The 72089-nt window shown below is 36.9% G+C and overlaps 3 protein-coding genes and 2 long non-coding RNA genes across 6 annotated transcripts; 2 read left to right on the top strand and 3 right to left on the bottom strand.

Moving 5' to 3' along the window:
• Positions 1-25060: 25060 nt before the first annotated feature.
• Positions 25061-26218, bottom strand: LOC128128597 (uncharacterized). Its single transcript, XR_008226597.1, has 3 exons — positions 26026-26218; positions 25754-25821; positions 25061-25115 (listed from the first exon to the last, which is right to left on the bottom strand). It is a non-coding gene; the product is annotated as an uncharacterized LOC128128597 (long non-coding RNA).
• Positions 26219-44730: 18512 nt separating this feature from the next.
• LOC111917001 (uncharacterized) lies at positions 44731-46787 on the top strand. Its single transcript, XM_023912650.3, has 8 exons — positions 44731-45409; positions 45638-45683; positions 45786-45835; positions 45937-45978; positions 46072-46185; positions 46271-46349; positions 46442-46513; positions 46614-46787. Exons 1-8 carry the CDS (start codon positions 44850-44852, stop codon positions 46659-46661), a joined length of 1011 nt encoding a protein of 336 aa, XP_023768418.1. The 5' UTR covers positions 44731-44849; the 3' UTR covers positions 46662-46787.
• Positions 46788-59480: 12693 nt separating this feature from the next.
• LOC122195833 (uncharacterized) lies at positions 59481-62525 on the top strand. Its single transcript, XR_006186737.1, has 2 exons — positions 59481-59589; positions 62229-62525. It is a non-coding gene; the product is annotated as an uncharacterized LOC122195833 (long non-coding RNA).
• On the bottom strand, positions 59580-63467 carry LOC111917000 (MLO-like protein 14). 2 transcript variants are annotated; one of them, XM_023912648.3, is made up of 14 exons: positions 62569-63466; positions 62418-62475; positions 62152-62342; positions 61727-61843; positions 61564-61624; positions 61404-61498; positions 61201-61275; positions 61009-61094; positions 60856-60905; positions 60685-60725; positions 60426-60596; positions 60327-60362; positions 60122-60250; positions 59580-60052 (listed from the first exon to the last, which is right to left on the bottom strand). In XM_023912648.3, the coding sequence occupies exons 1-14, from the start codon at positions 62698-62700 to the stop codon at positions 59714-59716; spliced, it is 1581 nt and encodes a 526-aa protein (XP_023768416.1). In that variant the 5' UTR covers positions 62701-63466; the 3' UTR covers positions 59580-59713. The 2 variants fall into 2 exon arrangements, with proteins under 2 accessions (XP_023768416.1, XP_023768415.1); XM_023912647.3 differs by having other exon boundaries at positions 60327-60596; positions 62569-63467.
• Positions 63468-66039: 2572 nt separating this feature from the next.
• On the bottom strand, positions 66040-69117 carry LOC111916999 (nuclear/nucleolar GTPase 2). The gene is made up of 11 exons (XM_023912646.2): positions 68775-69117; positions 68318-68451; positions 68106-68235; positions 67813-67967; positions 67631-67732; positions 67435-67539; positions 67204-67332; positions 66978-67118; positions 66766-66866; positions 66591-66648; positions 66040-66490 (listed from the first exon to the last, which is right to left on the bottom strand). The coding sequence occupies exons 1-11, from the start codon at positions 69016-69018 to the stop codon at positions 66185-66187; spliced, it is 1605 nt and encodes a 534-aa protein (XP_023768414.1). The 5' UTR covers positions 69019-69117; the 3' UTR covers positions 66040-66184.
• Positions 69118-72089: the final 2972 nt, after the last annotated feature.

The following is a 72089-nucleotide window of genomic DNA, read 5'->3' as shown; positions in this document are numbered from 1 at the left end:
CTTCGATGTTATCATTATCATGGATTGGTTGAACCCCAATCGTGCTGATACCCTTTGTTACGAAAAAGCTATCCGTCTCAATCTTCCCTCTGGAGAAACCCTTATGATCTATGGTGATAAACTCAGCTCAAACCTTCGCATCATTTCGTGCATCAAAGCCCAAAAACTTCTGCGAAAGGAGTGCCATGCATTCCTAGCCCATGTTGTTAATGAGAAATAGGAAGTTGAAGACCTCGAGAGCATCCCCGAAGTCTGCAACTGTAATGCCCGGGTTTTCAGGGCTAAGCATTTTGTCAATATAATAGTCTAGATCAACTATTGTAACTCTTTTTGAAGCAATAAATATGAAATATTTGAGTATTATGTGAATTCTGTGTGTTTATGTGTTTATTATTAAATTATAAATGTATAATTAATAAAGAATAAAAATGAGCGTCAAAATTAAAGTGTGAGATAATCCCGATATCTCTACATAAAGTTGTAGAATATGTCTCGAGGTTTCCGTACATATAAAGAATGCTGAAATCCGAGCTATAACGAAGAAGTTATGGCCCGCCGAAGTTTTACGGCAAAACCGGCACAGCACCGGAAGACATAAAATAGTAAATTTATGATAAAAGACTTTTTAGCCTTAGAAATCTAAACAAAAGTTGTATAATATGTTAAACTAAGAACATCGATAAAAAGAACGCCCAAATCCGACTTCGTATGAAGAAGTTACGCTTTTTCGAAGTTTCGGACTAGTAGTGTAATACCCGAAATTCGAATGTTTGATCGAGCGGTTTTTAGCCGACACGACCTGAACGAGAATCGAAGATCTTGTTGAGAGTAGCGTAACAAGAAAAAGATGGGTAAAAACAGATGTCGGATGAAGAAGTTATGAGGATTTAACGGATCAATCGTGTCCCGGCCCGTTAATAATATAAAATTTAAAATCGAGCCAAAATTAGCCGACGAAGTCTAAACGAAAGTTGTAGAGTAGGTTCCCACCTTCGCGTGGATATAAAGAACGTCAAAAACGGAGCTCGTATGCGAAAGATACGAATTTTTGAAGTTAAGACTCGAAAATGCGAGATCTGATACGAAGCTGATGACGTGGCACAATCTCAGCCGTCGCTTGCGGCCCACGGTCTCGCTTCGGATAAGCGACATGTCGCTCCTCGCTACGCCCAGCGTTCGGTTTCGTGCGCGCCGCGTTCGCTCGTTCTCGGTCCAGAAGGCGCCACGACGACTCGCAGCTACGCCCCGCGTCCGAAGCCAATACGCCCCGCGTACCCTCGCCTGATCTACTCCGAGTGCCAGACAGCTGGATCCTCGCTGGCGCTCTTATCCGGGGTACGCCCTGCGTAGGGTCCGAGGTACGCCCAGCGTACCGAGGCCCTCGCGGCTATAAAAGGAGGCCGAGGGTGCCTCCATTTTTCACACCTTCCAACCTTCTTTCTCTCACTACTTTCTCTCTCTACAACCCCAAACCACCCCTAAGCCCTAGTTGAACCCCTAGCACCCTAAGGAAGCCCCGAGGCTCCCGGAGTCCCGAGAAAAAGGAGTTTTTCGGTTTCAAAACGCTGCTCCAATTAAGTCCCGGTTTTCGATAAAATTCGCTGTAAGTATGCTACGCTTACGCAATTTTTAATATAGCTTCCAAATAATTATAGGAATGTTATTAGGTCCTTAAAATAATTATTTGGGCTATTATTATGAGATATATCGAGTATTATTAATGATTAATAATACTCAGACTAATTAATTTATCACGGTTATCATTAAACTAAACCCTAGTGGTACCGATACTAGGTTTTATCGAAGGAATATCATTTTGAGAGTATCGAAGCGCTGTCCGAGTGCTGAGTCACCACCTAATCAGGTGAGTGCATAGTTACCTTCAACTTACACATAGATATGAAGTATTTTACGTGCTATGTGTGCATATTATCTGAATACTTGTTATCTATGCTAGATGAACGTTGTTATACATGTTTTCAATGATTTAAACTGTATATATGTATTTTATATCTACAAAAATGTTGGGGTAAAACATGGGTAGATGTAATAGGTGATGTGTGATAAAATGATGAGAGGCCTCGATGTTGTTGTTGTTGATCCAGTCATCTAGCGGAGTATAGATGACGACCACGGACTCTTCTAGACAGTCTAGTGGAACACTAGCAGGCTCGCAACCTGTAGGTGTTGTGAACGATGTGTTCACCGGTGTACTCCATCCCCCACATGGTTGCCTATTAGGACATTTATTGCTGAGGAATCCCCTTAGCAGTAGTGTCCGTCCCGATGATGATCCTTAGGCTAGGTCCCTTATGATAGGTGTTTAGGGACGTAAAGTGAGGATAACGGGAACGGGTAATCGGGTTATTGTTGATTGATGAAATTAATAAACTTATTTATTGTGGGTTGAAAACCCTATGTGCTCACCAGGCTCCCAAGCCTGACCCACTCAGTTTTATGCATTACAGGTAGTGGCGCATGAGCATAGGTGTGATGTTTTGGACGAGGGATTACGGATATAGGCCTGTAGATATGAAATAATGTAGTAAGGCTTATATTGTACTGTTTATACTTTTGATCTGTACGAGCATGACATCCCGAGTCTTTTAATGAAATACATTTCTATGGAAATGCTTTTGATAAATCTTTATCATATTATTGTTTTGGGACAAATTCCGCAACCCTTTTTATTAAAAGATAACTCTGATTTTGAAATAAAGTATAAACAAAACCGGTCTTTTCTGGCCGTGATTTTGGGGATGTCACAGCAACTTTCCGATGTCTTTCCTAAAGAACTTCTGGGAATTCCTCCTAAGCGCCAAGTAGAGTTTGGCATCTAATTAATCCTCGGAGCTACCCCCGTAGCTAAATCCCCATATCACCTAGCGCCAGCAGAAATGTAAGAGTTATCCAGCCAGCTCAATGAGCTGCTTAGCAAAGGATTCATCAGACCAAGTTCCTCACCCTGGGGAGCCCCGGTTTTATTTTTGAAAACAAAGGATGGATCTTTTCGGATGTGCATTGATTACCGTGAATTGAACAAACTCACCATCAAAAATCGTTACCCTCTTCCTCGAATGTACGACCTCTTTGATCAATTTCAAGGGGTCAGCTATTTCTCAGAAATAGACCTTAGATCAGGGTACCATCAGCTGCGATTCCACGAGAGTGATGTTCCTAAAACAGCATTCTGGAATCGATATGGTCACTACGAGTTCGTAGTAATGCCCTTCGGTCTAACCAACGCACTGGCCGTATTCATGGACCTGATGAATCGGGTGTGTCGTCCTTTTCTGGACAGGTTCGTTATCGTGTTCATCGATGATATACTTGTCTACTCCAGAAGCGAGGAAGATCACAAACAGCACTTGAGATTAGTGCTGGAGACTCTAAGAATGGAGAAGCTATACGCGAAACTCTCCAAGTGCGAATTTTGGATTCGAAAAGTAACCTTCTTAGGCCACGTGGTAAGAAAGGAAGGGATACATGTGGACCCCTCCAAAATCAAAGCAATAGAGAGATGGCTAGCAACGAAGACGCCCACAGAAATCCGTCAATTCTTGGGTCTTGCTGGCTATTATCGCAGGTTCATCCAGAATTTCTCCAGAATTGCCAAACCTTTAACCGCTCTGACACAGAAAGGTGTACCCTTTTGTTGGAGTGAAAAACAAGACACTGCGCTTCAGAAATTGAAGCAGACCCTATGTAGCGCACCTATCATGTCTCTGCCAGAAGGGACGGAGGACTTCATGGTCTACTGTGATGCATCCGATCAGGGCTTAGGTTGTGTGCTTACGCAGCGAGGAAAAGTTATTGCTTATGCCTCAAGACAACTGAAGGCACACGAAGTCAATTATGCAACCCATGACCTGGAATTAGGAGCAGTGGTCTTCGCATTAAAAATATGAAGACATTACCTCTACAAAACCAAGTGCACAATCTTCACTGACCATAAGAGCCTACAGCACATCTTTGATCAGAAAGAGTTGAACATGAGACAACGGCGATGGGTAGAACTACTCTGTGATTATGAGTGTGAAATACGCTACCATCCCGGCAAGGACAATGTGGTAGTAGATGCCCTCAGCCGAAAAGAGTACTCAGGTCGTAGTGTGAAAGCACTTACTATGACCATCCATTCCCACTTATCCTCATAAATCAGAGAGGCTTAGTTGGAAGCCTTGAAACTAGAGAACGTGGCGGATGAAGCCTTAAGAGGAATGCAGAAAAACTTAGAGATCAAGGGAGATAAAGTCTACTATTTCATGAACCGGGTATGGACCCCACGGTTCGGAAGATACAGAGAGGTTGTCATGAACGAAGCTTACAAGACCAGATACTCCGTTCACCCAGGTTCGGACAAGATGTACCTTGATCTCAAGAAACTATATTGGTGGCCAAACATGAAAGCAGATATCGCTACCTTCGTGGGCAGGTGTCTCACTTGCACCAAGGTGAAGGTCGAATATCAGAAGCCCTCAGGTTTGTTTCAACAGTCGGAAATACCTGAGTGGAAGTGGGAGAGGATTACTATGGATTTCATAACTAAATTACCCAAATCTCCAAGTCGGTACGACACCATCTAGTTAATAGTAGATCGATTAACTAAATCCGCCCACTTCCTGCCCATCAAAGAAACATTCAAAATGGGGAAGCTCACACGAATCTACATCTAAGAAATAGTTCGACTGCACGGAGTGCCTGTATCCAATATCTCCGATCGAGATAGCAGGTTTACCTCAAGATTTTGGCAGTCACTACAGAAAGCTCTTGGAACTAAGTTGAATATGAGTACAACTTACCATCCTCAAACAGATGGACAGAGTGAGAGAACCATCCAGACTTTGGAAGACATGTTGAGAGCATGTGTCATTGACTTCGGTAAGTCGTGGGACACCCATTTGCCCTTGGTTGAATTCTCATACAACAACAATAATCATACCAGTATCAAGGTTGCGCCTTTCGAAGCCCTCTATGGCCGTAAGTGCAGATCCCCTCTGTGTTGGGCTGAGGTGAGCGACACACAGTTAGCCAAGGGACAAGTCCTCAACAGCACTCTCACAGGCCCTGAGGTCATCCGCGAAACCACAGAAAAGATTGTACAAATCCGAGAACGACTGAAAGCCTCACGAGACAGACAAAAGAGCTACGCCGATAAATGATGAAAACCTTTGGAGTTCCAGGTTGGTGACCGTGTTTTGCTAAACGTCTCACCCTGGAAAGGCATGATACGCTTTGGAAAGCGTGGAAAGCTAAATCCAAGATACATAGGACCTTTCGTTGGAATAGTGAAGGTTCGCTGGAATGCCAAGCGGGGACCCGAATTCACTTAGGAGCGTGAAGATCAGATGAAACAGAAGTATCCGGATCTCTTTCCAAATCCATGATTTGTATTTTATGTTCGAATTTCGGGATGAAATTCCCTCTAACGCGGGGATGATGTGACAACCCGAAATTTATTCCATTATTTTAACCTGCCTCCGTTAAGAAATTTTAACTTTTATTAAATTTTCTGTCAACTTCTCGAGCCTAAATAAATATTCTAAACTCCATACAATCGAAGTTTGGGTCCAAGAACGAGTTTTTCCAAGTCAAAGCATAGCATCCGGGCAAAACACCCCTTCGAGAGGAGTGTACGGCCACAAACTCGGGTTTACGGCCGTACACCCGCCCCCCACCCCACCCCTTGTCCGTAAACTCACCCCTATATAAGGGATGACTAGCCTTCATTTCATCCTTTACACACGCTAAGGACTTTCTCTCTCTACTCTCTCTCTCTCTCTCTCTCTCTCTCTACAATTTCGAGCTTTGATCAAGAACCCTCAAAATGTAAGTGATTCTTCACTTTGATTGTGTTTTAATCCCATTTCTACTGATGAATCCATGTTTCATCCCATCTAATTTCATCCTTTTCTAGATTTTCTCTCTCACCAAGAACACCAAGAACACACACTAGTGTTTGGTGGCTAAAAACCTCATTCCAAGCCTCTTACAGTAAGTAACTACCATCTATGCTTGATATCTACTAGAAACCATTGGTTTTTTCACCTAAAAATCGACCCAAATCATGAACACGAAATGGGTTTACGGTCGTACACCCTTCAATGGCCGTAAACAACATTTTTGGTCGGTTATTGGCCTTTAAACCCTACTTTGAGCCATGCACAAGGCTTAGCACAATTCCAAGAGGCTAGAAAGGACCTTGAAACATCAAAAATCGCACCTCTCACCAAGTGTTTACGGCAGTAAACCCTTGGGCCGCAAACACTTGGTCCGTAAACTCTTGGGTCGTAAACCATGTTGAGCTGCAAACCCATGACCGTACACTCCTGATTACGGTCGCAAACTCCCTATCTTCAATCATGTGTGATTCTAACACTTTGTTTCAAGTGTTTCCTAGTCCCTAAGGTGATTTCCATCTATAAAAAATAGTGTTATGTCCTTATCTAATACATGTATGTGCCTTTACAACAATCTTTCATCAAACAGTTAGATACCTTATCCCTTTTGTAATATGCGGAGCATAAGGGACGTTTTTCTAAACATAATTGCATAGTTTTCATAACAGTACATGATCATAACGTACCAGTTAAACTACAATAGGTATAGTTTGGGAAACTCATTACAGGTTTTACAGATTCAAACTATGTACAAAGTCAAACATATAAACTATGACAGATTTAGTTTATCGATTACTACATTCAGATAACAAGAGTATCTTACTAAATAATTATTTTGTGTATAATTATTTATACTCTACGCCGTATACATACGATTTCGAACACGAGAACCTCAGAACAACACGTAACTAGTTAATACAGGATTGTGAGACCTTCTTCATAGTACCCTGCGAGGTACTGGTAAATCCTCTACTTTTAGTATAACCAGAGTCTCCTAGAGGGAGAGCGTGAAATTTGTGAATAGATCTATTCGGGACCGACAATCCCACACCTGAACTGTTAGCTACAGTTAGGCGGGCACGCCTGGGGTGACAAATTTTGTAACCGTACGAAGCCTGAAGAAACGTTAATGAGGTCATCAGTCATATTAGCATGGTTATACGAACTCAAAATAGTATCAACTAACCTTTGTTCATGGGTTTCTTTCTTCTATAGTTTTATTTTAAGTAATAAAACTACTATACATGTTGGTGGTACCAGGGCTTTCAAACAGATCATACACTACATACTGGTGGTATCCAGGGTTTCGAACAGAACATACACTACATACTGGTGGTAGCCAGGGTATCTACAAACGGAACATACTTTTCATACAGAAATAAACAAACATGTTAGAAAATATTCGATTTTCTTGGAAAGCATGCATACATATTTCAGAACTTGTTAATAATGGTTTTCGATACAAACGATATTTTACTTATAATAACAAGAAACCCTACAAATTAATTGACTAGTTTCCAATTCAAAAACATGCTTATGAACTCACCAGCTTTATGCTGATACGTTTTCAAAACCGCTTGTATTCTCAGGACAACGTTAGACAGGTACCTTGCCAGCTTTTGGAGAAGACAGAGCGTTTTGGAGCCTCGTCTTTATCTTTTGCTTATACTGATGTATATAAACTATGTTTTCAAACAGATGTAAATATTCATATTGTAATGTAATGTTTGTGTTTACTTTGATTGTTGTGATACGATTGTTGTGAGACTACGCACGACGTCACCCGCCCACAGGCGTTTCCGTCGTTGTTTTCTGACGGTTCGGAGTGTGACCTGATCAAATCTGAGTAACTGAGATCTTGGAGGGGTAAAGTGGTCTTTTACCCTTACCAATAGTTAAAAGGGGTTAATATGAATTTATTAGAATTGTGATCCAATTAGAGATAATCACCACATGTATTAGGCGGAGGCTAGATCGGTGATTCGTGTACGAGGTGTATTAGCTTTCTTGCTTCGAGGTGAGTCTTCGCACTATACTTTACCTAGAGTGGTATCTATGTGTGACCAAGGGGTCTTATATGTTTATTTGAGTACTGTGATATTATTGCATTATGTTTGTGTGATTTATGCTATGTGTTATTTAGAGTTAGGACCGGAGGGTCCACAGAGTTAGGACCAGAGGGTCCAAAGAGTTAGGACCAGAGGGTCCATTAGAGTTGTGGGACTGGAGGATCCCACTGAGACACATTGATCAGAGGGTCTAATAGAGTTATAGCCTCGAGTGGCTAATATACTGTATGTGGTATTTTGGTGAACTCACTAAGCTTCGTGCTTACCGTGTTATGTGTTATGTGTTTCAGGTACCCCAGAGGATCGCGGGAAGGCATCGACGTGATTGTACACACCTGTTCGAGATGACGTTGAGGATTCTGGGATTTGAATTTAGTTGAGATTTTATGTTGACATTGAGACACTTATGATTTTCATGAAATATAGTATATGAGTTTTATGTATTTTAAAATTGAAAAAAAATTGGTTGAAAATTTACATCGTTACAAGTTGGTATCAAAGCCTTGGTTTGACAGATTCAGATGCACCTTCGGGTATGTCTGGACTCAAACTTAGGATTTTTAGAAAAAATTTCAAGAAAAACGATTTTTCTAAAAGCGAGTAAGAGGTTCTAAGAGAAAAGCGGAAAAGAACAGTGTGTACAATCAGCCAGCGCCTGAATGGTGATTTCCCAAAATACCCTTACTTTATGAGTTATGAGATATTATGAGATATATTATGCGTGCTAGAGAGTAGGCTAGGTCTTTCATATGTTAGGAAAAAAGTGGCCTGATTTATGATGCCTTAGCCTAGGAGTTACTGCTACTGAGTATTGCTTGGAGTGCTAGTAGGTAGCAGAAAGGAGTCTATGAGAGGTCTGCTAGAGAGTAGCATGTGTTCAGAAAGGCATAGAGTACTTGCAATCTGGGGTCCTAGGAGGAAGACTTGGGTGAATATGGATGCGGTGTGGAAGGTAGTATTGGGCCCGTACTATTGGAAGCACCGGATCGGTAAGCATCCCAAGTAAGAATCCTTACAGTGTTAAGGAACGAGTATGGGTGGGTGATCAAGTGTGAGTATACTCGAGCAAGTATCTGATTATTTTGTGTTGTGTTTCAGAGACATCATGGTGGGTACACGCCATAACCCAGAGAGCAGCAGTGTTAGCGATGGCGATATTCGCAGGATGATTCACGATGAGGTGGCCTCAGCTATCTGAAAGGCCATCCCGGAGATGTTTGGGTCTATTAAGACCACTTTGATTGAGACATTTGACGAGCAATATGTTGTCGTTACTGAGGCGGCTGCTGCAGCAGCCACCACAGCTGTCGTTGCTGTCAGGCCACAGGGGGGGACTCGTTGCTGTACCGAGAGTTCAGCAATACGAAGCCACCGGAGTTTGATGGGACACAGGATCCGATTGTTGTGATGAGATGGATTTCGGATATTGAGGGGTGTTTTTACACTTGTTCTTGTCCAGAGCACTTGAGGGTACGGTTTGCGCTGAACCAGCTTCGCTTGGGGGCGAAGGATTAGTGGAAGTTTGTGACAGCTAATTTTACTCCTGCAGAGCACACTGCCATGAATTGGGAGAGGTTTACTGTGATGTTCCGAGATGAGTATGTTCCCCCAGTAGAGAGTGAACGATTGGCCCAGGAGTTTTTGTCCCTCAAGCAGAGGACAGAGTCAGTGACAGTGATTACGAGGATGTTCCATGAGAGGCCGATGTTCTGCCCTGAGAAAGTGTCTACCGAGCAGGCACGTACGAGTCGGTATTTGAGGAGAGATATTCGTGAGTTCATGGCAAACTCGACATATTGCTCATTTGCTGAGCTCCAGGAAAATTCCTGAAAGAGGGAGATCAAGCTGGAGACTCAAGCCATAGAGGAGGCAGAGTCTTAGGGGAGGGATCAGCGACCAACACAGTCTCAGCCGACAGCCAAGCGGGCAAAGCCCACTGATTCGAGATCTGGAAACCAGAAGAGCCGCACTTGTGGAAAGTGCGACAAGATTCATGAGGGGATATGTTGAGCGAGGTCTTGCTACAAGTGTGGCAAGGAGGGGCACATGGCAAAGGATTTCCCCAAGCGGTTTGCAGTCTGCTTTCACCGCAACCAGACCGGCCATCGAAAGGCCGAGTTCCCCCAGATGCTTCAGGGATCTGCACCCACCACTGTACGAGCTATCAAGAGTCGGCCTGTGAAGGCTGAGGCACCAAAGATTCGTAGGAGAGCCTTCCAGCTGACAGCGGAGGAGGTCCGCGCAGCACCTGATGTCGTGGCCGATATGTTTTCCTTTGTTATTTTATTTTGAATTATTTGTGCTTATATTGTGTTATGTGTAGGTACTTTTCGGGTGCAAGTCGATCTTTCGTATCATTAGCGTTTAGCCGCCAAATCAGTATCCAAAGTGAGTCGTTGAGTCGACCTCTGAGAGTTTCTATAGCCGATGAGCATGCGGTATTTGCCACTGATGTGATCCGGGGATGTGTGCTCGAAATTTTTTGTGTTGAGTTTCCGATAAATTTGGTGCTGATCGCCATGGGTGACGTCTATGTCATTGTGGGCATGGATTGGTTGAGCTGGTGAACATAGACCCTAGTGGGGAGTGCTTACAGTATATGGCGAGGGTACCCGATCTGGATCAGCTTTCTGCTCTGCTGCCAGAGCGATACAGAGTCTACAGCAGGGTTGCAGGGGTTTTGTAGCATATGTAATGGATACGCGAGATGTTGCCGAGAGATCGAGTTCTATCGACGAGGTTCCGATAGTGAGGGAATTTCTAGATGTTTTTCCCGAGGAGTTACCGGTGTGCCTCCTGAGAGGCCGGTGGAGGTCTAGATTGATTTGGTTCCGGGAGCGGCGCCTATTTCTAAGGCACCTTATCGTCTTGTGCCGCCCGAGATGCAGGAGTTATCCTCGCAACTTTAGGAGCTGTTGGGGAAAGGTTTTATCTGACCGAGTAGCTCGCCGTGGGGAGCGCTGATCCTTTTTGTCAAGAAAAAGGATGTTTCGCACTGAATGTGTATTAATTACTGTGAGTTGAATAAGCTGACGGTCAAGAACCGTTATCCACTTCCGAGGATCAACGATCTGTTCGATCAGTTGTAGGGCACGTCTAGGTTTTCCAAGATCGATTTGAGGTATGGATATCACCAAATGAGAGTTCGTGAAGAGGATATCCAGAAGACAGCCTTTAGGACTCGTTATGGGCATTACGAGTTCGTGGTGATGCCTTTTGGACTCATCAACGCACCGACGGTGTTCATGGATCTCATGAACCGGGTGTGCAAGCCTATGTTGGATCGATCGGTGATCGTGTTCATCGACGATATTTTGGTGTATTCAAGATCTAGAGAGCAGCACGGGGAGCATTTGAGAGAGATTCTTGGAGTATTGAGATCGGAGAGGCTTTATGCCAAATTCTCCAAGTGTGATTTCTGGTTACGGGAGGTCCAGTTCCTGGGACACCTAGTTAATCAGAATGGGATTTTGGTCGATCCGACTAAGATTGAGGCAGTCATGCGATGGGAGGTGCCGAGATCCTATCCGATATCAGGAGTTTTCTGGGATTAGCTGGCTACTACCAGATATTTATCAGAGATTTCTCCAAGATTATCGTCCCCCTCACCAAGTTGACCCGGAAGGGTGTCACATTTTCTTGGGGTCCCGAGCAGTAGACCTCGTTTGAGACTCTTCGCCAGAGGTTGTGTGAAGCCCCGGTATTAGCTCTTCCTGAGGGAATGGAGGACTTTGTGGTTTACTGTGATGCATCGATATCCGAGTTGGGTGCGGTGCTAATGCAGAAAGGGCATGTGATAGCATACGTATCGAGGCAGTTGAAGCCTCATGAGACGAGATATCCCACCCATGATCTAGAGCTAGGGGCGGTGGTGTTCCCCCTCAAGATATGGCGCTACTACTTGTATGGGGTTCGGTGTACCATATACACGGACCACAAGAGTCTGAAGTATCTCATGGATCAAACCAACCTGAATATGCGGCAGAAGAGATGGTTGGATGTAGTGAAGGACTATGACTGTGAGATCCGATATCATGGAGGCAAGGCTAATGTGGTGGCCGACACCCTGAGTCGTAGGGCGGAGAGTACCCCGATTTGAGATGCATGTATGAGGATGACAGTGATGACTCCAGTCTTGGATATCATTCGAGAGGACCAGGCGGAGGCCGTGAAACCGGAGAACTGCAAAAGGGAGCGAGTGATTGGGCAGCTGTCCAAGTTTGCGACGGACAGCTGAGGACTTATGACTTTCTGAGGGAGACTTTGGGTGCCCTATACGGGAGGAGCTCGGCGTATACTGGTGGAGGAGGCGCATAGATCGAGGTTCTCGAACCATCCCAGGGCCACTAAGATGTATTTGGACCTGAAGAAAGATTACCGGTGGCCCTGTATGAAGAGGGATGTTGCCTGGATAGTCGAGGGTGCTTGACCTGCCGTCGGGTCAAAGCAGAGCACCAGCGTCCAAATGGTCCATTGCAGCCTCTGGAGATTCCTCAGTGGAAGTGGGAAAAAATCTCGATGGACTTTATCACCAAGTTACCGAGGACTGTGCATGGAGTTGATGCAATTTGGGTGATTGTGGACCGACTAACGAAGAGTGCCCACTTCCTTGCTATTAGTGAGAGCTCTTCTGCGGAGAGATTGGCCAAGATCTATGTGAGAGAGGTGGTAGCTCGGCATGGGGTGCCGATCTCTATCATGTCGGATCGAGACATACGTTTCACTTCCAGGTTTTGGAAGAAATTTCATGAGGAGTTGGGCATGCACCTACTTTTTCAGTATTGTGTATCACCCACAGACAGATGGGCAGAGCAAGTAGACGATTCAAACGCTTGAGGACATGTTGTGTGCATGTGTCATGGACTTTGGAGGGATTCGGGACACCTACATACAATTGGCTAAGTTCTCTTACAACAACATCCATCATTCGAGTATTGGTATGCCTCCTTTTGAGCTTCTATATGGGAGGAGATGTCAGACTCCCATTTGTTGAGGAGAAGTGGGGCAGAGGGTGATGGGCAGCACAGAGATAGTGTTGAATACGACCGAGCAGATTCAGCAGGTCAGACAGAGGTTACTGACGGCCCAAAGTCACCAGAAGAGTAATATGGATAGGTGGCGATCCAAGCTAGAGTTTCAGGTCGCAGATTTTATACTCCAGAATGTATCCCCATGGAAAGGGGTGATCCGGTTCAGGAAGCGGGGCAAGCTGGGGCCCCAATATATATGTCCTTTTAGAGTGACTGCCAGAGTGGGTAGGGTAGCATACCAATTGGAGCTACCTACGGAGTTGAATCAGATTCACAACACTTTCCACGTGTCCGGGCTGAGGAAGTGTGTAGCCGATGAGACGGCAGTGGTACCGCTAGAGGACATTCAGGTGGATGCAATCCTGAACTACATTGAGAGGCCGATCGCGATTCTAGATCGAAAGGTAAAGGTTCTAAGGAACAATAAAGTGCCACTGGATCAGGTCCAGTGGCAACATCGGAAGGGGTCCGAATTGACTTGGGAGCTGTAGTCGGAAATGCGGGACCAGCATCCTGAGCTATTTGTTGAGCATGACTTCAAGGGCGAAGTCTGATTCTAGTGGGGGAGAATTGTAACATCCGTATTCCCATGTATATTATTTTACTATTATTTAATATAAGATTTGTGGATTGACTCGACGAGTTGGTGCCTCAACTCATCGAGTAGGGTCGCGGCTAGTGTCGTGGATTAATGAATGGACTCGACGAGTTGTGGGGCGACTCGCCGAGTCAGCGTTGTTGAAGGAAACCCAAATTTCTCAGGCTTGTGGCCTATTTAAAGGCACTTATAGCCTCCTTGGTCGGCCACACCTCACAGAGAGAAACCCTAACCTACCATTTTCGTTGTAGAGAGAGAGAGAGAGAGAGACCATTTTCAACATTCATGTGCATTTTGGAGGAAGGATTGGAAGAGCTTGGTGGATCTAACCGTGGGAAGGTTGTGGATCTTGCATTCTTCTCTCATTAGCTATCATTTAGAGGTAAAAAGCTCTCATCTTGGCAACATATTCGTTAGATCTCATTTTGGGAGCTTTTAGGGTTTTCTCCAAAATCATATTGTGTTTTTGACTTATTGAGCATGGTTTGAGGTTAGAACCTCATATCTAGGCTAGATAGGGCCTTGAGGGTCCAAAGATTCTAACTTTATTGAGTTAGAGGCAGGTCCCCATACATTTAACCTTCCTTGGAGCTTGTAATTGCATTATGGAGCATTTATGCCGTGCATGAACGTAAAGATCGAAGCTTTACGTGACATTCGAGCCTAGGGAGCCTAGATCTAGTGTTTGGAGTGATAGATCTGCCCTAAAACGTATGAATAGGAGTGTGGACTGGATGAACTCGTCGAGTTCATGAGCAGACTCAACGAGTCGCTTAGGGTTTATCCCTATAAGTCTGAGCATGTCGTAACTCATCGAGTTAGCGTGCCAACTCGATGAGTAGAGTGGGTTTTCATAAGGCCTATGAAGGAAAAAAGGGACTCGACGAGTCCTCCTGATACACTCATTGAGTTGGGTCAACATGGATTGTTGACTCGAGTTTGACTTCGGTTAACTTTTCGAGTCTTGATCAAATGTGAGTAACTGAGATCTTGGAGGGGTAAAATGGCCTTTTAACCTTACCAATAGTTAAAAGAGGTTAATATGAATTTATTAGAATTATGATCTGATTATAGATAATCACCACATGTATTAGGCGGAGGCTAGATCGGTGATTCGTGTACGAGGTGCATAAGTTTGCTTGCTTCGAGGTGAGTCTTATCACTATACTTTACCAAGAGTGGTATATATGTGTGACCAGAGGGTCTTATGTGTTTATTTGAGTACTGTGATATTACTACATTATGTCTGTGTGATTTATGCTATGTGTTATTCAGAGTTAGGATCGGAGGGTCCACAGAGTTAGGACCAGAGGGTCCACAGAGTTAGGACCGGAGGGTCCATTAGAGTTGTGGGACTGGAGGGTCCCACTGAGACACATTGACCGGAGGGTCTTAAAGAGTTATAGCCTCGAGTAGCTAATATGTTGTATATGGTAGTTTGGGAAACTCACTAAGCTTCGTGCTTACCGTGTTATGTGTTATGTGTTTCAGGTACCCCAGAGGGTCGTGGGAAGGCACCGGCGTGATTGTACACACTTGTTCGAGATGACATTGAGGATTCTAGGATTTGACTTTTGTTGAGATTTTATGTTGACATTGAGACACTTATGATTTTCATGAAATATAATATATGAGTTTTATGTATTTTAAAAGTGAAAAATTGGTTGAAAATTTACGTAGTTACAAAATTGATCTCAGTTGTCTAAAATACCCTTATAGTGAAATTAGATGGTATTTTTTAATTATCTTTAATATAATAATATGTATTAATCACTTTCTTAAAATAAGTAAAATGATTGGCCCACAATCATTCCTACATCCACACATTAATTAGTTAGAATACAATAACCTAATCATATATATATATATATATATATATATATATATATACACACACACACACATACATACATACATACATACATACATACATATATATATATATATATATATATATATATATATATATATAGGGAGTGGTTCAAATGAGAACCACAAAAGATTAAAAACTCTAGGAACCCCCCATTAGTTAGTAAATATTTACATGATATTCTTATTAAAACATGTGAAAATCTTTTTTTTATCTCTTTTTGATACAACAAATGGCAAAATTGTAATTTTGCAGTATAATATTTTCATTTTTATATGCTCTCATATTTGAACACAAAATTTATATAAATTACAAGTTTATACAGTTCATATATAGTTTAATTCACAAAATTCACAACTTAATACAAATCATTTTACAATAATTCACAAACTCAAAGAAATCAAAAATTCAAACTTTACTAATACCACCACCATACGCTACCACCAACCACATGTACCAGCATCACAACAATCATTTTCTTATAAATCGGATTTGTAAATAAAGTCATGCATTAATAACTTAAATAGTATATTCACGGTCTAATAAAACTATTTATTTAACTCATTTTTAATTTAATGCAAAACTATTATTAAAACTAATATATTTTTAAATACTTATACAACACAAAAAATAAGTATATTCAGAAGAAAATTAACAAAAAAAATTATACATACATCATTCATATTTTAAATTGTGAATTTAATATATTAAGTTGTGAATAAAATTTACATTATTTCAAAAGCAACCAAAAAAATTATAAAATAGTCACAGCTTAATGTCAACTCATTCACAACTTAATACAATTAATTCATAATTTAATACACAAAATTCATAGCTTAATATAGTCAATTCATAGTATAAAAAGAAAATTCAAAGTTTAATACAGTCAGTTCACACTTTAAAACACAAAAATCACAGTTTACTACACAGAGTTCAAAGTTTAATACAAAAAAATGTATTCATCCACAACGATATTTTCAACTTAACACTCTTTATGTAGTTAATTCAAAATTTATACACAAAATTCATAGCTTAATACAAATAACTCCATACCTTCATACGCATAATTCACAGCTTAATCAAGTCAATTTACAGTTCAAACAGAAAATTCACAGCTTAATGCAGTCAATTCGTAGTTCAAAAAGAAAACTCAAAGCTTAATGCAATCAATTCACAGTTTAAAACACAAAAATCACAGCTTAGTACACTAAATTCACATTTTATTACACAAAAAATAGTATTCACATCCATAACTTAAAACACTTATTACAATTAATACACAATTTAATATACAAAATTCACAAACTAGAATAATAAATTCAAAGAAAAAATTATACATTCACAACTTAATAAGAGTTAAAACTAAGATTAACAAAATCATACGACAAATAAGAGATTAAAACATCAAATTCACACTTTAATAGAAAAAACAAACAAAAAATAGCTTAGGACATTCTTTCATAGTATTTACTACTTAAAACCATATCAATTCACTCATTCACAGTTAAAAAGAACTTTAACATAACTGAACAGTAGTTGAAACATTAAAAATCATAATTCACAACTTAAAAAAATAAATTCACATTATTCAAGATAACATTAACATAATAATACATCTTGTAAGTTTTAATTCACAGTAGAACAACCATCAAACATAAACTATGAATAACAATTTGATGCTTATGTTATAACAAATAAGAAAAAAAAACATAGATCCACAACTTAACAACATAAAAGACTATGATTAACATAAATAAACAATAAATGAGATACCAAAACATTAAATTCATAGTTTAACAGAAGGAAAAAATAAAATTAAAAATCGACATACCTGATGTGTTTCACTGGAGGTCAGAGAGATAGAGATGGAGAAGGTAACGGTGTTGGAACGTATCTAAGGTGGTGGAACCACCATCAGCTACCGATACCATTATTATAGTTTCAGATATATGCATGAAATAGCACAACATAAACCAGATCTAGAAAATTTGAACCATACACACCAGATCTAACTAGATCTAAACATGATGTCGACAGTAGAAGGTTGTGGTGTGACATCAGTAGTGGTAGCGATGGTGGAAACGAAGTTTACAGTGATGATGGTGGTATCGGCTTTGACCAAATCGCACCAGAACTAAGATGTTTTGCGTTTTAGAGAGGGAAAGTGAAGCTGAACAATTTCATGACTCCAAATCTTAGACCAGATGGCGATCAACAGTGGATATGGAAGTATTTTCATCAGATCTTGTCAGATACGTGTTTCCGTTGGCGAAGACAGTGATGGACGAAGGTGGTGGTTATCAGCGTTCGCCAAAGCTCATAAATTTGTAGGAGAAAATAGAAGATCTGAAGACAAAAATTGTAGTTCTGAAGAAGAAGGTCGTAGATTTGAACATGAAAATCGTAGGTCTGAAGATGAAAGTCGTAGATCTGAAAATGAAAATCATAGATCTGAAGCTGAAAGTTGTAGATAAAAAGCTAAAAATTGTAGATCTGAAGCTGAACTTGTAGATCTGGAGCCAACCGGAGCTTTTGGATCTGATGGCGGTGGTCCATCGGTGGTCGGAGGCAGCGATAATACGCCGATGGTAGGAGGCGGCGACAACAGGGGGTGGTGGCTGGTGGCAACTGGTGGCAATATTTATGTGTTCTTCAAGTTTAAGATGAGAGAGAAGATAGAGTTTGTGTAGTGTGTAAAGATAATATAATAAAAGATGAAAGTGTTGTTGGGAGAGTTTGAGAGAGTTTGGAAAGTTTTCTTGCAAAATAAGTTTGAAATAATATACCAAAATAAGTGGTTCATACGGTTCTTAATCTTTTTTGGTTCTCATTTGAACCTTTACATATATATATATATATATATATATATATATATATATATATATATATATATATATATATATATATATATATATATATATTATAGTTTTGGTCCATGTGGTTTGGTTAAATTCACATATTCAGTCTAATCTTTGAAATTTTAACAAAATGCATCCTTGTGGTTTAAAGAAATTAAACTGCACAACCTTAATCCACTTAAAAAGACCATTTTACCCTTACTTTTACATATATATATATATATATATATATATATATATATATATATATATATATATATATATATATATATAAAACTGTTTAATTCATTTATATTTTTCGCTTATATTTTATTTTATTTATTTACATTTTTTATGATATATATATATATATATATATATATATATATATATATATATATATATATATATATTAAGTTTTATTCGAATATATTTTTAATGTTTATTATGTTTTGTTCGTTTATATTTTTTTGATATTTTATTTGAATAATTTTCTAGTTTTTTTTTATTGTTTTGTTCAAATATATATATATATATATATATATATATATATATATATATATATATATATATATATATATATTTTAATGTTTTTTTATCTTTTGATTTTTTATATAGGCTAAACTGCACAAATGGTCCCTGTGGTATATCGAAAAATGCTATTTTGGTCCAAAAAGGTTTGGACTAGCATCAGTGGTCCAAAACTTTCATTTTGTTCTGTCTTTGGTCCAATATGTTCTGATTATTTTCAAAATGACGGATTTCCCTCTGTTAATATGATTTTCTCTTTTTTTATTTCTTTTTCTGATTTTCAGATTTAAAAAAAAAACAAGAAAATAAAAATGAAAATAAATCTCTCTCTCTGTCTCTAAAACAAGAATATAAAAATAAAAATAAATCTCTCTCTCTCTCTCTCATCATCATTGAGTTAGTGTAGAGGATTGTTTTTGGTATGACAAGAAATTGCATAAATTATAGAGTGAAAGAGAACAAATTCTTGTTTGTTGTTCTTGGACTAATATCAATGATCACCTTAAATCCACACACTTCCACCATTATTAGAACAAACATCACTTACCTCTACCTTTCACCTTGGACCGTGACTAGCAGCCACCAAGGACCACCCACAGCCACTACCGAACTATTGCTAAGGAGTTCCGACAACCAGCCACCAATAGTGAGGCCACCGGAAAACCACCAGGGACCAACGGAACATCACCGCTGCCACCACCCATCTACCCTCATGCCATAACCGATCAACCCACAACCCTTTCCTTTTCACTCCCTCTCGTCAAACCCGTCGAAACAGGAAAGTAAAAGCAGCAGGGCTGCCATCGCCGCCTTCAATGGCCGCTGCTGTGGAATCCCGTCGGACACCATCAACCTCTTGACACCACCACTATTTTCTGCCATTGGTAAGCCATTACCACTCTCTCTCTCTCTCTCTCTCTCTCTCTCTCTCTCTTTATATTCTTGCATCGAGCCCCATTGTCGATTACAACAAATCTGTGGCTCGATTTTCAGATCTATTCAGTGTCACCCTCATTCTCGGTTTGTCCTCGTTGCTACCCTTGCTGCCTCTTGTTTTGCTTTCCTTCCGGAAAGATCAAATAGAAGGGAAGGGAGTTGGGTTGGGTTGGGTTTGATCGGTAAAGGAAGTGGGGGAGTAGAGGGTGGTGGGCAGCTGCGGTGGTGACCTGGTGGAGCAAGGTAGTCCTCAATGGTGTCGGGGTATTTCTTGGTGTTGTCGGTGGTCGGGGAATGTATTGGATAAGGTGTCTAAGTCCATAACTATTCCTGTTAAGTACTTGATCCAACCCGGCATGGTCCATTTGGGTTGCATGGCACCATGAAATTGAATAAACTAAATGAGAGAAATAACACATATGGTTTATTAATATATTATAAGCTCTAATATATTAATAATATTATTTAATTAGTTTTGATCAAGAATTAATGTAGAATTAATTAAGTGATCAAAAGATAACTAATTAGATATATGGGTAGATTAAGTAAATCTTCTATATCTTATATAGTGGACTAAGATGCTCCATGGATTATCAAGTTGGGTTTCACCCATAGGATGTTCCATGGATGCTCCATGGAGTTAACCCATGGATCAAGAAATGAAGAGTCACGGTACATTAGGGTTTACCTAATGCAACATACTATATAAGCAATGTAACTCTCCCCAAAATGGGCTACACTAAGAAACAAGAGGGCTTGGCCGATTTTGCATGTGTTAAGAATTAATGTAGAATTAATTAAGTGATCAAAAGATAACTAATTAGATATATGGGTAGATTAAGTAAATCTTCTATATCTTATATAGTGGACTAAGATGCTCCATGGATTATCAAGTTGGGTTTCACCCATAGGATGTTCCATGGATGCTCCACGGAGTTAACCCATGGATCAAGAAATGAAGAGTCACGGTACATTAGGGTTTACCTAATGCAACATACTATATAAGCAATGTAACTCTCCCCAAAATGGGCTACACTAAGAAACAAGAGGGCTTGGCCGATTTTGCATGTGTTAGAGTATGCTCTCAAGTTTATTCTTTGCATTTGGTGTTGTGTGAAGCATTTGAGGCATCACACTTGAGGTGCTACGCTCACAAGGTTACAAGGAACACTTTCAACAACAAGGTATGTAGTTCTATCTTTTATACAAAGAAAATTGTTCCCCATGTATGCTAGATAGGTTCATAACCTTGGAAAAAAAACTTTGCATGATTATTAGACAAACATAGATCCAAGGTTATTAGGGTTGCATGTACATTTAGGAAGTGTTAGAATGCTCAAAACCCATCAGTGATATCAGAGCCTAGGCTTGCTTGTTTGATTTTTGTGCAAACTGCTTGAAAAATCGAGTTTTCTGCTTTCTGCCCCTATGAACTCGCCGAACCCATGGGGGGACTCGACGAGTCCGTGAACAAATACAAGCTACTCGTTGAGTCAGTTCATGCACTCGACGAGTAGAGGCTGCAATTTTCAGAATTTTGATTTTTATAGCTGGAAATGGACTAGGAACATTACCCTAAACTGTTTTGGTGTTTTAAAACTTGTTTTAGTTGGTGTAATGTTCATGTTAATCCATTTACAATGACAAATTATCAAAATTACAAGTTTTTAAGTGTAATTTTTGATTCATGAAAGTGTTCATATTCATGTTCTTGATCTTATGATGTTTAGATGATCATAGGAATTGTTTGTAACCTATGTGGTAGATTAATTCATGATCATTATGTGTTTTAATGGAGTCCATAACTTGTCCTCAATTTATGGAAAACCAAAAGTCATTTTGTTTTAAAAACCATTAAAAGAACACATGGGTTATAAAAATGAAGAGTCTTCATTTTTAATACTCTAATTAACTCATAAGTTACAAGAAATGAAAAGTTTTGAAAGTTTACAAAACTTGCCCTCAAGTTTTGAAACAAGTAAAGTCTTGATTAAAACTTTAGTTCCAACCCTTAGAATTTTAGAAGTTAAATTTCAACCCTTATACTTTATAATATTATAAGTTTATATATATATATATATATATATATATATATATATATATATATATATATATATGTATAAGATCAAGTCGTCTTACCGCTAGTACGTCTCATTCACTAAGTCGGTCTATAAGGGGGTATAAGGTTGTTGCCTATAAAATGGCAACTTAATGGGTGTCCACTCTCACCCACCGCTTCCTTGATCGGTGGAGGGTCGTTACCCGAACGGGTAGAACAAGGACTTATAAATTCTCATTAAAAGTATAATGATAATTATAAAGTAACTGAATGCTTTTATTAAATTCCCAATCTTAGTTACTTTAGGAAAATGTGAATAAGGTGCTAATCCATGAAATTACACTTTACACTTTGTCTAAGTCGTTAATGGAGCGTGTGTGGTTAACCGGCACACTAACTTGGACTTAACAAGGTAGGTAAAGGGTGACTTAAAGTTTATCATAGTATCGGTGGAGCGTGTGTGGTTAACCGACACATCGATTGAGTGATAAACATTAAGGGTACCAAGTGATTTGCATGGTTACTTCACACCTCGTTTTGTGATCCTCGGCATCCCAATCATAAAACTTGGAGGGCACACTCGAGATTGAAACATGCCTTTGAAAAGCTCATTGAATCTCAAAAGAATCTAGGAGTTTCTAAGAACCAAATTAAATATTTTTAATATTTCGTCTTTGGTGGAAATTGGTGAATCGTCATTCACCTACCTTTCAAATATGTTATTACTTAGATTACGGCATATCTCTTCTAAGTATAATATATTGGGATTAGGTCCTAGCCTTAATACTACATTTGGGTGTTTTATTAAGGACTATCTCTATATCTAAACTAAACTTTTCTTCTTTTCAGATATCTACAAACACTGCTGCTTCTGGCTCTAATCCTAATGGCTCCTTTTCTCTAATGAACCTGTGTGGGAAAGTCACTTTTAATGGATCCAACTTTAATGAATGGATCGGAAACATCAGAATGATTACTCGCTACGAGGACAAGGAATATGTCCTCGATAAGGAGCTTAAGGAGATTGATGAGACAGTTGCTACTCCTCAAGAGATCGCTGACTTTAGGACACATGAAAGGGATGCCACCAAGGTGGCATGCATCATGATGGCCACTATGACAGCCGACCTCCAAAACTCCTATGAGGACTTCTACCATTTTGAAATGCACCAAGATTTGATGGAAAGATACCATCAAAGTGCAAGACAAGAGAGGTATGAAATCATCTTCTCCATGATAACAACCCGAATGAAGGATGGTGAACCCATCACGGGCCACATGCAGAAAATGCAAAGATTTGTAGACCGTTTGCTGAAGCTTAATGTGAACTTCCCCGAGGAGCTTGCAATAGATATCATTTTGCACTCCTTACCTTCATGTTATGATCAATTCCGCATGACATACCACATGAACAAGGAAGAGGTCACTCTCAGCAAACTTCAAGGACTCTTAAAGACCGTGGAAAGTGGTCTTAAGGGTAAGGCGGTTGTTACTACTCCTACCAACTCCACCCCTGTCTTGGCAATCGCGAAAGGACAAGGGGAGAAGAAAAAGAGTTCATCGAAGGGTACCAAGGCTAGGACCCTTGATGGCTCTTCTTCAAGTGGAACCAAGAAAGGTTTCATCACTCCTTCTTCTGACCCAAAAGAGGCTGAATGCTTCTATTGCCATGAAAAGGCACATTGGAAGCGGAACTGCCCAAAGTACCAGCAAGAGGTGAAGGATGGGAAAGTCAAACCCAACCCTGCAGGTATTTACACTATCTTATCTAATAACTCACCCCATTCTAACTCATGGGTCCTTGATACCAGTTGTGGTATTCATATATGTTCTGATTTGCAGGGACTAAGAAGAAGTGAGAATGTGGAGCAAGGAAGAATAAACTTGATCATGGGAAACAGGAAAGCTTCACCTATCACCAAGATTGAAGTTTATACTTTATCACTAAGTAGTGGGTTTAGTTTAGATTTGAATAAATGTTGTTATTCGCCAGAAATGGCAAGAAATATTATTTCCTTTCATGCATTGTATAAACAAGGTTTTACCTTTTCATTTAATAATGAAGTTGGTTCGATTAATGCTTTCTTTAATAATATTCTTTATTTTAAAGAATTACCTTGTGATGGTGTATATGAAACTGTATTTGTGGTTGATAACTTAGGAAATAATGTTTTGTGTATTGATTCTCTTAATAATAATAACTTGGATAAAGCATCATTATGGCATTGTCGTCTTTGACATATAAGCAAGAAACGCATAGGCCAACTCCAAAAGGATGGAGTCTTGGAGTCATTTGACCTAAAGTCAGATGACAGTTGCGATTCATGCTTACTTGGAAAAATGACAAAGTCACCATTCACATGTTCTTGTGATAGGGGTGAAGGTTTGTTGGATCTTGTACACACGGATGTGTGTGGACACTTCAAACATGCCACAAGGGATGCTAATCGTTATTATTTGACTTTTACTAATGATTATAGTAGATATGGGTATGTCTACTTAATCAATCATAAGTCAGAGACTTTCGAAAGGTTTAAGGAATTTAAACAGGGAGTCGAGAATCAATTGGGCAGTAACATTAAGATGCTTCGATCCGATCAAGGTGGTGAGTATATTAGTTCAGAGTTCCTCGACTATCTTAGGGAGTGTGGGATTGTCTCACAATTGACACCTCCCAGGACACCGCAGTTGAATGGTGTAGCTGAGAGGCGTAATCGAACCTTGTTGGATATGATTCGTTCCATGATGAGTCGAGCTTCGCTACTAATCTCATTCTGGAGGTATGCCTTAGAGACTGTCGCCCATATCCTTAATCTAGTCCCTACAAAGATAGTTGCCAAAACTCCTCACGAGATGTGGACTGGTAAAGTACCCAAACAAGACCACATCAAGATTTGGGGTTGCGAGGCTTTTGTGAGGCGCGAGTTTCTTGATAAGCTACAACCCCGAAGCGAGAGGTGTATTTTCATCGGCTACCCACAAAGATCCTGTGACATCCCCAAAATCACGGCCAGAAAATACCGGTTTGTTTATGCTTTGTTTAAAAATCAGAGTAACATTTTAAATAAAAGTGTTGCGGAATTTGTCCCAAAACAATAATATGATAAAGATTTATCAAAAGCATTTCCATAGAAATGTATTTCATTAAAAGACTCGGGATGTCATGTTCGTACAGATCAAAAGCATAAACAGTACAATACAAGCCTTACTACATTATTTCATATCTACAAGCCTATATCCGTAATCCCTCGTCCAAACATCATATATATGCTCAAGCGCCACTACCTGTAATACATAAAACTGAGTGGGTCAGGCTTGGGAGCCTGGTGAGCACATAGGGTTTTCAACCCACAATAAATAGTTTATTAATTTCATCAATCAACAATAACCCGATTACCTGTTCCCGTTATCCTCACTTTACGTCCCTAAACACCTATCATAAGGGACCTAGCCTAAGGATCATCATCGGGACGGACACTACCACTAAGGGGATTCCTCAGCAATAAATGTCCTAATAGGCAACCATGTGGGGGATGGAGTACATCTGGTGAGCACACAGTTCAAATAAACACACAGTTCAAATAAACACCTACAGGTTGCGAGCCTGCTAGTGTTCCACTGGACTGTCTAGAATAGTCCGTGGTCGTCATCTATACTCCGCTAGATGACTGGATCATCAATAACATCTATAACGAGGCCTCTCATTATTTTATTTTGTCACACAGCAACTATTACATCTACCCATGTTTTACCCAACACATTTTGTAGATATAAAATACATATACAGTTTAAATCTTTGAAAACATGTATAAAACGTTCATCCAGCATAGATAGCAAGTATTCAGATAATATGCACAAATAGCACGTAATTTATATTAAATACTTCATATCTATGTGTAAGTTGAAAGTAAATATGCACTCACCTGAAAAGGTGGTGATTCCGAACTCAGACAGCGCTTCGCTTCTTAAAAAGAATTTTCTTCGACGAAACCTAGTATTATTACCACTAGAGTTTAGTTTATTATTCGTCGAGACTAATTAATAGTCTAGCTATTATTATTATTATTATATAAGCGTCAAAAAAATACTTATATAACCCATAATAATAGCCCAAGTATTTATTATAAGTTCCTAATAACGTTACTATAATTAAATAAAAGCTATATTAAAAATAGCGTAGGCGTAACTCACTTACAGCGGGTTTTATAGAAAACCGGGCTTTGCTTGGAGCAGCGTTCCCGAGCCGAAAAGCTCTTCTTCTCGGAGCCTTCGAGCACTCCGGGGCTTCCGCCTCGTGCTAGGGAGGTTCCCTAGGCTTTTCGGGGGATTTCGGGGCTAGAGAGAGGTTCTAGAGAGAGAGAGAGAGAGTAAAGAGAAGAAAGAATGGGAAAGGTGTGAAGAAAATGAGGGTGGGAGAGGTGGTATTTATAGGGTGAAATGTGGCTGAACTTGGTGCCACATGTCACCATCTGGTGGCAAGCCTTGGGGAGAAAGCAATGGCCAAGATTGTGCCACATCACCCATTTTCGCACAGCACACTTCCGACTTCTAAAATCTGTAACTTTCACATACGACCTCCGTTTTTGACGTTCTTTATATCCACGCGTAGGTAATAATAAGATCTACAACTTTCATTTTTGACACCGTCAGCTAATTCTCGACCGATCTTAAATTTAACAGTACAAGGAGATTATACTGTTAAACGTCTGCGTAAAATTAATAACTTCTACATACGGACTCTGTTTTTGTCTGTCTTTTTACCGTTGATTTCCTATTAATGAGATCTTCAACTCTCATTTACGTTGCGTAAGCCAAAAACCACTCGAACTAAAATTCGAGTTTCAGGTCGTGCACTGCTAAGCCGAATCTTAGAAAAATCATAACTTCTTCATACGAAGTCAGATTTGGGCGTTCTTTTTATCGATATTCTTAGTTTAACATATTCTACGACTTTTGTTTAGATTGATAAGACTAAAAAGTCTTCTATCGTAAATTCACTATTTACGTCTCCCGGTGCCGTGCCGGTTTTGCCGTAAAACTTCGGCGGGCCATAACTTCTTCGTTATAGCTCGGATTTCGGCATTCTTTATATGTACGGAAACCTTGAGACGTATTCTACAACTTTATGTAGAGATATCGGGATTATCTCACACTTTAATTTTGACGCTCATTTTTATTCTTTATTAATTATACATTTATAATTAAATAATAAACACATAAACACACATAATTCACATAATACTCAAATATTTTATATTTATTACTTCAAAAAGAGTTACAATAGTTGACCTAGACTATTACATTGACAAAAATGCTTAGCCCTGAAAACCCGGGCGTTACAATTCTCTCCCCCTTAGGATGATTCCATCCCGGAATCATGCATCAGCAAACAGATGTGGATAGCGACTCATCATGTCATCCTCTGTTTCCCAAGTGAGATTCGGCCCATTCGAATGTTTCCATCGGACTAGCACCAAGTTGACCATCTTGCGTCGTAACTTCTTAGTCTTACGGTCAATAATTGCCTCAGGCTCTTCGATCAGCCTTTTATTCTCATCCATCCTTAATTCCGAGATTGGAATTATGTCGGGAACATCTCCCATGAATTTCCTCAAATAACACACATGGAAGGTGTTATGAATACCATTGAGTTCTTCGGGCAATTCCATCTTGTAAGCTTGGTTCCCAATCTTCTGAAGAACTTTGAACGGTCCAATAAACCTTGGACTCAACTTTCCTCGTTTCCCAAATCGTATAAGTCCCTTCCACGGTGAGACTTTAAGTAAAACGGAATCCCCAACTTCGAAGGTTATCGGTCGTCTTTTCTTGTCAGCATAGCTCTTCTGACGATCCTGAGCTGCTAACATTCTTTCCCTAATCACCTTCAATTTCTCAGCAGTCTCATGGACTATCTCGGGGCCCATAAACTGCTTCTCTCCGGCTTCAAGCCAACAAGACGGCGTACGACACTTCTGTCCATACAAGGCCTGATAAGGTGCCATCTTGATGCTCGAGTGAAAACTATTGTTGTAGGAAAATTCTACTAGAGGTAAGTGCTCGTCCCAATTCCCTTGGAATTCGAGGGTACATGCTCTCAGCATATCTTCCAACGTCTGAATCGTTCTTTCACTCTGACCATCAGTTTGCGGATGGTAAGCAGTACTCAAACACAACTTTGTACCCAACTCCTCTTGTAGACTCCTCCAAAACCTTGACGTGAAACGACTATCACGATCTGACACAATCGTAAGAGGGACACCGTGAAGTCTTACAATTTCCTTCACGTAAGCGTTTGCGAGCTTATCCATAGACCACTTCTCGTTGGCGGCTATGAAGTGTGCACTCTTGGTGAAACGATCCACGACTACCCAAATCATGTCGTGTCCGTTCTCCGTTCTGGGCAGTTTAGTCACAAAATCCATGGTGATGTCTTCCCATTTACCCATGGGTACAGGTAAAGGTTCTAAACTCCCATACGGTTTCTGATGTTGTGCCTTAACCCTTGCGCATGTTACGCACTCGGCCACAAACTTCGCAACATCGAGCTTCATCGTCGGCCACCAGTAGTAGGGTTTTAGGTCCCTATACATTTTAGTGCTACCGGGATGAATCGAGTACATGGTCTTGTGTGCTTCTTCCATTAGAAGATCTCTTATTCCTCCCGTCTTAGGTACCCAGATTCGATCTTGGAATACCTTCAGTCCTCGACTGTTTGTACCGAACACTAACGTTTTTCCCAAACGTTCTTCCTTTCGGTCATTCTTTTATAAGGCTTCTTCTTGAGCTTTCCTGATACTTTCCACAATCGTCGAGACGACTTCAATTCTTAACGCTCTTGGCCTTTTTCTTTCAAGATTGACTTTCCGACTGAGAGCATCAGCAACAATATTTGCTTTACCTGGGTGGTAAAGTATCTCACAGTCGTAGTCCTTGAGAAGCTCTAGCCAGCGTCGTTGCCTCATGTTCAACTCCTTCTGATTAAAGAGATACTGGAGACTCTTATGATCAATGAAGAGCTTACACTTCGTGCCATAGAGGTAATGCCTCCATATCTTTAAGGCAAATACTACCGCTGCCAACTCCAGATCATGAGTGGGGTAGTTCTTTTCGTGCTCTTTCAATTGTCAAGATGCGTATGCTATCACCTTTTCTCTTTGGGTCAGAACACAACCCAACCCGACTCCAGATGCATCACTATAAACCACGAAATCTTCAACTCCATCGGGTAGAGAAAGTATCGGTGCTTCACATAACTTCTTCTTTAGCTTCTCGAACGCCTCATCGTGTTTCTCACTCCATGTATACGTAGCTCCTTTATGGGTCAAAGCTATTAATGGAGCAGCTATCGAAGAAAAGCCTTGGATAAATCATCGGTAATATCCGGCTAATCCTAGAAAGCTTCGAACCTCCGTGGGACTCTTCGGACGTTCCCACTTCATTACAGCCTCGATCTTGGCGGGGTCAACCATTATTCCTTCTTGGTTAACAACATGACCGAAGAATTGGACTTCCCGTATCCAGAAGTCGCATTTGGAGAACTTCGCAAAAAGCTTCTCCTTCTTTAACACCTCCAACACTTCTCGTAGATGCTTGCCATGCTCCTCCTGGCTTTTCGAGTAGATGAGAATGTCGTCGATGAACACTATCACAAATTTATCGAGGAATGGTTTACAGACCCTATTCATCAAATCCATGAATGTTGCGGGAGCATTGGTTAGTCCGAATGAAATAACCAAGAACTCGTAGTGTCCATATCTTGTTCTGAATGCAGTCTTCTCAATATCCTGCTCTCTCACCTTCAGCTGATGATATCCTGACCTAAGATCGATCTTTGAGAAGTAGCTCGAACCTTGCAGCTGATCGAATAGGTCATCAATCCTCGGCAATGGATACTTGTTCTTCACCGTTGCCTTATTCAGCTCTCGGTAGTCTATGCACATCCTCATGCTTCCGTCCTTCTTCTTCACGAATAACACCGGAGCTCCCCAGGGTGATGAACTAGGTCGAATGAATCCGCTGTCCAACAACTCCTGAAGTTGTGTCATGAGCTCCTTCATCTCCGTCGGTGCTAATCGGTAAGGTGGCTTTTCTATCGGTGTTGTTCCTGGTAACAAGTCTATACGAAACTCCACTTGTCTATCAGGTGGTAATCCGGGAAGATCTTCGGGAAAGACTTCCGGATAATCGCACACAACCGGTATATTCTGCACCTCTTTCTTTTCTTTCTTAGCATCGATTACGAATGCCAAGTATGATGCACATCCTTTGGACAAACATTTCCTGGCTTTCATCAGGGAGATGATTCCAGAAGTTACTCTACGTTTGTCCCCGTACACCATAAATGATTCCTTTCTGGGTGGGTTTATCCTAACTATCTTCTTTCGGCATAATATCTCGGCATCGTTGGCGCTAAGCCAATCCATACCCAAAACGATGTCGAAACCGTTTAACTCTATGGGTAATAGTTCCTCATGGAATTCGTTTCCGTTTAGGTCAATGACGATGTTCCTAATACGATTACTAACAGGTACGAGTTTGCCACTGGCAACTTCTACAATCAGAGCATTATCTAGTTTTTCTACAGGCAATGCTAATCTTCCACCAAATTTATGCGACACAAAGGAGTAATTGGCTCCGGAATCAAATAGTATATTTGCAGGCAAACCATTTACAAGAAAGGTACCTGAAGCGACGTCTGCTGCCTCCTTCGCAGCCTCGAGCGTCATCTGAAAGGCTCTCGCCTTTGGCTTTGGTGGTATGTTGGGCCTTCCCGCATCTTTCTTCCTTGGGCAATCCTTAGCAATATGCCCTTCTTCACGACACTCGTAGCACACCTTCTTGTTGGTGGTGCACTCATTGGCATAGTGCCCTGTTTTCCCACACTTGTAGCAGGTTACTTCATCGCCACATTTTCCCGAGTGCTTCTTCTTGCACTTCTCGCACCATTTAAATTCGTTTCCTCCCCCGAATTTTTTTGAACTGAACTTGCTCTTCTTGTTGTTGGGTTTAGCAGACCCTTCAAATTTCCTCTTCTCGCCAACCTCGATTTTGCTGGCAGCTCTTCCCTTAATCATGTCCTCCACAGACTTGGCAGCCCAGATAGCTGCCTCCAAAGTAGGTGCCTGACGTACTGGCACCGCGTACTCCCATGGAAGTCCCTTTGCGTACTTATCAATTTTCGTCAGCTCATCCGGAACAAGACGCAAGGCAAACTCCATCTTTTCTGTGAAGTTGTTCGTGTATTCATCGATTGAAATGCTTCCCTTCTTCAAGGTTAGAAACTGGTTCTCTAACTCTAGCAGGTTTTGAGTCGAGCAGTATTTTCGTTTGAATTGCACCAGAAATTCTGCCCATGTCAGTTGCAGGGGCTTGTTGGGGCTTAAAGTCTTCCCCAAGGTATTCCACCAACGTACAGCGCCTCCTCGAAACTGACGTACTGCAAATGTGGTCTGTAGCTTTCCTCTGCAACCGCACGTCATGAAAGCTAACTCCATCTCCGAGATCCAATCCATGACCCCGATTGGATCTTCTTTTCCCGTGAAAGTTGATGGCTTGCAAGTCAGAAAATCCTTGTACTTGCATCCATTCCTCTCGACTTCGTCACCTTGGTTGTTTTGTTGAACTATTGGTGGGTTGGCTTGACCAACGGTTCCACTGTAGTCTCCTTCCTCAGTCTGCCCTTCGTTCAACTCGGGCTGTTCGATTTGAATAGTCGCTTCCTCTCGATTTTGCTGGAGCAAACGCCTGGTTTCCTCCATTTGACGATCCAACATTGCCTGGATCATCGCTTGCACTTAGGCCATCGTTATTGGTCCGGTAGCGGCTTCCACAACTGGTATTTGCTCGATCACGGGGGGTTGGTGTCTGTTCCCATTTGCGTTTACGTTTCCGCTACGGGTCCTTGCCATCTTGATCTATACACCGAATAAGGTGAATTTAGATCTTTATTTAGGAGAGACGTTTTAAATCGTCCTTATCACTCCGAAACATTTACATGCTAGTTCTAATAGCGTAGTCGTACGTTTAGAATCCTAAACACATAAGGTTTCCAGATCCGGTCGGCAACAGACCATAGATCCGAACAAAATAACAGCATAACATGCATAAAGCATTTAGCACATAAAAGCATTTTAGGCACAATTCCTAAAATAAGCTAGTGCTCACACCTCACAATCATCGCTTATCATTCTAAGTTTAAGTCTAGAAATCCTATAAATTCCTAGTTCGCTTAAACTAATGCTCTGATACCAACTGTGACATCCCCAAAATCACGGCCAGAAAAGACCGGTTTGTTTATGCTTTGTTTAAAAATCAGAGTAACATTTTAAATAAAAGTGTTGCGGAATTTGTCCCAAAACAATAATATGATAAAGATTTATCAAAAGCATTTCCATAGAAATGTATTTCATTAAAAGACTCGGGATGTCATGTTCGTACAGATCAAAAGCATAAACAGTACAATACAAGCCTTACTACATTATTTCATATCTACAGGCCTATATCCGTAATCCCTCGTCCAAACATCATATATATGCTCAAGCGCCACTACCTGTAATACATAAAACTGAGTAGGTCAGGCTTGGGAGCCTGGTGAGCACATAGGGTTTTCAACCCACAATAAATAGTTTATTAATTTCATCAATCAACAATAACCCGATTACCCGTTCCCGTTATCCTCACTTTACGTCCCTAAACACCTATCATAAGGGACCTAGCCGAAGGATCATCATCGGGACGGACACTGCTACTAAGGGGATTCCTCAGCAATAAATGTCCTAATAGGCAACCATGTGGGGGATGGAGTACATCTGGTGAGCACACAGTTCAAATAAACACACAGTTCAAATAAACACCTACAGGTTGCGAGCCTGCTAGTGTTCCACTGGACTGTCTAGAATAGTCCGTGGTCGTCATCTATACTCCGCTAGATGACTGGATCATCAATAACATCTATAACGAGGCCTCTCATTATTTTATTTTGTCACACAGCAACTATTACATCTACCCATGTTTTACCCAACACATTTTGTAGATATAAAATACATATACAGTTTAAATCTTTGAAAACATGTATAAAACGTTCATCCAGCATAGATAGCAAGTATTCAGATAATATGCACAAATAGCACGTAATTTATATTAAATACTTCATATCTATGTGTAAGTTGAAAGTAAATATGCACTCACCTGAAAAGGTGGTGATTCCGAACTCAGACAACGCTTCGCTTCTTAAAAAGAATTTTCTTCGACGAAACCTAGTATTATTACCACTAGAGTTTAGTTTATTATTCGTCGAGACTAATTAATAGTCTAGCTATTATTATTATTATTATTATATAAGCGTCAAAAAAATACTTATATAACCCATAATAATAGCCCAAGTATTTATTATAAGTTCCTAATAACGTTACTATAATTAAATAAAAGCTATATTAAAAATAGCGTAGGCGTAACTCACTTACAGCGGGTTTTATAGAAAACCGGGCTTTGCTTGGAGCAACGTTCCCGAGCCGAAAAGCTCTTCTTCTCGGAGCCTTCGAGCACTCCGGGGCTTCCGCCTCGTGCTAGGGAGGTTCCCTAGGCTTTTCGGGGGATTTCGGGGCTAGAGAGAGGTTCTAGAGAGAGAGAGAGAGAGAGAGAGAGTAAAGAGAAGAAAGAATGGGAAAGGTGTGAAGAAAATGAGGGTGGGAGAGGTGGTATTTATAGGGTGAAATGTGGCTGAACTTGGTGCCACATGTCACCATCTGGTGGCAAGCCTTGGGGAGAAAGCAATGGCCAAAATTGTGTCACATCACCCATTTTCGCACAGCACATTTCCGACTTCTAAAATCCGTAACTTTCACATACGACCTCCGTTTTTGACGTTCTTTATATCCACGCGTAGGTAATAATAAGATCTACAACTTTCATTTTGACACCGTCAGCTAATTCTCGACCGATCTTAAATTTAACAGTACAAGGAGATTATACTGTTAAACGTCTGCGTAAAATTAATAACTTCTACATACGGACTCTGTTTTTGTCTGTCTTTTTACCGTTGATTTCCTATTAATGAGATCTTCAACTCTCATTTACGTTGCGTAAGCCAAAAACCGCTCGAACTAAAATTCGAGTTTCAGGCCGTGCACTGCTAAGCCGAATCTTAGAAAAATCATAACTTCTTTATACGAAGTCAGATTTGGGCGTTTTTTTTATCGATGTTCTTAGTTTAACATATTCTACGACTTTTGTTTAGATTGATAAGGCTAAAAAGTCTTCTATCGTAAATTCACTATTTACGTCTCCCGGTGCCGTGCCGGTTTTGCTGTAAAACTTCGGCGGGCCATAACTTCTTCGTTATAGCTCGGATTTCGGCATTCTTTATATGTACGGAAACCTTGAGACGTATTCTACAACTTTATGTAGAGATATCGGGATTATCTCACACTTTAATTTTGACGCTCATTTTTATTCTTTATTAATTATACATTTATAATTAAATAATAAACACATAAACACACATAATTCACATAATACTCAAATATTTTATATTTATTACTTCAAAAAGAGTTACAATAGTTAACCTAGACTATTACATTGACAAAAATGCTTAGCCCTGAAAACCCGGGCGTTACAGATCCTTTGGTTACCTCTTCTACAGACCTAGTGATAATGTGGTCTTTGTAGCAAGAAGAGGAGTCTTTTGAGAGAGAGAGAGAGAGAGAGAGAGAGAGAGAGTTTATAATCCAAGGAGACAGTGGGAGGAAAATTGACCTTGAAGAACTTCAAGAGTCAAGTGGTGAAGGAACTTCAAACCCTAGCCCTCAACTTGAGGAGGAAACTCCTGTTGAGCCAATTGACGATTCTGTACCTCTGAGGCGTTCCACAAGAGTTAGGAATGCACCTGAGCATTACTATGGTTTCCATATTACTGCGGAAGGTGAGACAATTATTAGTGATGAGACACTAGTAGGTCTGGATGAACCTAACAATTACGCGGAAGCCATGGCAGGCCCTAAGTCTGCTAAATGGAAAGAGGCTATGGATAGCGAGATACAATCCATGTATGACAATCAAGTTTGGAACTTGGTTGAGAATGTACCAGGTCATAAGACTGTAGGGTGCAAATGGATCTTCAAGAAGAAGACCGACATGGATGGTAATGTACACACTTATAAGGCTCGATTGGTTGCAAAGGGCTTCTCTCAAACTCCTGGATTAGATTATGATGAGACCTTTTCTCCAATAGCCAAGATTAAGTCTATTAGGGTTATGTTAGCCATAGCCGCATTTCATGACTATGAAATATGGCAAATGGATGTCAAAACCGCTTTCCTTAATGGAAAGTTGATTGAAGATGTTTACATGAGTCAGCCAGAAGTTTTTGTCAGTAACAAGTACCCTAATAGAATGTGTAAGCTTGAGAAATCCATTTATGGATTAAAGCAAGCGCCTCGCAGTTGGAATCTTTGCTTTGACGAGAAAGTCAAGGAATTTGGCTTTTCTAGGAGTGAAGATGAATCTTGTGTGTATGTCAAGGCTAGTGGGAGTATAGTTAGCTTTTTGGTATTGTATGTGGATGAGATACTACTCATAGGAAATGACATCCCAACTCTGCAGGAAGTTAAGTCCTGACTTGGGAAGTGTTTCTCTATGAAGGACCTAGGAGAAGCTGCCTATATTCTAGGGATAAGGATTTTGAGAGACCGGAGTAAAAGACTAATTGGACTTAGACAAAGTACCTACTTGGACAAGGTGTTGAAGAGATTCAGCATGCAGAACTCCAAGAAAGGAGAGTTACCCATCCAGAGTAACGCCAGATTGAGTAAGACACAAAGCCCTAGTAATGAGGCTGAGATAGCAGAAATGAGTCGAGTGCCTTATGCTTCGGCAGTAGGCTCGATCATGTATGTTATGACTTGTACTCGACCTGATGTAGCCTTTGCCTTGAGCATGGTTAGCAGGTATCAGAGGAACCCTGGCAAGGCTCACTGGACTACGGTAAAGAATATTCTCAAGTACCTACGGAGGACTAAGGACTGGGTCCTTACCCTCGGTGGGAGTGATGACTTGAGAGTTGTAGGGTATTGTGATGCTGGCTTCCAGACTGATAGGGATAATTTCCGCTCTCAGTCGGGCTGGGTCTTCATCCTAAACAGAGGAGCAATCACTTGGAAGAGTTCCAAGCAGGAGACAGTGGCTGATTCCACTTGTGAATCAGAGTATATAGCAGCGAGCGAGGCAGCAAAGGAGGCAATATGGCTGAAGAACTTCATTGGAGACCTTGGAGTTGTACCAGCTATAAAGGAGCCTATGGAAATTTTCTGTGATAGTGAAAGTGTTGTTGCCTTAGCCAAAGAACCAAGGGATCACGGGAGATCCAGACACATCGACAGAAAATATCATTTTATAAGACATCGTATAGAAGAAGGAATCCTCGTGGAAAAGAGGGTATCATCGGGTGAGAACCCAACAGATCCCCTCACGAAGGGACTGAGTAGGGTTAAGCATCTCCAGCATGCTCGGAGCATAGGGCTGAAGGATGATATAAGTTTTAGTAGTTAGATAAATTATGAAATTTGTAAAGTGTAATTGACATTTGATGATGAATAAAAGATGTGTTTATTTATGAGTAAAGTGGTACTATCTTTTGTCAATCGTTTACTATAATTTCTTTTGCATATTATTCAAATTTTCCACAGTCAGTCATATGTTGGAAGTAGATATGAAGTAAGACTGTTATGAAGTTGGTTGTGGGTGTCAGGATATAAGACAACACTTCATGAGAGCTCATAAGTTCTGAGTATTGGAATCAACCCACGCTTACTGGAATCACTTCATGGAATTTTATCTTGAGTGATTGTGAGACGGTAATATCATATAAGTCTTCAAACCTAGAGATATGATTTGTTGCCTATGAATTAATTATGCATTGATTGTATGAAAACGCATTGGTAACTCGATGTTATAAAACGTGCTTTTGTGTATAATTCAACTAGTAGTAGAACAAACATATGCTTCGAAGTTTATATGTTCCTTCTTGGATTAGAAGCTGATATCTAGGCCCCTCGATGATTTTGTTTTGACCTATGTACCGGGATCGGTCAGAACTAAGTTGATGTGTTCAATTAAGTTCTTTGTCAAACAAATCGGAAATTGGGAAACAAACTGTTGGACAATAAGTAAGACAATGTTCCATGTAATTGTCCGGCTGATATCTATAACAGAGGATTATATGATCACTTATCTTAAATGGCGTGTCAACATCTTCTCAGTTCCGATAGGCCTTGAAAGAGCTACGATTGCCGATCGGTTCCTAAAGTATTGCAGTTATAGTTATTAGACTTATCCAAGTGGGAGACTGTTGGATAAGGTGTCTGAGTCCATAACTATTTCTGGTAAGTACTTGACCCTACCCGACATGGTCCATTTGGGTTGCATGGCACCATGAAATTGAATAAACTAAATGAGAGAAATAACACATATGGTTTATTAATATATTATAAGTGCTAATATATTAATAATATTATTTAATTAGTTCTGATCAAGAATTAATTTAGAATTAATTGAGTGATCAAAAGATAACTAATTAGATATATGGGTAGATTAAGTAAATCTTTCATATCTTATATAGTGGACTAAGATGCTCCATGGATTATCAAGTTGGGTTTCACCCATAGGATGATCCATGGATGCTCAATGGAGTTAACCCATGGATCAAGAAATGAAGAGTCATGGTACATTAGGGTTTACCTAATGCAACACACTATATAAGCAATGTAACTCTCCCCAAAATCAGCTACACTAAGAAACAATAGGGCTTGGCCGATTTTGCATGTGTTATAGTATTCTCTCAAGTTTATTCTTTGCATTTGGTGTTGTGTGAAGCATTTGAGGCATCACACTTGAGGTGCTACGCTCACAAGGTTTCAAGGAACACTTTCAACAACAAGGTATGTAGTTCTATCTTTTACACAAAGAAAATTGTTCCCCATGTATGCTAGATAGGTTCATAACCTTGGAAAACAACTTTGCATGATTATTAGACAAACATAGATCCAAGGTTATTAGGGTTACATGTACACTTAGGAAGTGTTAGAATGCTCAAAACCCATCAGAATGAAGCAGTAATGAGGGGAAGAAAATAAAATGAGAGAGAGAAAAATAAGTGGTCATTTATGGGGGGAAAGAGAGAGAGAGAGAGAGAGAGAGAGAGAGAGAGAGATAGAGAGAGAGAGTGTGTGTGTGTGTGTGTGTGTGAGTTTTGTCTTTTCTTTTAAATTCTTTTTATTTTTTTAACTAGTCAAATATTTAAATAAATAAATAAAATCGAAAAAGTAAAAGGTAAGGGTAAAATCTTCATTATAAAAAAATTTAAAGCAAATTGGATCAAACTTGCAACAAAATAAAAAGTTTGGACCTCTGGTGCTGGTCCAAACTTTTTGGGACAAAAGTGGCAATTTTCAGCTAACCACAGGGACCATTTGTACAGTTTTGTCTTTTATATATTTATAAAGCATTTTATACATATGTTTTGTATAAAAAATATAAAAATGTTAGTTAAATGAGAATATGATTAACACATATTAGGTATATAATTACTTATTTTTATAGGCTTGTTGTAGAGGCTAACCGAAATTTAAAACGAGTGACAATGGCTTCGAGTTCAATTATTTTAGTTTTAGAATTTTTTTTGTTTTTGTTACATTTCGTTCTAAATGTAAAATGCTAATCAGAATTCATATAACTCAAACACATGTGTCAATGTTTTCGAGTTTTTTTTTTTTTTAAATTTTGTTCTTTTTGAGTTATATGATTTTCAATTTGCCTTTATATAACTTGAAACCTCTTTTTGAATTTCAGTTACTCTATCTATTAATCTTTTTAAAAATATAATTTTAAACCTATTCTAAATTAATAATATTCACATTTAACGAACTTATTTTTTTACATTTTTTACAAAAAGTATAAACAAACAAAACATTAAAATGTATTCAAACATTACGCCAATAAACTAAAAAAATATTCAAAAAACTCATCATAAAAATATAAACGAGAAAAATGTAAGAAACCTTTTTTGGTGTGTTGTTTGAATACACTGTTTAATGTTTTTTATATTTTTCCTTTATATTTTTACGATGGTTTTTATATTTTTTCATTAATATTTTTATGATGTTTTTTTAATATATATTTTTTAGTTTTTTGGGGTGTTGTTGACTACATTTTAATTTTTTTGATGTTTTGTTTGTTTAAACTTTTTGTAAAAAAAATGTAAAGAAAAAAAGTTCGTTAAATGTGAATATTATTAACTTAGATTAGGTATAAAATTATATTTTTAATAATATTAATAGATAGGTTCACTGAAATACGAAAAATGGTTTCAGTTTATATAAAGGCTAATTGGAAAACTATATAATTCGAAAACGAACAAAATTTCTATAAAAAAAAAAAAAGAACTCGAAAACATTGATACATGTGTATATGAATTCTTATTAGCATTTTTCATTCGGAATGAAGTGTAAAAAAATTATAAAACTAAAAAAATTGAATTCGAACCCATTGACACGCATTTTGAATTTCGATTAGCCTATACAATAATCCTATTAAAATAAATAATTATATACTTAATATGTGTTAATCATATTCTCATTTAACTAACCTTTTTTATATTGTTTATACAAAAAATATTTATAAAAAGCTTTACAAATATATAAAAATTGTAGTGACAAAGAACATGGTTTGACATGCAGAATTAAAGCTTGCACAATTGAACATGGTGATTTGGGTGTTTAAGAGATATATTGAATGTATATGGTGTTACACAAAAGGATCTAGATCTAGACTACATAATTAACACACACTTACACACTCACTTTTACATCTCTTAAACACACCTCTATAAGTGGACAAACCCACTATTTATAGAGGTGTTTACATGTCTCTCTCTCACTCTAACTACCAAATGGGTCTAAAGGCTAAAGCACCACATGCAAGTGGGTTTTACAAAAGTCAAACATTTACAAAGTCATGAATGAATAACTTTGCACCCCAACAAAAACACAAAAGATAAAAAAAAACATTAAAAGAAATATTCGAAAAAAAACAACAAAAAAAACTAGAACAATAATCCAAATAAAACCATCAAAAAAATTAAACAAACAAAACATAAAAAATTAAAAATATATTTGAAAAAAAATTTAAAATATATATAAATAAATAAAATAAAATGTAAACGGCTAAATATACAATATATACATATATATATATATATATATATATATATATATATATATATATATATATAAAAGTAAGGATAAAATGATCTTTATAAGTGGATTAAGGATGTGCGGTGCAATTTCTTTAAACCACATGTATATTCTCAAATTTTCAAAGGTGGGACTAAATTTGTGAATTTAACCAAACTACAGGGACCAAAACTGTAATTTAAGATATATATATATATATATATATATATATATATATATATATATATATATATATATATATATATTAAACTTTACCAATATATGTACATATATATACCTTCTATTTTTTTTTTAACAAATCTCTCTCAATTTTCTCCATCTTTTACCAAATTCATTTCAAAAAATTTGTAAAATGTATTCTTCCAACAACCCAAACAACCAAAAAAACACCCGCTATAAACTCCACACCAGCTAGACATACGACGAATCACCGATTTATTCGCCCGCGTTTCATTATTGTGATGGTATGCTATCATATTTTCCACAACAATTTTCACAACCACAACGAACAACACATCGAGCACCACAACCTGATCCAAATTTTAATATGTTTGAGTTTTTTTCCCAACTCGAGTTTGTTGAACAAATACAGTCATAACAAGAAACACTCATTTCTGATTCTGAACAAGAATTCGTTCAAGAAACTCAACCCACTCGAGTACCAAGTAAAAGAAAATATAAGGCTCTGATATCAACTTGTAACGCCGTAAAAATTAGAACAATTTTTCACTTTTACTTTTGAAAACCATGAAATATAATTTGCATTCATAAATAAAAACATTGTATCAGCATTGTATCAGTACAAAACCCCAAGATCAAAATATTTAAATTCCAATGTGCGTGTGTACGAATCATGCCGGCGCCTTCCCGCGATCATCACCGGTACCTGAAACACATAACACATAACACTGTAAGCATAAATTCTTAGTGAGTTCCCCAAAATACCACATACTGCACATACGCCTTTCCAGGCCATAGGATCTTCCGATCCAAGTGTCTCAGGGGATTTCCATCCCAGACTCTGTTGACCTTCCGGTCCATATCATCTTGACCTTCCGACCCACATCGTACTCATATCACATAACATATCACATTTAACTTACATCACATATACATCATGCACATAAGACCCTTCGGTCACACATAGTTACCCCATCGGGTAAGGCATAGTGAGAAGACTCACCTCAGACGTCTCGGTAAATCTCTAACTCGGTAGAAATATTGCCTAGCCTCCGCCTATTCACATAAAGTAAATACTCTTATAAATATAACTCTCGAGACTACACTCAACCCTTTATTGGCACCCTCAGAAGGGTAAAAGACTATTTTACCCCCCTCTTGACTCAAGGACCCCATCGCTGACCAAACCCTAAAAGTCAACAAAATTCAATCGATCAAACTTTGACCCAACTCGTCGAGTGCACTCTGGCGACTCGGCGAGTACACACATGTCCACTAACTCTTTGTCCCGCTTGGTACGTCGAGTCCCTCCCTATGCTCGACGAGTCACACCTAGCATGAATCGCGGGGCCACCCCGACTCAACTCGTCGAGTCTCAAGAACAACTCGGCAAGTACCGCCTTGAACTCCAGTCCTTTAATCCCCTTCTGACTCACTGAGTTATCCCCCAACTCGGCAAGTCTACTCACTGAGTGATTTGCGTGAAACCCTAACTCTACTCGCCGAGTCTCAAGAACAACTCGGCGAGTCCATGCCATGCACAAACTCTATTGACCTCCTGAGGTCAGATCTGTGCCCCTAATCCATGGACCTGGCCTTCCCAAGCATGAATGTCACGTAAAGTCCGAATCTTGATGCTTATATATCAACAAAAAGGCATCAAATGGTGATTTAGTCCCAAAAATGGCAACCTAAGTCCAATAACCCCAAAATGACTCATAAAGCTCCAAGGGTTAAGGTCTCTGGACCTCTTTGAGTCCAGATCCAAAGCACAAACTCGAGAAAGGACCAAATACTCTACACAATCATCTTTCAAAAGGGGTGAGAAAACCCTAACTCTATGAATAACCATTAAAAACTGGAGAAACCCAAAAGAATACCTTAATATGAAGCCCTTGAACTCTGAAATCACTAGATTTGCACTTCCTTTAGCCTTCTCTTGCCTTGATCACCTTCTCCTTCAATATACACCAACAAAAGATCAACAATGGCCACTCCTTGCCTCTCAAACAATCTAAGTCTCTCTCTGGGGTGTAGTAGCCGCTATAGACGGCCATAAGGGCCTTTAAATAGGTCTTAAACCCTGGAAATTAGGGTTTCACTAAACAGCGTGGACTCGCCGAGTCCACCCATGGCTTGCCGAGTCCACCCATGGACTCGCCGAGTGCGGACGTGAACTAGGATGAACATCCGCGACCCTACTCGGCGAGTCTTGGCACCAACTTGCCGAGTTCCTCCACAAACTCCAAAAATTAAATGAATAAATAATATACCTAGGAATCCGGATGTTACACATGATTCTGCATAAAGCTTTAATAGTCTACCAAAAAGAAAACAGTAAGGCTTTCAAGTTTGTTGAAGTTTGGAATCTCGTCAAAGACAACAAAAAGTGGCAATTTAACAAAACATCCGACGACCATATCAAGAGTGGTTCAAAACGGTTAAGAACATCTTAATCTGAACACACTACATCCGATGGTCATGTTGGTTTCGACCTCAATGAAGATGAGTCGGTTCAAATTTCACCACCTTCCCAACCAATGGGAAGGGGCAAAACAAAAAACAAAGGCAAATGCAAAGCATCAGATTTGGATGATTTGAAAGACATTAGGGACGATATGAAGAGTATAAAAGATAGTCTGAATTTTTTTTGCAAATTGCTTCCGAATGAGAGGTTCAGAAACAAAGGGAAAGCAACTTGAAAAATACTAACAATGAACACATCGCAGCTGACCGGGGAGGACCTTGAAATTGCTTTGGCAATGAAAGCTAATGTCAAAAAACGCTATGCTAAGTGGTATTTTTTTTTAAATCGTTTGGTGTGTGTGTGTGTGTGTTTGTAGGTTTAAGATTTGTATTTTTTTTCTAAGTTTTTAGGATTTTTTTTAATGTGATGTTATTTTTTTAAGTTAATGAAATATTTTGTTTTTAATTAAAACTATATTTTTTATTTATTAAAAAAAAAAAGTGTGGCACCACTCCTTAGGTGTGGTAAGAAATCACACTTTTGTGGTAAATGTTGAGGTGACATCTATATAGCACTGTGGTAACATGAGGGACACTCCCTGAAGCCTAATTTTTATTTTATTTTATGGTTTGGGGTAATTTGTGTGTTTGGTTCCTAACTTATTTTTTTAACTCGGAAGGTCCCTACTGTTTGTTTTTGTTGCGCGATTAGTCCTTGTCTTACCTAAAAAAACTATTTTGTCCTTATTTTTTTTAAATTTATTTAAATAAACACACACCGACCCCACCACTACCTCACCTTACATTACCTACCCCACAATTCCCCTTCCATACCCGTTTTATGTCTGTGACTACCCCTCCCCCTTAGAAAGCTATATACTGTAGTCTTCACCACCACCATCCAGCCTATGATCAAAGTTAAAACCATTATATGTCTGCATCTAAAATCAAATTTATCAATAAGCCTTGATATAATATATAATATTTACCATTAAGAATCAGACTGTAATGAAAATATTGAAACCTAAACCAGTTATGAAATCTGGGATCAAAATTGAAACAGAAATTGAAACACAAATCATACATGGAGCACGAATTGAAACTTGAAATACAATTTATGTAGATACACTTGATATCATACTAAAAACCTTGAAATTAAACACTCGTGGACACATATTTATGAAACAATACTTGAAATCAGACAAAGAAATTTATACAAAACAACTGAATAGAACTCAGCTGAGACCACAAGCGGTTAAATTGACAATGGAGGTCGGTAGCGTTCGCTTGGCGATGGAGGCAACCGACTATTGCTTGTGATGGTGACCAGCGACGGTATACAACATTGATGATATGTGAGACGGTCATATAGAACATAGAAATTGAAGTGTGTCATGTGTCATGTTTGGCCGATAGAGAGAGACAACGAAGACGATAAGGCAAGCGGCGATCGGATGGTTGCCATCATGAGTAATAGTGTTACAGTAATATCTAGTTCACAAAGGGGTAATTTGAAGTAAGGGTTCTATCAGCGATGAAGAAGTGAGCGGTGAGGAGAGAATGAAGGAGATACTCGACGCTGGAGATAGAGGAAGGAGTAATGTCAAGTCTATAGAGAAGAGAACGGATTAAGGATGGGGGAGGTCGACGATAATGGTGATGAAGGGTCAATTGACCAAGGGTATTGAGAGAGACAGTAAATGAGTGGGACCCACATGCCTTTTTTTTCTTATTTACAACAAGAAATTAAAATAATATAAATAATAAAATTAATTAAAAAAGAAATTAATAAAGACATAATAGATCTTTTAGATAAGATATGGACCAAGCACGTAACAAAAACAAATAACATAGACCTTTTAATTAAAAAATATATTAGAAACCAAACACGTATATTACCTCAAACAATATGGACCATTCATGAAATTTACTCTTTTATTTATTTTATTTTTTTTATTTAGTTTAAAATTTAAGGTTTCGATTTGATCCTCATCGACTCATTGCATACCCCTTTTTCGACACATTAGCCAAACACCGGTCAACATTTTTATTGCGTTTTAGGTTTTTCCCGTTTTTCTTTTCTTATTTTCACTCGCAAATTTTCAAAACCCTTATCAGCAATCCGGTAATGGCGAAGGACCGAGGAGATACCTCAGACGACGACAGAGTTCTCAAAGGAGCATCCTCCAAGAAAGAACATCACCATCATCACAAATCCAAGAGGAAATCGGAAGATTTACCAGACCCTGAATCCAACGTCTCATCCGGATCCGATCGCGGAAGCAAAGACAGTGGCCGCCGGAGCAGCAAAAGGAAGAGAAACCGCCGGTCCAGAACGAAATCACGACGGGAATACAGCGACGATGAGGATGATGATCGGTCGGATTCCGATACTGACTCTGAGTCGGAATCGGAGTCAGAGTCGGGGAGTTCGGTGTATTCTTCAGAGGATGAAAGCGAAAGTGAGGAGGAGAGGCGGCGGAGGAAGAGGAAGGAGAGGAAGAGAAGAGAGGAGAAAGAAAAGATAAGGAGAAGAGAGAAAGAGAAGAAGAAGAGAAGGAAAGAGAGGGATGAAGATAAGTCGAAGAAGAAGAAAAAAAAGAAGGATAAGAAGAAAGAGAAGGTGAAAAAGGGAGCTGTTACAGATTCATGGGGGAAGTATGGAATTATTAGAGAAACTGATATGTGGTAAGTGTTTTAGCTTTGCTTTCATTGATTCTTCTTTACAGTTTACTTGCCATTGTGTTCATTAAACAATTTGCACACTTTAACCTGCAAATCCTGAATAGGGTTTGAGAAAACATTGAAGCAAATCCATATTTCATAATTTGAATTCCTGATTCATAAAATTAGGATATCAATTATTGATTCTGTTCACAAATTTTTCCATGATCATCATCTATCTATCGCTTGCAGGAACAAAAGACCAGAGTTCACTGCTTGGCTTGCAGAAGTGAAACAGGTTTCTTATTAACAATTCAATGTCTTTGCTAGATGATTTAGCATTTAGCAAATACAGTTTCTGACTATAATGCCCTTTCCATTTTCATATTTGCAATTACAGGCGAATCTTGAAAGTCTTCCCACCTGGGAAGAGAAGCAAATGTTCAAACAGTATGTTTTTTTTCACTGATTCTTTATCCAATTCTTATAAATCCCAATTTTTCTTTCCCTTTTCTATCAAATCCATCATTCTGACCTAAATACCCCTACAGATTCATGGAAGACCATAACACTGCCACTTTTCCTCACAAAAAGTAAGTAAAGAATCTGTTCTTAATGTTACACAATGCATAGAGTTCTTAAATTACTTATAAAGTTTTTATTATTATATATCTTTTGGGTCACAGATACTATAGCCTTGATGCCTATCACCGAAGGAAAATTGAAAAAGCCATTAAAAAAGGGTCCACAAAAGCTACAAAGTCAGAACGTGTTGTGTTTGATGATGAAGAGCAACGCCGGTATGTTTTCATTTTTATGATAAGGGCATTTTCGTCTTTTTGCACATCCATTGACACGATATTCTATTATTGTTTGTTTTCTCAGACTAGAATTGCAACGAGAGCGTGAGAAACAGAAGGAAGCGGAGGTAGAAGCTTTGAAGCGCTCAATGCAAAGTGGAATGGTATTTCTCATATCACATGTATCTGTTATCTGTTATCTGTTATCTGTTATCTGTTATTTGTCATCTGACTGTGTATATGTTTGGATTGGTAGGCGCAAGCAATGAAAGAACAAGCTATACTAAGAGAAGAGATGAATTACTTGTTCAAAATTGGCAACGTTGAGGTGGGTGTATGCTACTATTTATATATTTTTTTATATTGAAAAAAGTAATTAAAATTTGTTTGTAATAATAATGTGTGTTTTGAATTGTAATGTTTTACAGGCAGCAAGTGCTATTCAAAGACGATTGGATCCTGATCTTCCTATGTGATTTAATCATTTGTTGAAAAGTTGAAATTTTTTTATCGATTTCAAAGTATGTAAGAATATAGAGGTGTTTGGAATTTGATGTATGTTTTTAACCCATGATTTGATTATTTACTATTCTAAGTGACAACTAACGAGATGCAACAAAATTGGTTAACCAACTAAAAGTAAAAATCAGACAATGTTATCATTTTTCTAAAAGTGTAAATTGATGATTTGTATTCAAATGCTAATAAATTAACATTATTTTATACAAGAAAATGATTGGAATCATAGATGGGAAAAGCTTATATTTAAAAACACTATTTTTAGAATTCTAACGGATAGTTTTGTAATATCTTTTTTTTTTTTTTTTTTTTTTTTTTTTTTTTTTTTAATTTTATATCCGAATTCTTTGAATAGTATTGTAATTTGCTGAAGACTGAGGTATGTTTGGATGATTCAATTCTAGTTTATAAAAATCCTCGATATATTCTAGTTTATTAAAATCCTAAATATTAATTTTTAGTTATAATAAAGTGTCATTAAAAAGATAATAGTTGCGTTTGGCGAAGCTTATAAAAATATTGTGTTATATATTAAACTGATATATGATACTATAAAACTTTATTAAAGTTTTGAATCTTATTTAGAAAATTACATACTTTAAAATATTAAAACATAGTAACATATGTGTTATAAATATAGTTTTATTATTATTATTATTATTATTATTATTTAACAAATGTCATTTTGAGAAAATAACATCAAATTTGAATTAATAATATAAAACTATAACTTTGTAGTAGTATGTTTTATAAAGTTTTTACACAAAATGTAGTTTAAAAAGAAAATATAGTATAGGAATATACTTTTTTATGTAGAAAATGTATACTTGAGAATGAGATATTATTTGCATCATTTATGATGTAAGAGAATGGTGTAATATGTTATCTATTTTGAAAATAGAAAATGATAAGAATATGTATGTAGATGAATAATCTCTACTCCACTCTAATAAAAGAATATATTTTTGTCACTTGTTACACACTCATTCAATTTGTTAAATGTTATTTTGCAATTATTTTAAATTTTTTTTTCCCACATGTCATTTTAGGAGATTTATTTTATTAAATTTCATATAATATTTTAATATAATAGTTGCAATAAATATAGTAATAAATGGATATTAATTTCTTTAATAAGCTTATCTTTTAATTTAAAAATTCTCAAAATTAAAGCTCATTAGTTTTTTTGTTTATTTATTTAAATTATTCATTTAAATTTAAAATATAAAAAAAAATTCTATTATAATAATCCATTATTTTTTATTTTCTTAAAAATTCAAAGTTCTCAAATATTTTAATTTTTATATTTAACTCTTATGTTTTAAATTAATCCATGTAATACATGAGTCACACGATTAGTTCATTATTATAAGCAAAATGTGGGGATTTTTGTTGATAAAGTGATGCAGGGTAAAAATGGTATAATTTTGTTGTAATTTGATTTTTGTTGATAAAGTGATGCAGGGTAAAAATGGTATAATTTTGTTGTAATTTGACTTCATCATGTCTGTAATGAATTCCAATGTTGTTAATGATATAAATGATATTCAAGTGTGAAAATGTGCTCAAAATGTGTATCAATTGTCAAATATAAGCACATAAATAGAACCAAAATGTAACAAAGTACATTACCAAAATACATGTCATAAATTGACCAAAATGCACATTCCATTAACCACATGAGTGGAACCAAAAACCATTACCAAGTTAAGCATACAAGTATATGTACACCATACATAACCACATCATCAAACCATAACTAAAGTTTTCAAAAACAAACAGTTTTTAACAACAAGAAACTAAATAGTCATTGCACCACAACAAACAACCATAATCGCTTCTTAGATTGATTCCCTCCTTGCCCTTTACAGGTCCTAGAGTTGTGTCCTTATTCTTCTATTTGCTACAAGTAACACTGATATGTTTCCTTGATAGCTTCTGCACTCCATCATTTGTTGGCCCTTGGGAATGTTCTCCTTGCATCTCATTGACTCCATCATCTTGACTTGCCTTCTGCCTTTTGCTTAACCTTTCACCCTCACTTTGTCTTCTTTTTTTCTTAGGCCTTCCCACCTGAGTGCGATGTGGAGGAGGGGTTAGCTTTGTTGGACAATTACTTTTAAGCCACATGAGTCTCCCTTTAATTGGTTCCACCTTAAATGAATAAGCTTTTTGCCATGTCTCTAGCCAATACATCTTGTGTACCCACTTGTAAATGTCAAGCTCAGCCTGAGGGTCTCTGCTCATTTCATTCAGAGTTGCAATTGCATGTCTGCAAGGTATTCCCATTAATTCCCGCTTTCTGCAAGTGCAGGTTTGGTTCCTAACATCCACCACATGCTGATCTTGCAATGCTCCAGTGACTTGAAACTTGTTTGCCCCATTCCACCTAGCAATATATTATGAAACACCTTTTTTCCTTTCATCTAGGATGTTTGTTGTTGTAGGTGTTAGTGGACCTTTAGCCTTCTTTATTGCCTTCATGACATTGCATATCCTCTTCATTAGATACTCCCTAATGAACTCTAAACATGAAATTGCAGGTTTGTCCCTGCCTTTCTCTATCTTCCCATTAAACACTTCACACATGTTTGAAATCAACACATCAGAAACAACTCTTCCTGCACATTACAATAACATACAATTAATGCTGATAAATAATTGAAACACATAATCATTACCATATGCAAACATATACAATTACCTGAGAAATGACTCCTTGCCCAATGTATAGGAGGAATCTACTTCAACCATTGACATGCCTCCTTATCATTCTCACTAAACTCTTTCATCAAATGTTCAAACTCAGGAATGGTGGTTGCTGATGCACACATCCATAAATGGTCCCTGTACTCATAGTGCCCCCACTTCTTTCTCATATTGTCATGAATATGTCTAATACAATACCTATGCTCAGCATTGGGAAACAATTGATCAAATGCAATTTGTAATCCCTACATGACTCAACAGACAATAATTAGAATTAATTTCTTGGTAAAAAAAAACACAATCTAAATGATCAATTGATGAATTGTAATTTACCTTTTGCCTATCACTTATGAAAGTATAGTTTGAGTTGCTCGCAAGCTCCAAGTCATCCCCAAGGTTTTCTAAAAACCACTTCCAACTAACTGTGTTTTCAGACTCAACAATTGCATAGGCCAAGGGATAAATTCCATTGTTGGAATCTAGACCAACTGTTGTAAGAACCTGACCAGGGAATGGGCCTTTCATGAAGGCACCATCCAAACCTACTAAGTCTCTAAGACATGCTTTGAAACCTTTTTTCAGTGGACCCAAGCATACATAAATCCTTCTAAACTACCTTGTTGGGGATGCAGGGTTGCCATTAGGACACACATCTATTTTGACTGTTATGTCTGGGTTTGTAGCTTGAAGTTCAAGAGCATAGTCCCTCAACAATTCTAACTGTTTTGTGTAGTCCCCAGTTACATGCTTTCTTGCCATATCTTTTGCCCTAAACACCTTATCCATCGAAATACCCACCTAGTAGGTCTTTTGAAAGTGGTCTTGTATGGCTCTCAAAGGAATCTTCGGATCTGCCTCAACTTGATCTATGATTTTCTTGCATATTAAAGAAGCAGTACAAGCTCTGAGTTTTCTTGTTTGTAAGCATGTATGAGTTTGGTTTAAGGTCCTTATAAACCAGTCAGATTTGTGGTTTGACCTAGATGCATGTATATACCAACCACATGTTTCTTTTTGTGTCTTTACTTCTTTGCCCTTGCTTTTTGAAGTGGTAGGTTGAGTCCCCACTTGACCTTTATCGATGCCAAGTACAACTCCTCTGCACTGTGCCCTAAGCCTTTGATTTTCATTTTTTTTAAGAATAGATTCCTTCTTGTTTCTAGTGCATGCACATCAATTAACTTCTTTAATTCTTTTTTACTTTTAAACTTTTGCCCCACTGAGAATGACTGCATATGTACTGACCCAAGGTTGCACCTTTTTTCTTTTCCCAAATTTTTTATGAGAGCTCTTCTTTCTCTGTCTTGGTCTGATCCTTCATCCAATGATTTGAACTCCTCATTGTTGATCACTTTCATATCTTCAGGTTCATGAACATCATTAATACATGCTCCTTCAACATCACTTTCAACATTTAGAAAGAAGTCTGCCATGTCCACATCAACATCTTCTATATTGCTCTCCTCATCCATTATGTCATCCACTTTATCTTCATTTTCTGATTGTTTCCCATCATGATCATCACCTTCATCCTTTTCATACTCTTCATCACTCTCTTCAGATTCATCATCCCCTTCATACTCTTCAACATCCTCATCACTTCCAATTAAATTTTCCATAAGGTTATCAAAAAGCTCATTATATTGTTCATCATCATTAATAGGTGGGTGTTGTAGCATCCATCAATATGGTCATTATCATGAACCCCAATCATCTCATCCCCTACATTAGCAATATTTGAAGTAAATGGATTGTAGCATCCTTTAACAACAGTTCCAGCCTCATGAACCTCCTTAACACCCTCATTAGTGTTTTCCTTCTCTTTTAAATCATCAATATCATCTAAATTAAGCCTCTTGCTACAAGAACCTTCCTCTCTTTTTGAATTCCCAACTCTACCCCTTCTATACTATGGAGAGAATGCATCACTTTTACTCCCAAAAAGAATCAAAGACATGTACTCACCAATTGGCTCATCATTGACATGGTTCATATTTCTCAATGGAGATTCTACATGAACTTCAGCCTCAGATTCAGCCCCTTGATCATCATTTTCTGGAAATTCCTTAATGACAACTTTACCCTTTGCATTTGGAGACATGAAGTATGTGAGTAGATTTGTCTTCCCATGTTCTGTGTACACCTCAATCAACTTTTTATTTTGAATAAATTTAGAAAGATTGATAACATCCTGATCATTCCCTAAAGCTCTAAGACCAAATTGAAAGTCACCATTGGGTATCCTGAAATGGTAGTATATCACTGGGGATTCATCAGTCAATTCAATCATCCGTGGGTCTGGGTAACCTAGGTCAAGCATTATGACATCAAGTTAATGTACAGAAAACTCATCTATGTCCGCATAATCAACATAACGCACTTCACCTCCAGTATACTTTATGTCAGGTAACTTAGTAAACTTCCCACAATGATGAAGCTTAATACTAAACCATGTGGGTGCACCCGCTACAAGTCAAAAATGTACATGATAACAAAGTCAAAATTTGGCGGATTTTAGTATAAATCAAGGGTAAAATGAAAAATAGGAATGTTTAAGAAAACAGAGCAACCTACCATATAAGGATTATACGTCGACAACTTCATTTTTTGGACTGATCTGCCACATTACGTACACCATTTCGACTTTAACGTATGACCTTATCTCCTTTTGCTTCGATTAGGTTCTTTGGATAACGAAGGATTTTTTTTTTGCAGGTTTAATGGAGCAGAAGGAAGGAGGAGGGAGGTGGGGAGTTGACTGGTGTTTGGGATTGTAAATGAGGGATAAAAGGTAGAAAGAAGCGTTGACATTTGTATGCAAAAATGGTCCCTGTAAGTAAAAAGACAGAAATACCCTCACGTGCAAGGCACGTGAGGGGGTTAACGGATTCTTTTTAACGGGTGTTAACTATAGGACCATTCTCACAAACAAACCAGTACAAAAGGACCACAAACCAAAAAACTCGTAATTTGGACCAAAACCTCAAAAAAATGCATACCACATGGATCATTTTTGCAATTTTGTCTATAATGAATACAAACATCACAAAATATTACAATATAGTGTAAAAATGTCACTTTATTTAACAGAATTTTTTCTTTAATTTATCTAGATATAAATAATATTTTGAAGTGTCAATTTTAAATTCATGTTTTAACTAAAATATATATTCTTATAGAGGGGTTCAATATAACTAAAAGCTTTGGAATTTGGTGAATGCGATACAACAATTTGACGATATATTTCATCTTGAATTATTATTATCTTTTTTTGAAAAATAACTTACAAACCTCATAAATATATTCAAATCCTATATTTGAAAGAAAAAAAATCTTGAGTTTATTAAATTGAAACGTTAATTTAAGTACTTTTTGAATAGTAGTTTACAAATTATTTTTTTGTTTATCAAACATGATAATTTTAAAATAATTTGATGTAACATAACGTGCCAAAGATAGCTTAATCTCTTAAATATGATTGAAAAAACTATATATTATTACAAATAACACTTGTGAATAAAACGGGTTACGATGTTGTATGCTTGTATAATTGTATTTGATTTAATGCACTTTTAAGTGATTAGCAAGTAGCAACTATCTAACATGTTTGGCCCATTTGAACATTTTCTTTTTTTGCTCAACTATTTAAATTTTACAGATTTAACCGACAAAAATAAAAAATAAACCCAAATGCAATTCCGACGTCTATGTTTCATTTTTAACCCAATGATGCAAAACTAATGCTGCTTGAAAAATTTTAATATTTTTGAAAAATCTTTAATAAAGTCTTAAATTTTATTTTTTTAATAAAAAACTCCCGACTTTTTAACCTTTTTAATAGAATACCCTAAAAAAACGGCTAATTTTTTCATTTTACCTTTTTTACCTGTTTAGCAGGTCATAAGACAAAACTGTTAATTTTTTAAAAATAATATGAATTTTTTGTAGGTTTCGTCAATATTTGTATATAATTTATAAACGTATTTATATATATATATATATATATATATATATATATATATATATATATAATTTTTAAAGTTTTTATCTTTATATGTTTACATATTTTTTTTATTTTAAATATATAAACACATTCTTTTATGTATTTTTTTGCCATTTAACATATTTTTTTTATGTATTTTTATGTGTTTTTTTTATGTATTACGTATTTATATGTACTTTTACATATTTATGTATTTTTAAGTTTTTTTATATAGATGTTTATGTATTTTAAATGTATAAATATATTTTTTACGTATTTATATGTATTTTTAAGTATTTTACATATATTTTAATGTATTTTTATATGTTTTTTGTATTACGTATTTATATGTATTTTTACGTATTTATGAAGTTTTAAGTTTTTTATGCAGATGTTTATGAATTTTTATGTATTTTATATATATATATATATATATATATATATATATATATATATATATATATATATATATATATATATATATATATATATATATATATATATATATATATATATATATACAAATGTATTGTTTTACGTGTGTGTGTATATTAAAGTATTTTACATTTTTTTTTATATTTTTATGTATTACATATTTATATGTATTTTTATGTATGTGTAATTTTTTAGTTTTTATATAAATCTTTATGTATTTCTATATATTTTAAATGTATAACCATATTATTTTTATATATTTATGTATTTTTTTTACTTCAAGTCGTCTTCACCATTTCATCTCATTCGCACGGCTTCTTCGTGTATGTCTAGATAGTTTTCCTATATACCTACATATTTTAAGCTTTTCTCATTCGATGTTTAATTTCAAGATAAATGAATGGGAAAAGCTTAACATATATGAGCTTGTAGGAAAAATCATCTAGATATACTCAAAGAAGTTATACGAATCGGATAAAATGGTGAAGGCAACTTCAAGTAGGAAATACATAAATACGTAAAAGGATACAGTTATGTATTTAAAATACATAAAAATACATAAAACACCTATATAAAAAAAAAAAACTTTAAAAAATACATATAAATATGTAATAGATAAAAAAACATATAAGAATGCATTAAAATATATAAAATACATATAAATACGTAAAAAATTATGTTTATACATTTAAAATACATAAACATCTATATAAAAAACTTTATATATATATATATATATATATATATATATATATATATATATATATATATATATATATATATATACACGTAATACATAAAAATATAACACATAAAAGTAAATAAAAAAATATGTAAAATACTTAAGAATTATTGTCACTGTAGCCCAACAATATTTCGTATATTTGTTTAAGTGGTTCCTCGTGACTTTTTTTGCATTTAAATGGTACAAATTCATGTTTTTAGGGTTTAAAAAGTCTTTTTTTTTTTAAATGAAGGGGTCACCCGGTGAACCCCTTCCTAGTCAGCAGGTTTAAAAGTTAAAAAAATGTAGCACTGTTTTGGGTTCGACTAAAGGGGATGACGAGGTCGTTTTCCGGCGAGATTCTTCGAGGATTCCTTCTCGTCTCTGGTAGCAATAATCTTGAAGGAATTCAGAGCAGCAGTAACAACGATTGGGGTGGGTTATTTGGTGTTCGATCGAGCAAATAGGAGGGGAAATTGGAGAATGAAGCATCTCCTGTGCTTGAACAAACTGAAGAGGAAGAGGGGAAACAAAAGGCAGATCAGGGAAAGAAAGAATACAAACGAAATCAGCAACTCGATGGGTCGGTGGTTCTTAATCGATCATGAGGAGAGTGAGAGGGGAAAAAGAACCCATTTTTTGATGATCCACTTGGTCTTCCCTGACTCCATCGTCAGCAGCCATAATTACGGATGAAATCCAAGCAGTAAGAGCAGCTCACAGAGGAATGGTGTTTGGTGATTGTTTGAGTTCACCAAGGGAGGAGCTGTCATGGTGGTCGGTAGCTCCTCATTTCTTTTTCTGGTTCGACAATGAAGCTAGAAGGGTGGGTGTTTGTTGTCATTGATCGAGACCATTCAAGTGATGTTTTGGGTGATGCTTCTTCAACAATGGTGATTTGCAGTGAGAGAGGGACGAATCTTCCCAGTGTACCATACGATCGGCCAAGGCATCCAAAGTAGCAGACTACGCACCTACGTGCTTCCTTCTTGCCAATCATCGATCGTTCCCCTTTGACTAATTGATTTCTAGACCCTGATTTCCTGCTATTTCAATCGATCGCACATTTGTGATCGTTCTTTCCCCTTGGAGCGATGTGGATCAATCCTTTTCCTCCCCAGTCGATTTTACTTCCGATTTCGTTTGGCAGGTGCAATCCTTTTCCTCCCCAGTCGATTTTACTTACGTGGCAACGATGAGTCGACTCACCAATGAGTCATTGTTGACTCACTTGCCTAGTTGGCAAGTGATAAAGGTAGTGTAGCTTCAAAAATAGGTAAAGGTACGAAATTAACCAGTAAAACACAAGTTCGTACCCTTTAAACGCAAAAAAAAAATAAAAAAATAAAAATAAAAATAAAAATAAAAAAAATCACAAGGGACCATTTAAACCAATATACGAAACATTGCTAGGCTACAGTGACAATAACTCAATACTTAAAAATACATGTAAATACGTAAAAAATACATTTAAAATTTTAAAATACAAAAAATGTAAACATATAGATATAAAAACTTTAAAAAAAATACATAAATACGTAAAAATGGATATAAATATGTAATACATAAAAAACATGTAAAATACTTAAAAATACATATAAATAAGTAAAAGAATATGTTTATGAATTTAAAATACATAAATACATAAAAAATAGTTATAAATATGTTTAAACGTTATATACAAGTTTTGATAAAATCTGCAAAAATATCTCATTATTTTGGAAAAATTAACGATTTGGTCTCATGACCTGTTGAAAATGTTAAAAATGGCTAACGTGAATAAATTAGTTGGATTCTTGGGTTTTCCTATTCAAAAAGTTAAAAAAGTTGGGACTTTTCGGTTCAAAAAATAAAATTTAAGACTTTATTAAAAAAAATCTAAAATATTAGAACTTTTCTGAAGATTTCCCAAAAATTAAATATGTAAAAGAATATCATAAGGTGATTAATTTAAGGGATAATAACCTAAAAGGGTAATATATTTTTCGTTTTGTACACATTAGGTCACTGAGTTTTTTTTCGTTCACATTTACCTCTTCATCTTGTTAAATTATACACATTCAATCTTTATGACCGACAACTTCAAGTTAGCCGGTAAAAATGACTTAATATGGTAATATATTTATCACTTTGTACACTTTTTTTGTAAAATAAATCATTTTGTTTTTGTACTTACTCGGTACCTATGAATAATTTATTTCGGTTTTCTTACATCTTACGTGAGATAATCATTAATGAGGTATTTAGGGCTTTTGATGTTTATGTCTACCACGATCTCAACTACTTGGTTGCTTAGGTCATATGTTATGAACGTCATAACTTCTTCATACGATCTCAGATTTTAACAATTTTTATATCCATGCGTTCGTATTTTAGTCTGCTACAACTTTCGTTTAAACTACTCACGTTAAAAAGTAATATATTTTTACTTGTGATCTTTATATCCATACATTTTTCTATAAATACATGTATGGGTGTATTTTTTTATAAAAGCATAAGTAAAAATATATTACATTTTAAGGGGAATAATCTTAAAGAAAGTTGTAGCAGACTTAAAAAACGAACACGTGGATATAAAGATCGTTAAAATTTGATATTGTATGAAGAAGTTACAACGTTCAGAACATAAGACCTCAGCCAAACCACAAGACCTACGCAACCAAGCAGTCGTGATCACGATGGACATAAGCATCAATAGCCCCAAACACCTCATCAATGACTGTCATAGGTAAGATATTGTGAGAAAAAACTAAAGAAATCAATCATAAGTACTAAATAAGTACAAAAACAAAAATGATTTATTTTCAAACAAAAAAAATATTAAGGACAAAATGTTTACAAAAATATGAAGGATTAAATGTGTACAAAATGATAAATATACATTACCCTATTAAGTCATTTTCCCGGCTAACCTGGAGTAACTGGTCATAAGGATTGAATGTGTACAGCTTAACAAGTTGAAGAGGTAAATGTGAACGGAAAAAAATTCAATGACCAAATGTGTACAAATCGAAAAAATATTACATTTTTAAGTCATTATCCCTTAATTTAATAACAAAATAGTATAAGATTAATTCCTTACATAAAAACTATTAGTTTTCTTTCATTTCTACCCACTCAAGAACATAAATAAAATATAAGTTGTCTTTCTTTTCGAAAAACTCGGGAACATGTTAGGCAAAAAAAATCATGGCAAGAAGTTTGGTTGCTCCAAAGAAACACAAAAATTTCATGACCACCATTTCCATCTAACAACCGGAAACTAGCATGGGCGCATGTCACATGTTTCACAGTCGCTTACGTATCTCTCTCTTTGACATTATATTTCCCATATATATAAGTTGTAGTCTTCATAGCCTAATGCAATAAATTATCATAGCATATTAAAATCAAATATGGCTTCACAAAAAGCCATTTCCCTTGTATTCTTCTTCTTGGTCCTATGCTTGGCCCATGGCTTAGCCCGTAAGATCATGCTTGAAGAGAGCAACAACCTTGCAAGACGACTTACTGCTGAACCTGATCCTGATGAACATGTACTTGTACCTGCTACTGATGAGCCTGTACTTATATCTGTACCTGCTACTGATGAACATGCTCTTGTACCTGCAACTGAACCATTGTCGTCTAACCATGAACCCATGAGCAGTGCACCTATTGGCGATGAACTTAAGGGCTTGGATGCAGATCAAGTTGAGTGTGGGCGTCCGACCGTAATTCCTGTTCCAATGTGGCGGCCCCCACCAATTCCTATTCCAAATTGTCCTTCATCAGAATGTCAACCAGCATATGCTCCTCTACCCCAACCTGCCTACCCACCAGAACCATTATACCCTCCTCAACCCTTGCCCCAACCAGCCTACCCTCCCCAACCTCTGCCCCAACCAACATACCCTCCCCAACCTGAACCAGGATGTAATCACCCAGCATGTCAGCCTCAGCCCCAACCCTTCTACCCACCACAACCCGAACCAGGATGTAACCACCCTGCATGTCAACCTCAACCCCAACCGGCCTACCCACCCCAGCCTGAACCCTTACCTTTCTACCCTCCCCAACCCGAACCTGGATGTAACCACCCAGCGTGTCAGCCTCAACCTCAACCGGCCTACCCACCACAACCCGAACCCTTACCCTTCTACCCTCCCCAACCCCAACCTGCTTACCCTCCTCAACCTGAACCGGGATGTAACCACCCAGCATGTCAACCTCAACCTTTACCCCAACCGGCTTACCCACCACAACCCGAACCGGCTTACCCACCCCAGCCTGAACCGAGATGTAACCATCCAGAGTGTGAGCCTGAACCGAGATGTAACCACCCAGAGTGTCAGCCTGAATCGAACTATCCTCCCCAACCCCAACCCTTCTACCCTCCCCAACCCCAACCAGCATACCCTCCCCAACCCGAACCAGGATGTAACCACCCCGCTTGTCAACCTCAACCTCTACCTCAACCAGCATACCCACCCCAACCTGAACCAGCATACCCACCACAGCCCGAACCGGGATGTAACCACCCAGCATGTCAGCCTCAACCTCTACCTCAACCAGCATACCCACCCCAGCCCGAACCGTTCTACCCTCCCCAGCCAGAACCAGGATGTAACCACCCAGCGTGCCAGGCTCAGCCCCAACCAGCCTACCCACCTGAGCCTGAACCAGTATGTAACCACCCAGCATGTAACCCTCAACCCGCCCAACCAGAACCAGCCTACCCACCCCAGCCTGAACCACGATGTAACCAAGCGGAATGTAATTCTCAACCAGGATCAGACTGCTCGCAGTCCGACCTCGAATGTCAACCACAATATATTCGTCCGCCTACACCAGCACCAGCCTATGCTCCATGGCCACAATACCCTCCATGGCCGCAATATCCTCCACATGCTGAAACTCTACCATCGAATGAGGTTCATAAAGAGGAAGACAATGAATCTACGACAGAACACTAGTTCCTAGGGCGGCGTTTCTAAACAACAACATTTCCGTTTCACCAAACCATAGAATTTAAGATATAGCGTCTTGCTTAAATGTAATTTCTCTATTAAATAAAAACTCATTTGTCTCATGTCTCAATCGTTCCTATGAAATCAAAGTCAATTCCCTTCGTGTTTATTATAAAATGTTACAAATTAGCTATTAACAAAACCCTAATTTTACCATGAGTGGTTTCGGGAGGGCAAGGAATACGCTCTTGTGATGATCTCCGACAGAAAGCGTGGTGAAGCTGAAGAAGATACGGAAGCAGACTGGCGGAGGACCGGTGGTTGTAATTCGATTTCCAAACGGTGGTTACGCGTTGTAGCGGCTCGAGGACTATTAAGCTCGCCGTGGTCGAATTCCTCGACGGATATCGCCGGTGAATCATCGCCGTACATGCTAAAGCTAAACTTTCTCCTCCTTCTCCTTCTCCTTCTCCTAGCTTCCTTTCTCCATTCATTCATCGTCTCTCTTATTCTCTCCGGAATTAATGCAGCTTTGTAGTTTGTCCCCATCTTCAAAACAATAGTGTCGATCATATATTACTAATTGAATAAAAAACATGAACAATTTCGTGAATATACCTGAGTAACCAAAGCATACAATGGTAAAGTACTATAGCTACAGAAAAACTGTCCAGCAAACCCCAAAATCAGGCGTAAATACACGATCAAATGATGGTTTAGAAAGCAAGAATTATATCCAAATTGCCACTGTGAAAATCATAACACACATTTAATTAAAAAAAAACAATCAGAATCAAATTTAATTAAGAAAATAAAATCTTACCCAAAACCAAAAGAAAGAAGCCAGCTCGAATGCATTCTGAAACAAGCACTGAAAATTTAGTCCAATTTTCAACAAGAAAAAAAATAATGAATATTTCACCTGAAAAAGAATAAAATGGAGTAATGACAATAATAGCCCTGGCTTCTTAAACCAAAAAAGCTCATCTCTAGGGTTTAGCTTAGTTTTAGTAAAATATGCAGTAATTCCAGCACTTTCTAGAGCCAAAGTAGCGATAACATGTTGTAGTTTTGTCCCCATGATTAAAACAAGCTGAACATGAACTTAAATCATCAGAAAATAATTTATCTTTTTTGGGAAATTATAATATTATATACATAATGAAATAATGAATACTTACAGTAACAGGAAGTAAAGCAATCCAGAAATAACGATTAGATCCTGAAAGAAAAAAAAATGTACAAAATTTAATTATTTTTTTGACACAAGTGTGATGTATAATACACAGGGTCTTTTATTTCTAGATTGAATAAAAAGTCTTAACGAGGCTAAATGACCATTTTACCCTTACCTTTCACATTAAACAGCATAAAAGCCACAACAAATCCCCAAAGAGGGCCACTACAAGGAATAATAACATGAGTAATTTTTCACATGGTAATAATTAATATCCCTAAAATATTATCAATTTTTATAAAAGAAATTTGTTTTATTTTAGTTTTACCTCAATCCAACTATCCTTTGAAATTCTTCTTCCATAGAGCGAATCATATAGCTGTGGAAATCAAATTTCGATGTGAGGTTGTGGTTCTGTTGAATAAGAAAAACAAAAATAAATAAATAAATAGTAATCATCAATATATATAATATGTAAGGACATTATATAAAAACATAAAAATAATAAAAAAAAATATACAATGATGAAGGCTTTACGCAACATAAGGTAATCAGCACGAACAACTGAACTTCCAAATTGCCGAAAAAAACAAACCTACAATTTAATGTAAAATAAAAAGTAGATGTTCATGTGAAAAATATAATATAGTTTGTTTTATTTAAATTATAGTCTTTAAATCATATTTAAATTATATAAAACATCTGTTATAGTTTGTATTATACCATCCAACTCAAGAAGCCATTCCTAATCAATGGATTTGACATATGGAATTCAACAATTGCTGATTGCCTCTTTGTTGTCTCATATCTTGATAACTCTGCATAAGAAAATTTTAGGAGGGCAAATTGGTAAATTCACAAATGATATAATATATACATGTACCAGTTAGGACATCATGCTGATCCATTTGAGCATCATCTTCCCATATCCTCCATTGGTGAATCTAGCAAAAAATTACCATAGTGAAGATAAAAAAATTATCAAGATTGTTTACATTCATAGTCATAGACTACTCGAAAGAGTAAAAGAAAAAGACATTTTTAACCTTCACTATTGCCAGAAGCATGGTTAAGCAGCTATATGATATGTGTGTAATTGCAATTATAAAAATAAAACGGTGTAGTTGCTCAAGTCCTTCATCAGATACAAATGGCTCATAATCCTGTACATTTAAAAGAACATTAAGAGGCTGTTTTTTTTTTTACTTAATGAGCTTAATGACTTAATGGGTTAAGCCAAAGAAAAAAAATAGCTTGATGTATTATGACACTAACCCTTTTACCTATTTGCCCTTCTTTTTCCTACCACGTTAATATTGTTAAAGATTTGACTTTTGGAATGTAAGGGTGAATTGGTCATTTAGTCTCATTCACTTTACCAATACAGGACTTAGTGAGGAAAAGAAAAAACAGCTCCTAAGGTTGAATTAAACTATGCAAATAACATAATTATAAGAGATATTTAACTCACCTTTTGACAGATTTTGTGATTTAATTTGTTCAAAAGTTGTTGTTTACTATGATCCTTGTTTTCTTGATTCTTATCAGGCTTGTTGCATGGAGAAAATGCAGTATCATAAAACTTTGAAGGGATACAAATATTTGATATACTACTGGAGGTAACTGCAAGAAGGAGTGATATGAAGCCAAGAAGCATCAACCCTGAAGACAACAATCACATCATGATGATGATGATGATGATGATGATGATGATGATGATAAAGATGTAGCAATTACCTTCTTTCATTTTCTCAACAGCTGCAAGCATTGGCTTGCGTTTCATTTTCTTCAACCACTGGAAGAACATTCATTATAAGTTATAAGATCATGTTGATGTTCATATAATTTTGATTTTAGGGGAAAAGAGAAGGATGATGAAGCAACTTACATTGCTTAAGTAACGAATTGATTCCTCCACAAGTAAAGAGACAAGAACAAAGATAGTCATAACAATAGCAATAGAACATGTTGGAGTTAAAGCCAAAGATCTGGAGTCTTCTTTGGCATCATCAGAAGACATATTTTTTACCACTTTTAAGATGATAACTGATACGATATTAAGATCACCCTACAACTTATTCCAAAGCATGAAAGGAACAAGAAGAATTGATTAAACTAAAACCCTTGATCAACTCCTTAGACTTAATTAAACCCTGTTTTTCAATGCAAAAGTTTGTTTTTTTTTTCTCTCACAATCGTAACTTATAATGTAACCTCTCATAGGCATTTAGTCGAACAGGTTACGTGCTCTCAGGATTCATGAATGAACAGATGCCAAATTTGCTTTTTTGTTTGTTGAACCAGAAAGAAAACCGAAAAGTGGTTCTGCTGGCAAATACCCAGACAAAACTTGATGAGCTACATCTACTGTAATTCAGAAGTGATTCTGATTCCACAGGTTTTATAAGATTGAACTGACGAAAACTTAAGATACCCATTTCGCAATTTTCGCAAATGCCCAAGAAACTACACCCGCTATAATCCAAAGCGATTAAACAAAAGTATATATGGTTTTTGTAGAAATAAGTAGTCGCATTCCGTGATTCCCTCCACGTGGAATGTAGAACGTTCGTTCTTCTGATTCTCTTGCATGAACAGTGAACACAAAAATACTCCAAGCGGGCGGCTGTTGTTCCCATGCATTTAAAACTTGAAAGTGTAGTGTAGCTGTGTAGGTGTATATACATAAACAAAAATATTTTAGTCAACTCTATATAGTGCCAAAACGGTTGTAGTGTCGGGGTGCTTGGACCCATATGTTTTGAAAATGGGGGACGATTTATAAAAAAATAATGTATTTTTTGATTTGTACATATTTTTTTATTAAGTTTTTTCTGTCCATATTTACCCCTTAAACTTGTTTATATATATACATTTTTAGTCTTTACAACCGGCTACATTAAGTAAGCCGGAAAAAACGACTTAAAATTTTTTCATTTTATACACATTTAGTTCTTAATATTTTTTTTTTTTTGTATATTTAGTCTTTAATATTCTTTTGTTGCAAAATAAATTTTTATTGTTTTTGTACACATTTAGTATTTATGATCGGTTTTTTTGGATTTTTCTTACATGGGACAATCATTAATAAGGTGTTTGGGGTTGTTCATGTTTATGGCCACCACCACCCCCTCCTTGGCTGCATGGTTACTTAGTTATTGTGATTTGGTTTAGGTCTTGTGTTCTGGATGTCATGAATTCTTCATATGATCACGAATTTTAACGATCTTTATATTTACACGTTTGTATGACTCACTATAATTTTTGTTTAGATTACTCCCGTTAAAAAAAAAACAATATATTTTTAATTACGAATTATTAAAAAAAACGTTCATACATACATTCATAAAGAACATGTGGATATAAAAGATCCTAAGTAAAAATATATTATTTTTTAACATGAGTAATCTAAACGAAATATATAGTAGACTTAAATACTAACGCGTGGATATAAATATCGTTAAAATTTGTGATCGTATAAAAAAGTTACGACGTTCAGAACAGAATGACTAAATGATTGTGTTGCATAGCCATAAACATACATAGCCCCCGAACACTTTATTAATGATTGTGTTGTGTAGAATGACGTGAGAAACCCTAAAAAAATCAACCATCAGTACTGAACGTGTACAAAAACAACAAAAACTTATTTTGTAACAAAAAATATTAAGGACTAAATGTGTACAAAATGAGAAATATATACCCTTTTAAGTCATTTTTTTCGGATTATCTGGAGTAGGCGATAATACGTAATAAGGACTAAATGTGTACAGTTAAAGAAATTAAAGTGGTAAATATGGACGAAAAAAAAACTCAGTAAACAAATGTGTACAAATCTAAAAATATATTACCCTTTTAAGTCATTATCTATTTTAAATACATAAATTAGTATTTAATGTTTAATAAAGATAACATTTTTTATATTTATAGTGTTATTTAAGAATGAAATAACTAATTGTATGGTATTTGTTTACTAAATTGACAACATATATATGCTAACATTACTAGATGGTCTATTTTTTAAATTCAATCAACAAATGATAATCAACTTTGCAAAAATCACATTGGAGACTAGCTAAATAATTTTTTAGACCATGTTTCATTATTTTTCACGGATACCACATATACTTCGTAAAGTCACATAACATAAATATCTATTTAAATAGAGAAATTAAATATCCTCCTACCTTTTCTTCCTACCTATTTAAAATAATGACAAATATACAAATTTAAAATCTCAATCAAATTTAAATTAAATTTAATAACACTTGTCACCATCTAAAATAGGTAGGAGGATAGTAGGAACAAAAAGTATGAGACTATTTAATTTCTCATTTAAATATTAAATAACAACAATGCAGTGGTTAAGACATGTAATAAAACTTACAATATTGTAATAAAAGAAGTGTTTCGAAATCTATCTATGTTAAAATATTATGTTTATTTTATTTATCATGTTAATTCAGGTTTACTTACAATCCAAAATAAGCTATATTTTTTTGTTAACATTTAGTAGGGTGTTCATGAATTGTTAACTGAACCGAAAATATATTTTGGAAGGTTAACCGATACTATCGGTTTGTTCATTTCTTGAACTTAAACCTAAACTGAAAAATCAGGTTGCCAGTATTCGGTTAACCTATTTTCTCGGTTTGGTTATCCGGTTAACCAATTAACCATTACTAATTAATAAAAAATTGTTAAGATTACTAAACCCCATAACAAATTTCCTAAAAAAGAATGAATGTCAATGAATAATTTGTTTAATTATGTTGTTGCCGTTATCAATAATGGAATTAGGATGAATTATCAAATATCCATGGAATATAGAAAATACTATCGACTAATACAAACATATATTTTTTTAAATAATAGATGAAAAATAATCAAATATTTAGTTATTTATATGAAATGGTAATGAAATGATAATTTTAATCTATATCATCCTATGTATATTTATAACAAATGCTAATGATGACCATTATTGGTTTATAATGGAAAATATAAATAATAAGACCGATTACTAATTATAATTGGAAATTTCTAAGAAATAATTTGATGTTAACTTAAATGACAAAATATAAACAATATTTTAAAAAATAGAAAATAAAATTTCGATTTTTCGGTCAACTGTCCTAGCAAAAAAACATGAACCTTAACTGGACCGAAAAGCCAAAGATTTTACCGATTCGGTTAACCAAACCGAAAATTCAAAAATATCGGTTTGGTTAACCTGAAAATCAATACGGTTTTTAGGTTTTTCGGTTCGGTTTTCAGTCTTTGGATATTTTGAACTCCCTAACATTTAGTATTCTTTTTTGTCTATATAATAATTTTATATACTAAACTGGAAACCACAGGTTATAACTTAGTAAAATATATTCCCAACAAAGTCACTAAAACTGTAATAATCAGATAATCTCTTACAATTGAAAAAGTAAATAAAGATAGCTTTTTCTCTAAAACACTCAAAAGTCAAAACTGCCATTTTAACCAAAATGTATCTACGATCCCTCCTCCATTTCATTTGCATCCTCCCCTTTTAACTCATTATCAGTGAACAAATCCACTTGAACAGGCACATCCTTTAACTGCTGTGAGGAAACAATATTCTCAATGCTTTTTTTAGCAGCCAACTCTTTACTGTTTTCATCAGCTACCGCCACGTCATCTTTCTCCAAACCACTTTTCTTTTCACCTTCTGCTGACGTGTCATCTAGTTTTGGGGGTGGGACAAAAAAGGGTATTTTACCCCTTTGCCAATCATGAAGAACCATCTTTGCAGCAGTCGTCAGATCAGGTTCCCCTCCCTGTTAACACACACAATACAATATCTTTTTATATTTTACTAAAGATTTCTGATTCCATTCCAGAGTTAGACAAGTGGAATTGGAATAGAGAATTAATTACCCTCAGTAGTTTGCCTGATAACTTGCATAGCTGAAGCAGAAAGTCATACTCATCCACCCTGTTTGTTATACACAAAACACAATCTACTTACAAATTGAACTTTTAATTTATACATTTAAAATATTTATTGTTTAAAATTACTATAGTTCAAAAAAATAATAATAATAAGGCATACCATTCTTTTATCTTGTATGCTCTTTCAAGGTGCTCTTTCTTGACACGATTTAACACCTCCCCAATATGCTCTGTTGCATCATGCAAATTTGTAACTCTCACCTAAACAATAACAAAACTTATTTAAATTCAATCACAACAAAAAAAATGTGAAACCCTAAAACCCTAAATCCTAGGGTTTAGAGGGATGATAAATCTAATGAGAAAACTAACCACTCCTTTCAAAACAATATCAGTTTCAGTGTCACTGCTTCCATAAACAACACCAGGGCAATCAATCAAGAATATCTTCTTTGTAAGTGTTATGTATTGCCAAACTTTAGTCTCCCCAGGGATTGGAGCAACTTTGCAAACCTTTTTATTAAAAAGAAATAGTCAAATAATTTATAACAAAAAAACATCACATTGTGATTCTGAACACTAAAAAAATAGAACTTACATTTTTCGTACGCAAAGTGTTGATTACAGATGATTTTCCAACATTGGGATACCCCACAAATCCAACTGATATTGCTTGTTTGTCACTTTTTAGGCGAGAAAATTGTCTCAACACAGATAAAAGAGAGTTCTATAAGAAATAAAATTAAAAATCATTAACATAATTAGACAGGAATTATATAATGGAGAGTAGATAAATAATGAAATATGATATATTGATATCAATTATTACCTTTCCATAAGACTTGTTAATGCTTGCATGAAATGCTAGTGTAGGGTATTCCCTAGATAGGACCCTAAGCCATCCTTTTGTAACCCATGGAGGTGTCAAATCACACTGTAGAAAATACAAGGAAAGTTGATTATCAGTTAAATCATTTACTTTTTTGGGGAAACTTCCTAAAACGGATAATGGTTTATGATTATACCTTGTTTAATAATAAGATCATGTGCTTGTGTTTGCAATGCTCTTTCAGATGTTTCTCAAGATGATGGCATCTTGTACCTTGGGGATCCCTAGCATCGAGTACCTGTAATTGATGAAACAAGTATGATTCGATAATGTGAAGTGATATTGTGAATTATACAAAATTAGCAGAAGAAGACTAACCTGGATGACAACATCTGAAGAGTCTATGACTTTGTAAAGTTCACCCCAAATGCGTTTACTCTGACCCTTTTCAAACATTGTGTGGCGAACAAGATCCCTGAATCCATCTGCATTTGGATCCACTGGATCATCACCATGTTTTTCTTCAAAAGCATCTACAGAGTTGGAACACATGTTAGTGCAAGTTTTGATCAATTAGCAATTCGCTAGAAGAAGACAAGGAGTTGCATGAAATCAACTCCAAAATTGAAAAACAAAGGATAGATCTTCATGGGTAGATAAGGTTATTTTACCTTGAGAACCATCGGCCCTCTTAGCTAATGATTCATAATCAGAGACAGCTAGCTTTGGACGTTTTCTCTTCCCCTTTGGTCCAAATGCATCAGCAAATGGCTCGGTATCAAGAAGGTGAACTCTTGCTTGCTGTAAAATAGGTGAAAAAAACCAGTATTAGAAAGGGTAAATAAAGATCATAAGGTGAACTCTTGCTTGACTAATGGTTTACCTTCTGATGATCATTCAATAGGGACATTGGCAACTTTCTCTCCTTCATTATGACATTATAATTGCTGGAGAGTCGACTTTGTAGCTCTTCACGGAAGAATTCAAGCTCTTTCTGATTTACAACTCTAGTGTTACCTGAATGCCACAATTTTATGTTGTTAATACGTATAACTGGAAAACCGATATAGATTTTGTTACAAACCGAACACCAACAAGGTCAGTTATCAAATTCTTCTACAAAAATTTCATATCAATACCAAATTTCAAGTTGAAAACTCATTTTTTAACGTCCAACTAAAAGCGCCGCCCTAATTTTTCTGGAACAGATGCAGTAGCTCAAACTTGTTAATCGTGTGTTTTGGAATCATGCATCTGCCTTGAATGCCTTACTATGATACATATTGAACATCATGTTCTAACAGTATAAAGTACGAACAAAAATCGAAAATGTTACTTACCAAACCAGCGGCGATCAGGTTGTATGCGAGTAGATGGCAACTCCTTTGACTGCAATTCGTGTTTGAGAATTGTTCCTTTGCTGTCACGCTTCGGCCTCGTCTTGTACATCTTAAGACGACGAACGGTGGCGGCGGTACGGGCGGTGCCGCCACTTTTGTTCTTGTTGCCGGCATCTCTGTTGACATCGAGTGAATGCTTCGGCTTTCCCGAAACGTTCACTGACCTCTCTTTCTTCTTCACCATTTTTTCCGATCAAACTTGCTACGATAAGTTGATCGCCTACAAGTTCTGTGCCGCCCGCAAATCGAAGATGGTAAATATGAGGTCGAGACCGACACCAATGCGGCAGCCGGTTGTTTATAGGGTTTTGATGATGTTTAAGTGATTTACAAAATAGTTCCTTTACTATTTTTATATTGGCAGTTTCAGTCCATTAAACTATCTTTTTCAAAGAAAAAAATACATAATTTGATTTTCAACAATTACATGAGATCTATCCTTAATCAATACCAAATGATAATTTAATTTGATTTCAAATAGTCATTATTTGCTAAATAAATTGAAAGGTAATAAACCCTAGAGACATATGGTACAAAAACTTCGATCAAAATCCATTATGTATTTTTTGTGATTGGGATTAGACAAGTATCACAGGAGAATTTAAGTTAAGTTTGATTATGTGTTAAGAGAAGAGGATTACATACACTTACATGTTAGTTCATCTTCGTAGTTAGTAATGCACAAAGTGGTTCTTAGGGTCTATTTTTTAATATAACAAGTATATATGAAGAAAAAAAAAGACAAAATTACATGAATGGTCCTTATGGTTAGGGATGAAAGTGGGTCTAAACCTGGACCGGATGGACGTTGACCCAAAAAACTCAGAATCGAGTCCGGATAAGATAAGTCTGCAAAGTAAGTTACAGAGAACCATGTTCGATGTAGCATCCGACTTAAGCCAGAAGGCTAAATGAAAAAATAATTGAAACGGCCAATAAAAGTATCGCAATCGTCGTTAAGGGTAAAGTAGCATGTAGCTAGAAGAACTACGTGCTATAAAATGATTATATCACACTAGAACATGAAATGAGGTATATTCCATTCTAGAGTCTGACTCAAAAAGACCTGAGTCTAGTCATTGCATCGTACGATGAGAGGTCATTAGAACATGACTCATCAGTCTGTTATGATAATCAAAGTAGATGGAGCAGGAGTTTCCGATGAAGATCAAATTTAGACGTAGGAAATACAATTATTACCTAGGATGGAAAGGTAACGTGCAAAGTTATTATACAAACACTTCCTTTGATGATTTCGGGCGGTAATCATCATAAGGGAGGTAATTGTGACACCCGCATATTAGGGCTAGTCAATTTGAATGTTATGAGTGTTAAAGTTGACTTTTAATAGAAGGTTATTTGGGATAAATAATCCTAACCTAAATTATAGTATACGTCACAAGGATTCCACACATATAAATAACCCCTAAATCTGACTTCGTGAGAAGATGATTTTTCTAACATTTCAGCATAGCAATATATGTATCAAAAACCGAAATTGAAAACGGTCGATTGTTGTGACATCCCCAAATTTCACGGCCAGAAAAGACCGATTTGTTTATGCATTTTTTTTTTAAATCAGAGAAATATTTTAAAGAAAACGGTTGCGGAATTTGTTCCCAAAACAAGATATGATAATAACTTATCAAAACATTTCTCAAAGAGAATGTATTTTCATTTAATAATAAAACCTCAGAATGTCATGTTCCGATACAGACATATAATCATAAACAGAACTTACATTCAATTACACTAATGATTTATATCTCCTTTAAATATCTTTGTGAAATATGTCTTCGCATTAATACATGTGATACAAAGAAAACTGAGTGGGTCAAGCTTGGGAGCCTGGTGAGCATATAGGGTTTTCATCCCACAATGTTATATCATATATTTATAAATATAGAACATCAAAACTTGTACAATTTCACCATATAAAGGCAACTCTTATCCCACCACATCGATCCTCACAATGACATGATCTAAACTCTCGTATCTAAAATTTTCCTCTTTACATGATCCCTACTCACGGATCTAAAACTATCATCTTAACCCGATCCATACTCACGGATCTAAAACTAACATTTTCCCCTGATCCATACTCACGGATCTAAAACTAACCTCATGATCTGATCCATACTCCCGGATCAATACTTATACCCAATCCATACTCCCGGATCAATAATTGTACCCAATCCATACTCCCGGAATAGGGACAATTAACGATACCTTAATCTTGATCTGATCCATACTCCCAGATCAATAACTGTGCCCAATCCATACTCCCGGACTAGGGACAATTAACTTAGTCTTAATCCATACTCCCGGACTAATAATAAGTTTTATCATTTTACCTGATCCATACTCCCGGATCTAAAACTAACATCTTGGTCTAATCCATACTCACGAATCTAAAACTAACCTCTTGGTCTAATCCATACTCATCCTTTTATCACACACCAACTATCTCATCTACCTATGTTCTACCCAACATATTTGTAGATATAAAATACATATACAATTTAACTCATTTAAAAACTATATAAAACATCCATTCCACACTCATCTCAAATAAACAATAATATATAAACACATAGCACGCATTTCATAACAAATACTTCATATTTATGTGTTAGAAGAAAGTAATCACACACTCACTTGATTAGAAGATGATCGGACAGCACTACGGCTTGTAGAAGTAGTATTCTTCGGTAGATCTGGAAGATCTTCACAAAAATTGGCTTCTCGCGGGCAGAGCTTCGGCTCGAAAACTAATTTTCTCGGGATCTTCGGGAATCTCGGGAGCGTAAAACTTCTTTCCAAACTTGGATATGAAATCTGGGATGTCGGGATGGCTTCAGGGGTTTAAACGCAGAGCTTCGGCACGAGAAAGAGAAGAAATAAGCAAATATGCTCGGAACCCTCGCACCCCTTTTATAGGAGCCTGAACCGCCTCGATACATTGGGCGTACTCCATAAATCGTCACTGCATGCGTATGGGAGGCACTCGAGTCCGAGACTAGTCATGCTTCGTTGTACGTTGGGCGTACAACTCTACGCTGGGCGTAACCCGGATAAGTCCGGTGACTCCCCCTTCGGATAATATCGGGTTTAATAATTAAATTTATATTTTAATTATTTAATAAACTTCAAGAATTAATATCTTCTTCATACGAACTCCGTTTTCGACGTTCTTTATATCCACGCGTAGGTGAGACTACGCTCTTCAACTTTCGTTTAGACTCCGTCGACTAA

This window comes from Lactuca sativa, chromosome 9 (genome assembly GCF_002870075.4).
Source record: "Lactuca sativa cultivar Salinas chromosome 9, Lsat_Salinas_v11, whole genome shotgun sequence".
In the NCBI taxonomy this organism is placed as follows: Eukaryota; Viridiplantae; Streptophyta; class Magnoliopsida; order Asterales; family Asteraceae; genus Lactuca; species Lactuca sativa.
Note: the sequence above shows the minus strand (reverse complement) of the source record. Positions and strands in the feature narration are given on the sequence as shown.

Excerpts from the sequence above, each read along its gene's own strand:
- LOC111917001 (XM_023912650.3), top strand. The coding sequence starts at position 44,850 with ATGGCGAAGGACCGAGGAGATACCTCAGACGACGACAGAGTTCTCAAA. Across the intron at positions 45,410-45,637 it reads ATTAGAGAAACTGATATGTG|GAACAAAAGACCAGAGTTCA; the intron begins GTAAGTGTTTTA and ends TATCGCTTGCAG. Across the intron at positions 45,684-45,785 it reads GGCTTGCAGAAGTGAAACAG|GCGAATCTTGAAAGTCTTCC; the intron begins GTTTCTTATTAA and ends TTGCAATTACAG.
- LOC111917000 (XM_023912647.3), bottom strand. The coding sequence starts at position 62,700 with ATGTCTTCTGATGATGCCAAAGAAGACTCCAGATCTTTGGCTTTAACT. Across the intron at positions 61,095-61,200 it reads TGCGTAAAGCCTTCATCATT|AACCACAACCTCACATCGAA; the intron begins GTATATTTTTTT and ends CTTATTCAACAG. Across the intron at positions 60,906-61,008 it reads CAAAGGATAGTTGGATTGAG|TGGCCCTCTTTGGGGATTTG; the intron begins GTAAAACTAAAA and ends TATTCCTTGTAG.
- LOC111916999 (XM_023912646.2), bottom strand. The coding sequence starts at position 69,018 with ATGGTGAAGAAGAAAGAGAGGTCAGTGAACGTTTCGGGAAAGCCGAAG. Across the intron at positions 68,236-68,317 it reads TATTGAATGATCATCAGAAG|CAAGCAAGAGTTCACCTTCT; the intron begins GTAAACCATTAG and ends CCTATTTTACAG. Across the intron at positions 66,649-66,765 it reads GCATACAAGATAAAAGAATG|GGTGGATGAGTATGACTTTC; the intron begins GTATGCCTTATT and ends TATAACAAACAG.